The 72,089-nt window shown below is 42.4% G+C and overlaps 1 protein-coding gene across 1 annotated transcript; it reads right to left on the bottom strand.

Annotated features, from left to right (window-relative positions):
• Positions 1 to 35,066: 35,066 nt before the first annotated feature.
• On the bottom strand, positions 35,067 to 63,672 carry LOC139422191 (G protein-activated inward rectifier potassium channel 1-like). The gene is made up of 3 exons (XM_071173353.1): positions 63,004 to 63,672; positions 46,811 to 47,027; positions 35,067 to 35,713 (listed from the first exon to the last, which is right to left on the bottom strand). Exons 1-3 carry the CDS (start codon positions 63,670 to 63,672, stop codon positions 35,067 to 35,069), a joined length of 1,533 nt encoding a protein of 510 aa, XP_071029454.1.
• Positions 63,673 to 72,089: the final 8,417 nt, after the last annotated feature.

The following is a 72,089-nucleotide window of genomic DNA, read 5'->3' as shown; positions in this document are numbered from 1 at the left end:
CAAGATCTCGCAATACATGGCCCCATCCATCCTCCCCTCAATATGGTGCAGTCGTCCTGCCCGCTTTGCAGAAAAGCATCCCCAAAGAATGATGTTTCCACCTCCATGCTTCACGGTTGGGATGGTGTTCTTGAGGTTATACTCATCCTTCTTCTTCCTCCAAACACGGCGAGTGGAGTTTAGACCAACAAAAAAAAGCTATATTTTTGTCTCATCAGACCACATGACCTTCTCCCATTCCTACTCTGGATCATCCAGATGGTCATTGGCAAACTTCAGACGGGCCTGGACATGCGCTGGCTTGAGCAGGGGGACCTTGCATACGCTGCAGGATTTTAATCCATGATGGCATAGTGTGTTACTAATGGTTTTCTTTGAGACTGTGGACCCAGCTCTCTTCAGGTCATTGACCAGGTCCTGCTGTGTAGTTCTGGGCTGATCCCTCACCTTCCTTATGATCATTGATGCCCCACGAGGTGAGATCTTGCATGGAGCCCCAGACCGAGGGTGATTGACCGTCATCTTGAACTTCTTCCATTTTCTAATAATTGCGCCAACAGATGTTGCCTTCTCACCAAGCTGCTTGCCTATTGTCCTGTAGCCCACCCCAGCCTTGTGCAGGTCTACAATTGTATTCCATATGTGGCCATTGTGGAGAGGTTGGAGTCTGTTTGATTGAGTGTGTGGACAGGTGTCTTTTATACAGGTAACGAGTTCAAACAGGTGCAGTTATTACAGGTAATGAGTGGAGAACAGGAGGGATACTTAAAGAAAAACGAACAGGTCTGTGAGAGCCAGAATTCTTACTGGTTGGTAGGTGATCAAATACTTATGTCATGCAATAAATGCAAATTAATTACTTAAAAATCATACAATTTGATTTTCTGCATTTTTGTTTTAGATTCCGTCTCTCACAGTTGAAGTGTACCTATGATAAAAATGACAGACCTCTACATTCTTTGTAAGTAGGAAAACCTGCAACATCGGCAGTGTATCAAATATTTGTTCTCCCCACTGTATACGATATATATGTATATATATATATACACACATATTTCCCAGCATGCTCTGTTGCAGTTCGATTTTTAGAATTGCTTGTAATCCGGAGCTTTTTGTTTGTTGTGTTTTTAAATGTACTTTGATTGATTAATTATTATTAGAGTTATTATTAGATTCATTATTTCTCAAGGTGCTCCAGTGTCAAAAGGTAATTTCAGTCATCTCAACAACAGTTGCACATTTTGATTTATTTAGTGATTATTGCACGTTAACTTAATGAAACAGTCTTTAACTTTATTTAGATCTATAGAGGGTTACTAGAGTGTTGGTGAATGTACTGAACATGCTCATCAGTTGATACATGTTTGAATGTTAAGAAGATAGTCTGTCAACTGTCCATCAAGCTCAACTTGTGTTTCACTGTATTTGGATAGTCCCAAAGCATATCTACAGATAGTTACTAGAATGACAACCGATATGCAGTTGAGATGCTGCTGATTATCTCCTGCCTGTTTGTTGTCTATCTATAGATGGGCTTGGTATTTGTGCAAAAGAGGGGACATACTGTTGAAATACTCCTGACAGGCTACAGATATGATGTTGAAATGCTGCCGACAATCTACAGATAGTTTGCTGAACATCTGTAGATGGACTACAGACACGTTCTTGTAAAAGTCAACAGACATGCAGTTGACATATTACTGATAGTCTGTAGAGCATCTACAGATGGACTATCTAAATCAAGTGTAACCATCTTCCCTACACAAAGATAAAGAGCATACATGTTTTTGAAACTAATCCAATCTGTTAGTTGGACTTATTGCACCCACTACCAAAGTGGTTGTTCCAGTTTAGATGGTTAAGTTAATCTCGTTTATTCACCTTTCTTACTTTGGCAGTCCTTCTGAATGCAGACTGTGGCTGTATTCAAATGTCCAGTTGTTGGAAATCCCCACTCTAGTTGGATTCCAATAGGAATTACACATCACTTTGCAAGCCAACATAATGTGACTTGCGGGCCTGATGTGGCCATTGAATTAGGGAAAAACTACGCCCTCAAAGTAAGGCCTCATAATATACAGTTGAAGTCGGACACTTAGGTTTAGTCATTAAAACTAGTTTTTCAACCACTCCACAAATTTCTTGTTAACAAACTATAGTTTTGGCAAGTCGTTTAGGACATCTACTTTGTGCATGACACAAGTAATTTTTTCTATATATTGAAGCAACATCTTAAGACATCAGTCAGGAAGTTAAAGCTAGGTCACAAATGGGCCTTCCAAATGGACAATGACCCCAAGCATACTTACAAAGTTGTGGCAATGGCTTAAGGACAACAAAGTAAAGGTGTTGGAGTGGCCATCACAAAGCCCTGACCTCAATCCTATAGAACATTTGTGAGCAGAACTGAAAAAGCGTGTGCGAGCAAAGAGGCCTACAAACCTGACTCAGTTACACCAGCTGTCAGGAGGAATGGGCCAAAATTCACCCAACTTATTGTGGGAAGCTTGTGGAAGCTTGTGGAAACATTTGACCCAAGTTAAACAATCTCAAGGCAATGCTACCAAATACTAATTGAGTGTATGTAAAGTTCTGACCCACTGGGAATGTGATGAAAGAAATAACAGCTGAAATAAATCATTCTCTCTACTATTATTCTGACATTTCACATTCTTAAAATAAAGTGGTGATCCTAACTGACCTAAGACAGGGAATTTTTACAAGGGTTAAATGTCAGGAATTGTGAAAAACTGAGTTTAAATGTATTTGGCTAAGGTGTATGTAAACTTCCGACTTCAACTGTATATATTAAATAATTCAGCACTTTGATGATGGTCACCAGCATACCAGCATACCAGCATCACCAGCATACCATGTCATCCGTGTCCAGCAAAAACACAGCGAAGGCACCAATCTCACGCTAGGGCAGGCCTGCTCACCATGTGCTCCACTATCTCACTGCTCCTCAAGGAGAGAGAGGAAAGTGATTGCTTTTACAGTTTTTTACGATTGCTTACACACTAATATTGAACTTTTCCCACAATTAGCAAAACCTTACACTCAAGGAGCAAAACACAAGGCTAGATTTGCACAACTGTAAGCACATTGTCAGCTTCACACTATTTACAAAACATTACACACAGTGATTTGCAGAACACTAAACACACTTGTATACATCAGACACAGAACTATATCATGATGTCACTTCCTTGCAATTCCAAAGCACTGACTGTCAAATTACCACACCTATGAGCCAATCTGTTAAACACAGCCATCAGGTGCACAAAACATGATTGCTAAATTGTAGACACACCAATCAGGTTTAAGCACTATAAAAATGTAGCAGGTAGGTTCACCTGCCTTAAACCAAAATGGAAGGAGTCAGAAGAGTGAGGGTGAGAGGAGGAGTACACAGAGGAGGAGAAAGAGGTAGAGGAAGAGGAAGAGGAAGAGGCAGAGGCCGAGCCAGAGGTCAAAGAAGACCTGAAGCAGGAGGAGAACGTGCACAAAGAAGAAGAGGACCAAACTTATCAAATGACATTCGTGCAACACTAGTGGACCATGTTGTGAACCACGGATTGACGCTGAGGGAGGCTGGACTGAGATTTCAGCCAAATCTTAGCAGATATACAGTGGCATCTGTCATAAGGACTTTTAGACAGGAAAATGGGTAAAAGAAGATCTGTCTACAGTTACAGTAATCAGCTGCTTATTGTCAGCACCATATCAGCACTTGTGATACCCCTTCCTGTGACATTGTACAGTAAGTTACATGTATTATTCTCTACATAGGATTGAGGGTCGGGAACGACAAGGAGGAAGGGGCCCATATTCACGGAAGAACGAGAGAGAGATAATAAACATGGTTTTGGCCAATAATGCTATCAGGCTCAGAGAACTACAAGCCAACATTATCAGTGACCATGCCATTTTCAATAATGTCCATCAGGTCTCTCAGTCAACACTGGCACGCATCCTGAAAAGACATCAGGTTCAAATGAAACAACTTTATCGAGTGCCTTTTGAGCAGAATTCAGAGAGGGTCAAACGGCTGCGGCATGAGTATGTGGAGGTTTGTATTGTTCACTTTAGCACTGTGATGTTGCATACTGCACTCACAACTTTTTATTTTACATTGACTGTATACCAGACCAGGTGTGCTATCAAGGAGCTTAGTAGGTGGCCTGGAGAACTAACCCCACAATAAACTCACATGATGTACATGCACACTCATGTTCACATGTTATTGGACACCCACAGCCCTGCAGATCTCTACACACACAGGCACAGAGAGCCGTGTGGCTGTGGGGATCTGGAGTGCCTGGTGCTGCAGGCTATGACTCAGGACACATTCTGCTGCAAGTCTGACTCACTGTGCTCACCCGCCCTCCTCTCTCTCTCTCCATTATGATTTGATCTCTCTACCCACTGGAAGGGAGGTTGGAGAGGACAGAGGTGCCCTGCATGGCTGAGATTAGCACTGGGGTCAGTGTGTGCTCCAGGTCGTGTGTGTATTTGTGCCTGTGAGTCTGTGTGTGTCTGGCTGATTGGAGGATACGGACAGCAAATGAGCGGAGAGGAGAGGGAGAGCATCACTGTCAGTCTCCCTCAGAGGGACCTCGGAAAGATACAGCAACATTAACCAGGTCTATTAGCATCCAGTTACCGTTAGGAAATGACTGGTTATGATAGATGAACAACCTGCTTTATTTATATCCACACACTCATTGCTTAACGTAACGGACGACATCAGGGCTGGCTCCAGGCATAAGTCGCTTATGCGGTCGTTTTTTTTTTTTTTTTTTACTCAGTCGGGGTCTCAACTTACTGTTGAGAGTTAGAATCGTAGTATCAAGGCACAAGGCGAGATCCAAATGCAGACACAGGAGGCAGATGGTTGGAGTCTTACAATGTTTATTAATCCAAAGGGGTAGGCAAGAGAATGGTCGTGGACTGGCAAAAAGGTCAAAACCAGATCAGAGACCAGGAGGTACAGAGTGGCAGACAGGCTCGTGGTCAAGGCAGGCAGAATGGTCAGGCAGGCGGGTACAAAGTCCAGAAAGAGGCAAGGGTCAAAACAGGGAGGATGAGAAAAAGGAGAATGGAAAAAGCAGGCCAATGGGACAACCGCTGGTTGACTTGGAAACATACAAGACAAACTGGCACAGAGAGACAGGAAACACAGGGATAAATCACTGGGGATAACAAGCGACACATGGAGGGGGTGGTGACAATAACGAGGACGGGTGAAACTGATCAGGGTGTGACAAGTAGAATATGCTATTTATTTTTATTTTATTTAACCTTTAGCCATGTCAGCTAACAATTTTTAGATTGGTAAGTTAGTCTAGCCAGTTATCTCGTGCCCAGGGGTCCTTTTCCAGGGTGCTCCCTTTGATTTTTTTTGTCACTTTCACTCAGATGTCATTAACACGACATAAGTCATGGCATAAGTCATGGCATAAGTCATGGCATAAGTCATGGCATAAGTCATGGCATAAGTCATGGCAAATTGTGTAGAATTATCTCCACCCCATGGACAAATCAGTAGAATTGTAGGAAATTAGCTTTAAACTGCAAAAATGTCTCTGCCCTATGAAAAAAGGTGTACAATTGCATGAAATGTGTTAGAAAATTGCTAAATGTACTCTACGCCCCATGGAAAAATGGGTAGATTTGCAGGAAATGAACTGTAAAATGTCAATTTTCCTCTCTACCGTGAACAGGGGGGTCACTAACAAAATTTTCCCACATGGTGGGAGGACCCCCCCAACCAAATCACGCTTAGGGCCCCCAAAAAGCTAGAGCCAGCCCTTGACACCATTTTGAAAGTATCTTTAAAAGTGACGTTCAGATCAGTGGCAAACAGGGACTGACACAGGGAGAGACGGTTAGGTTGTGTGAATATCTATCTCTTGGGTGAAGTGTTATTTGAATATGCCGCCAACTTTGAGAACAGGCCAATTGGCAGATCCGTGAGACACACTGCTTTGTGTCCGATGCTTCCAGGCTGGTATTGCTCCATGTTTGGGGTTGTTAATGTCACAATTCTGGCCAGACATGAAAGGGCATCTGATTTAATCGTAAAGGGAGGGTGAGAGAGACACAGATCAGGCTTGACTTAGCACTGAGGCTTTTGGCCCTTAGCCCAAATAAGTCACATCCCGCTGGCCTGCCACACTGCGGGATGTCCATCTTGTTTAAGGGGGGGGGGGGGGGGGGGGGGTCCATAGCTGCATGTTACCTTGTTTGAGTCAGCCAGCGTGTGCCGTGCTTCACAAATGTATGATACAATGAGTCAACAAAGTAATGGTGAATACCCTGTTGACCAGTGGTGGTCGGTGTCGTTTAAGAAAAGGGAGGATGATTATTTATTTATGAGCACGGCCTTATTTCTATTACAGCATATTGGTTGACTGTCATTCATATTCCATTCACCCAGTTCAATGTAACATCGACAGGTTTAGGCTACTACATAATACTCACATTTTCTCTATACCCATCGTGAGGTTGCTACAACCTAGCCTATAAATGAAAGTTTACAACGTAGGTGAACAATTCAAGACAAAGATTTGAGGTGATAGACAGTGGCACATGGACAGAAAGAGACATATTCAATACCACCTTACACACTCTTGCCTGCATCTAGTTGATCTAGGGTGTAATCATTAGTCCAGCAGTTTCTAACGAGGACAAATTCAGGTATGTTTATTCTTGTTTCGATCCGTTTGCTTCTGTCTAAGAAACATTTTTCAACAGAATTGGCGGAATGAATACATCCCTGGTCACACGCAAGCATTTAACTTTAATAGCCACATACAAACAGCTTGTTGTATTCCTTCTCGCATCTACTCACTCTCCTTCTTTCCCTTCACTTGTGGACTTCAATGCACAACACATCAGCTGTGTGTGACCAGGCAAAAAAAACTTTCCAAGTCAAACCTTCATATTATAACCACTACCCACAGCCTACATTGTTGTCACCATATTAGCTAAAGTAACATCATAGTCAACATAGCTAATAGACCTAACGCGTTAGGAAATCATGCAGTACAGTGTAACATTACAGTCAGTAAGCAGTTTAGCAGTTACACCCCCGGCGGGCCCCGGTGACGATAAATGAGTGAAACCAAAAGTTTACCTTGACTTTGAAGATTTCCAGTGTTGGATAGTCATATCCAGCTAGCTAACATAGCCTCCCTCTGTTTGAGCAGGGTGTTTGAGTATGCTAAACTAGCTAGCCGCATTTGCTAGCTAACTAAGTGAAGTGAAAGTGAAAAAAAAATAAAAATAATATCTCTCTCTCTCTCTCACTCTCTTGCTCTTCCTTAATTTTTTTATAAGTTAATTTGTTCAAAACTCTACAATTATTGTCTTTCTCTCTCTTTGAGTCAACCACTCACCACATTTTATGAACTGCAGTGCTAGCTACACTACATGACTACAAGTATGTGGACACCTGCTAGTCGAACATCTCATTCCAAAATCATGGGTATTAATATGGAGTTGGTACCCCTTTTGCTGCTATAACAGCCTGCTCTCTTCTGGGAAGGCTTTCCACTAAATGTTGGAACATTGCTGCGGGAACTTGCTTCCATTCAGCCACAAGAGCATTAGTGAGATCGGGCACTGAAGTTTGGCGATTATGCCTGGCTAGCAGTCAGTTCCAATTCATCCCAAAGGTGTTTGATGGGGTTGAGGTCAGGGCACTGTGAAGGCCAGTCAAGTTCTTTCCACACCGATCTCAACAAACCATTTCTGTATAGACCTCGCTTTGTGCAATGGGGCATTCTCATGCTGAAACAGGAAAGAGCCTTCCCCAAACTGTTACCACAAAGTTGGAAGCACAGAATCCTCTAGAACGTCATTGTATGCTGTAGCGTTAAGATTTCTCTTCAATGGAACTAAGGAGCCTAGCCCGAACCCTGAAAAACAGCCCCAGACCATTATTCCTCCTCCACCAAACTTTACAGTTGGCACTATGCATTGGGGCAGGTAGCATTCTCCTGGCATCCGCTAAACCCAGATCCGTTGGACTGCCAGATGGTGAAGCGTGATTCATCACTCCAGAGAACACATTTCCAGTGCTTCAGTGGCTGCGAGGTTTACACCATCCAGCTGACGCTTGACAATGCGTTTGGTGATCTTAGGCTTATGTGCAGCTGGTCAGACGTGGAAACCCATTTCATGAAGCTCCTGACAAACAGTTTTTGTGCTGACTTTGCTTCCAGAGGCAGATTGGAAATCACTAGTGAGTGCTGCAACAGACGATTTTTATTCGCTATGCTCTTTAGCATTCTGCGGTCCCGTTTTGTGAGCTTGTGTGGCCTACTACTTCGTGGCTGACCAGTTGTTGCTCCTAGATGTTTCCACTTCACAATAACAGCACTTACAGTTGAGCTCTTCAGTAAGGACATTCTACTGTCATTGTTTGTCTATGGAGATTGCATGTCTGTGTGCTCTATTTTATACACCTGTCAGCAATGGGTTTGTCTTAAATAGCCAAATTCACTCATTTGAAAGGGTGTCCACATACATTGCAAAACAGTGTGCTTTAATAAATGATTTGGTGACATGTGAATATAGTTTGTATAGTTCTTTCTAAAAAGATTAACTTTTTTAATGTTTCACAATTTTTTAAATGAAATTCACTGTGGAAGATGGTCCTCCCATTCCTCCTCTGAGGAGCCTCCACTGCTGTTGACATGTAGAGTAAATGTGAGTTATTGATTATTTATGACATGCTCAGGTATGACCTTAAATTACCATACCTAGGGTTGTTTAATAACATATGACGATCCATACCGTAATGGTCCAACTTCTGCATAAACTTTTAATAACAAATCATGCTTGGGCCATCTCTAAGCTTCAATAAACTTAGAGACTAGTAATCATTTTGGAACTCGATATACAGTGTTTTACCCTTCACTGCACTCACTGCTGCAGTAGCAGGGAATATCCTGATTTCTGTCAGTCCTGATATAATGCTCCCTGGTTGGGAGACAAACTCACAGACACAAGTTGGTGTATGTCTGTAGAGTCACCACAGAGTAAAGTTAGATTGTGTTTGACACCCTTATGTGCTGGGGACATTTGCTGTGTCTCTGTCTGCACAGACCTGCCACCACCATTTTCTAAGAGCCCCTCTCTCTCTCTCTCTCTCTCTCTCTCTCTCTCTCTCTCTCTCTCTCTCTCTCTCTCTCTCTCTCTCTCTCTCTCCTTTGACAAGAGGTGCTGTCAGTGATACAGCAGCTGCATTTGACTAATATCCCCAGAAGGAGGGATTTGGGACCGCTAAATTGCATTCCTCTGTAAAAGAGATACATTTTAAAATGTTGTTTACTATAATCTGTTCCTTGCCAGTGTGGTGAATATCGAATGTGTTTATGCATAGAGAGGGAGACAGAGCCTGTTATTGGAGTCGGTGTTGCCCTCACCGTGTTAAATGGATCTGACTAAACCTGTCTCTCTCTGGCGTGTCCCAGATGGCACCCTATTCCCTACGGGCCCTTGTCAAAAGTAATGCACTACATAGAGAATAGGGTGCCATTTGGGAACCTTTTAGGCACATAATGTACCTAAATGAAATCCTGTTTAACTCCCTTTCTGAATATGATTTAGCATCCAACAAATATTATGCTGAATGAAAACAACAAATGCTTTATTTGCTAATGCATCTTCAATATTTAGAGCACTTATTTGACGTATAAGTGATAGGTCTATCCCTGGAAAAAATGGTTCAGCAGGCGGGTATAAAGGAAACAGTCTGTGGTTGAGTCGTGACAACCTGAGCTCTCAGTGTATTAGGACCCTGGCTGTGTCCTAAATGGCTCCCAATTCCCCATGGGCCCTGGCCAGAAGTAGTGCACTATATAGGTTATAAGGTGTCATTTGGGATGCAGCATCATGCCCTCTTCCCGAAAGCCCTATTTCCCCAGAAACCTCTGTTCTGTAATATTGAAGTCTGACTACCTGAAGGGACAATGCGCCCGCACTCTTTTTCAAGCCTCTTCAAAAAGGAGAGAGTCTAGAGGAAATGAGTGTGGCACGATGCTACCTCGCCATCCGAACCAAGCATCTTGTCAAGTTCTCTAGTTCAAAAAAAGACACCGGGGTTCTCCCATATTCTGTTACAATACCTTTCCCTCGGAAGTTAAAAGTCTTCTTGGTAACCTTCTGTTTCAGATACAGCTTCATCATTCAAGGAGAATTTCACCTGGCCCATTGCACGCTTGTTTGAAAGTCTGTTTATTTCAAAATCAATGTCCAATTCTATTCTTTAGTGTTGTGCCATGTGGTGGGTGAATAGATCAGTACATCTCAGCTCTTTTGCACATGTTCTAAAACATACTTGTTTCCCTTTTGGGGTTAGGCAGACAAAACACGAAGGAAGTGCTCGATTATACCTCCCTCTGATGGTACAGAGTACGAGAAATTCCCAAACTTTTGAAAATGGCTTCATTGTGAGGTAGAATAATCCTATTGCCGTATCACCTCCTTTCCGCCCAGAAGGAAAAAAGGCCATCACTGCAGTACGTGGAACGACTTGTACTAACTTCTATATCGCCTAAGAACTGTCATTTTTTTCCCTAGATAAGATAATGAGATTTCTCTAGAGGAAACCTCACAGTGAACAGCTTGAGAGATGTGATGTGCTTTGACAAGGCAATTTTTTTTCTCAGGCTGTGGGGCATTGTAGACGGGAATGGCGGTCTAAACTGAGCTTATCTCAGTGCATCCTCTCTGGGCTCATTGTAACCCAGGACAGGTGTGTTTCTCCGTTCCCCCCCACGGGTAAGAGAGCGCAGGCGGCCACATCAGACGGAGAGAAATGAATCATCAAGAGACTGTGCCTGTCTGACGTGTGGATGTTGTCTCAGCGTGTCGTACAGCAGAATTATCGACAAGCTGCTGTTCAGTCAACGTCGAGAGGGATGCAGTATACGTTTACAGTTTGACAGATGAAAGTTGATTCGGGTTCACTTTTGTATTCTCACATATTTTCTGTAGACAGAATTAATCAGGCAGTGATGTTAGCACAGAAGTACAGTATGGCTCCTGTAATATTTTGCTTGTCTGATCCTGAGACAATGAGGCATGAAAGTTTACATCTTTGCTCCGGAACACTGTAAAGCAGCACTTGTAAAATATTTATTAATTTCAGCTCCTGGACGGTGGTTTTGATGTGATAAGATGTACCTTTGTATGCCTCAAGGATATTCAAATACTTTTGGGTCAGGCATTTGCTATTAGTGTCAACTGAGATTAGAGAGTTTCTTTGTGAGGTGAAAATGGATGACTTAGAACTAACACTATTTTAAATAGAATATCTGAGTGGAGAATATATGAATAGGGATTGACCCTTGACCCTTGACCATTGACCTGTTGGCCATTGATTATGAGTGTCATATAATTAATATAATGTCAGATTATTGGTTTCCAGGGTCATTTTCCAATTCCCAGTCTCATTCACAGCATCTTTCACGGTTCTCTGGTAATATGAGAAAACATGTCAGAGTGATAGCATCTGTGGACGCCATGAAGCGCTCTCTGAGAATATTCAGCTTCTCATCCACAACCTACGTGATAAAAAGAGAGATAGAAATTGAGATAGAGAGGAGGCAGTTGTTTCAAAACTCTAAGCACATTAAAAAATAGATATATTTTACCAGGCAAGTTGACTAAGAACCCATTCTCATTTACAGAAACAACCTGGAGAATAGTTACAGGGATGAATGAGACAATTGTTAACTGGGGATGATTAGGTGGCCATGATGGTACGAAGGCCAGAATGGAATTTAGCCAGGACACCGGGGTTAACACCCCTACTCTTACAATAAGTGCCATGGGATCTTTAGTGACCACAGAGAGTCAGGACAACCATTGAATGTCCCATCTGAAAAACAGCAGCCTACACAGGGCAATGTCCCCAATCACTGCCCTGGGATATATATTTTTTTAGGCCAGAGGAAAGGGGGCCTTCTACTGGCCCTCCAACACCACTTCCAGCAGCATCTGGTCTCCCATCCGGGGACTGAACAGGACCAACCCTGCTGAGCTTCAGAAGCAGGCAGTGGGATGCAGGGTGGTATGCTGCTAATATTGACTAAGTACACACAAAATCATAGTCACTTTTTTACCAAATTTACTCAGTGTTTCCTCTAGAAATATGTATCACATTGTAATGCATGTTCATATAAAGTGTGTATCTTTCACAATGCAATGCTCACATTACTTTTAATATGATTATCTTCTCTTTTGTTAAAATAAATGTTACTATTACTTAATCTGACTGCTACTAAATGACCACTTAAACATTTGGTAAACCTTTGGATTTTCCATGGAAAATGGTTTGTTTACTACAGATTTTGAAAACTACGTAATGAAAATGTGTTTCTGTAAAGTAGAAAAATAAAATGTATGATCTATACTCGAATGTTCTGCTATGATGATGACTATTTTGATTTTACTTCACAGTAAGTTTATAACAAATCTGATGTTGACACGATCAGAGTTGTACTGCTTCTAACAAATCAAATTTGATTGGTCATGTACACAAATTATCAGATGTTAGAGCAGGTGCAGTGAAATTCTTGTGTTTCCAGCTCCTACAGTTCACACTGCTTTACTAACATTGCATTGGCAAACACAGTGCTGTAATATGCCATTTACATAGCAAAAACATATCCTCGTGACAACAGTTCACACATTTTGGTATGTGACCCCAGTGGGAATTGAACCCACAACTCTGGTGTTGCTAGTGCCTTATGAACTTGGTACATAGAGTACCACTACAAAACAGAAGTACGAAACAATACTGTAAAATGCAATACACGATTACAGTACATGTGGAAGGATTACAACACTCCTTCCGTGGCCTCCAACTGCTCTTAAACGCTAGTTAAACTAAATGCATGCCAATTTCAACCAATCGCTGCTTGCAACCTCCCGCCCGACTAGCATCACTACTCTGGACGGTTCTGACTTAGAATATGTGGACAACCACAAATACCTAGGGGTCTGGCTAGACTGTAACTCTCCTTCCAGACTCATATTAAACATCTCCAATCCAAAAATAAATCTAGAGCCGGCTTCCGATTTCGCAAACAAAGCCTCCTTCACCAACTCTGCCAAACATAACAAACTGATTATCCTACCGATCCTCGACTTCGGCGATGTCATTTACAAAATAGCCTCCAACACTCTACTCAGCAAACTGGATGCAGTTTATTAAAGTGCCATCCTTTTTGTCACCAAAGCCCCATATACCCACCACCACTGCAACCTGTATGCTCTCGTCAGCTAGCCCTCGCTACATATTCGTCGTCAGATCCACTGTCATCTATAAGTCTTTGCTAGGTAAAGCTCCGCCTTATCTCAGCTCACTGGTCACCATAACAACGCCCACACGTAGCACGCGCTCCAGAAGGTATATCTCACTGGTCATCCCCAAAGCCAACAACTCCTTTGGTCGCCTTTCCTTCCAGTTCTCTTCTGCCAATGACTGGAACGAATTGCAAAAATCGCTGAAGTTGGAGACTTATATCTCCCTCACTAACTTTAAGCATCAGCTATCTGAGCAGTTTACCGATCGCTGCAGCTGTGCACAGCCCATCTGTAAATAGCCCATTCAATCTACCTACCTCATCCCCATATTGTTTTTATTTACTTTTCTGCTCTTTTGCACACCAGTATTTCTACTTGTACATCATCATCTGTACATCTATCACTCCACTTAATTTGCTAAATTGGAATTACTTTGCTACTATGGCCTATTTATTGCGTTACTTCCTCACGCCATTTGCACACACTGTTTATAGACTTTTTCTATTGTGTTATTGACTGTACATTTGTTGATTCCATGTGTAACTCTGTGTTGTTGTTTGTGTCACACTGCTTTGCCATTTCTTGGCCAGGTCGCAGTTGTAAATGAGAACTTATTCTCAACTGGCCTACCTGGTTAAATAAAGGTTCAATAAAAAAATAAAAATAAATTTAAAAAATGTATTATTACCCATGAGCTCACCACCCTCCTCCAGGCCATGGATGAGGCATACAATGATTTCAATCCAGACCTATGTCAGGCTTGGATTCACCATGCCAAAATGATTTTCCCCAGGTGCATGAACAATTAATATATTTACTGTAATGTCGATGAGAATCTATAGCCAAATGCTCAAGACAGTTTCTTTAATATCTTTAATTTGATTACATTGTGAAAGATTTCACACCTGATCACACCTTTGATTACACATGGAATAGAAATTATGGAAATCGATTGTTCAGTCAATTCTATTAATGGTAGAGCAAGTGTATTGCCTAATGTGAAAACAGTATAATAGCATAGTACATTTAAAAGGCAATTATGAAACATGTAAATTACTTTTTTTTCTCCTATTGGATTAACTGGTTGCTAAAATGAGTAAATTGAGAAGATATGATTATGTTGTGTTTTGGTGATTAAACCAAAATGGGTGACTTAGAACCACCACTATTTTAAATAGACTATCTGAGTGGGGAATATACGAATAGGGATTGACCCTTGACCTTTGACCATTGGCCATTGATTATGAGTGTCATATAATTCATATGATGTCAGATTATTGGCTTCCAGGGTCATTTTCCAACTCATAACATTTCATTCCCAGTCTCATTCTCAGCTTCTTTCACACTTCGCTGGTAATGTGAGAAAAAAGTAATAGCATCTGTGGACGGCATGCTGAGCTCTCTGAGAATATGCCATTTCTCATCCACAACCTGAGAAAGAGAGAGAGAGAGAGATGGAGATGGAGAGAATGAGGATAAGAGACACCGATGGAGTATGGTAATTGAGGTAGTTTAGGGAGAGAGGGACACAGAAGAGATGCACTGACACAGAAGACACATGGATAAAACGTGTGAGATGAAAAAGAGAGAATGTAAGACAAAAGGGCACATACATAGAGGTTTGTTTATGACTGTTTAGTTGTATCACTGTGGAGTTCACAAAGATAAGGCTAGTTTTCATAACTGTGTTGGACAGAGTGATATCCGCTAATGACAGATCCAAAATGCAATGTAGAAGGCTGTTGGGTACATCTTAAACTATTTAGTTACAAACATTTGCTGCTCATTTAGTGGACTTACTGTAAAAAAATAAAAATAAAAAATCTCACCTTTGTTTATTATCTATTTCACTTGCCAATAAACCCTTTGAATGGATTTGAATATAATTGAGAGAGGGAGAGAGAGAGAGAAAATAGTGTAGAGATTGATATTACCACAGAGACCAATACATCTTTTGTTTGTTCTTGGTGGCCAGATTTGTGTAGAGTAAAAGATAAGACACATTTCTCTCTCTTTCTCTCTCGCTCTCGGTCTCTCGCTCTCTACTTGTGTGTTCTGGCTGAGTATCAAAGCCTGATCTACCATCCTGGCACCACCATCCCAGATCACATAGACCCACATCACACAATGGGTCAGACCTGGTCTGCTGTATGTTTCATATCTTATCTGTTTTGGAGTAAACACAGACCTAGCTGTGATGTTTGAGCAACAGCACTCTCCTGTATGACTCAGCTATTGTCCAGAAAGCCAATCAATACTGGTTGTTCAATGGCAAGCCAAGCTCTCCAACTGCTCCCTGCTGAGACATACTACCCAGCTAGCACATAACGTTCTGAGAACCATATGTTTCTTAGAGCTTGGTGGAAGTGTGTTGTCCTATGGTTATTTTGCATAAAACATTCCTCCAATGTTCTGGGAATGGTGCAGGATACACAGCTAGCACATACCGTTCTGAAAACCATATGTTTCTTAGGTGTGAATTTCAGTACTTCAGCATAACATTTCCTACAGGTTACCTTGTGGTTCTATTTAAAGTCATGTTCTCGGGCCATTAAGAGAACTTTCCATAAAAAAGCAACAAAACATTAGTAACGTTCAAAGAACTTGATAAGAATGTTATTTTAAAACATATGCATTCCCGTTCTCAGTATCAACAAAACTCTCTCTATCCTCTATCTCGTTAAGTGTGTTCAGGTGAGTTGTCCGCACCCACTAAATGACCACACCTGATATTAATGAAATGGGGTGTGTTTGAATAGACTGAAATGAACACGTTTGTATGAGTTTAAAAAAAACATGGCATGTTAGCTCCATCGTGGTGCCACAGTGGACTAATTCCATGATTAGAAAACAGAAGATAATAGGTTCGAATCTCACAATAAAACAGATGATGTGTTTGCATGATTAATGCCTAAGCAAATTAATTTGTGTGTCCTATCTGTGCTTGGAGTTCAAAACAATTAATCCAAACTATTGCTAGCAGTGTTATTAAAAGTCTTATTGAAACATGTTCTCAGAACCTATAATTTAATAATAATAATACCGTTTTTCTCAAACGCTAAAATACCACTTCTGAATCCTTGCTCCATTTCCTGAAAACATTCCACACAAAACCTCATCTTCAAGCACTATTTACATATCCTCTGACTCCTCTCGCAAAATGAAACATTCGCCTCAAAACAGTTTTACCTGTGTTCAAAATCAAACACTGCTCTCAAATCATAAACAAAGTGATCAAAATGATTTACACTCTCAAGCAGTCAGTAAACAATACACCGAAAAATAGAAAACACATTGTTCAAAACATACAATTCTCAGGGAGAAGTACATTTTTAATCTAAAAATATATTCATATTTTTCCGTCATTGTCTTTTGATGAACAAAAACATGTTCTATCATAGTAGCTCAAAATTGATCAGAAATTACTACTCTGCTTTGCTCTTTGCAATTTTGTTTTTTGTTCTTCCTCCTCCTTGTACCCCTATTTTTACAGTACTGTACCCTGCATCTCACAAACTTGTCCTTTGTCTCTGTGATACTGTAATTCTTGTTCTTTGTTGATATGAACCTGCACCCAGTCAAAATCTATTGATCAGTCAGTACTGTTAATAAATGGAAAGCACAATGTTCAGGGCCATATAATTCATCCATTGTACAGTATATAGCCTACAATGCACTGTCCTACAGTATCTATTCTCAGACTTTCTCCTTCCCACCTTCAACAACCTTTTCTCTCTGAACTGGTTTATATTGGTTGTGTCGCATCATTTGAAACAGGTTAAATCAATTTTGAGTGGTTGTGTTCAATCAATGACATATGTTCTCTATTTGTATTTGATTGTTGCCACTTGTGTTTACCAGTATGGATGACATGTGCATGAGAGTGCATAATGTGTTTTGAGAATGAGAATGTGTTTGGAGTTTTGCTGAAAAGTCTAAGTGAGATCTGCAAATTGTGTTTTTTCATGTGAAATGGTTTAAGGTATTGACAACAGACTGCATAACTGGCTAAATGAGTCCAGGCAACTGAGAACTTTGTTCAGCTAATGGGTTTTAATGTTTTAGCAATTGAGAAAAACTGTAATAACCTATAGTTTACGTTAATAAAACCTCTCAGGAAAACCTTCAGGGAACCATAGTAAAAGGTTCTCAGAACCACCCTGCAACTTAAAATTGCAGGGTGGACAGGCAAAATTTTCACTTCCGTTCTCAGAACGATTAAAAAACATTCAGTTTTACCAGTCAGGAAACTTCTGCCTTTGTTCCCAGAACCAATGGAAAACCAAAAACTTACGGCCTGACACAATTTCCAAGGAACCACATGTGCTAGCTGGGTAGTATGTTTACCCAGCATCCCCTTTAGCAAAGGGAGAAAACCTCTCTGTAAACCGCCAACTAAAGCACTCCTTTTCACCAGGGCTCCATCCCAAATGACACTCAAATCAAATCAAATTGTACTGATCACATACACGTGATTAGCAGATGTTATTGTGGGTGTAGCGAAATGCTTGTGATTCTAGCTCTGACTGCAGTAATCTCTAACAAGTAATATCTAACAAATTACACAACATATATAATAAACAAATCTAAGTAGGAATGAATTAAGACAATTACTGTTTTTTACAATCACTTTGACACTAATTTTGGAACCTTGATGTCATTTTTCAAAACTCTAGACACAAAACTCACAACCAATGATCAAAATGCACATTTTTCAAAACTCTAACACTTCTTCCAATTGCTTGGCTACAATACACATAAAGCTAAGATCAATTTGTTCATTGAACTACAGTTTTTTACAATCACTTAGGCACTAATTTCAGAACCTTATTATTATTTTTCAAAACTCTAGACACAAAGCTCAAAATGGTCATCGCTTGTAACACAGGCTGTCCAATGTTCAAAACACTGTACATTAGGTACACCTATCTAGTAGTGGGTAGGACCCCCTTTTGCCTCCACAACAGCCTGAATTATTCACGGTGTTATACGTTAAGAGATGCCATTCTGCACACCACTGTTTTAAACATCTGTTATTTGAGCATTTGTGGCCTTTCTGTTAGCTTGAATGAGTCTGGACATTCTCCTCTGACCTCTTTCATTAACAAGGTGTTTCTGCCCACAGAACTGCCGCTCACTGAATGTGTTTTGTTCATCGCACCATTCTCTGTAAACTCTAGAGACTGTAGTGTGTAAAAATCCCAGGAGGGCAGCTGTTTCTGAGATGCTGGAATCACCACGTGTGGCATCAACAATCATACCACGGTCAAAGTTGCTTGGATTACTCATCTTGCCTGTTCTAATGTTTGGTCGAACAACATCTAAAGCTCTCTACTCTATATACTCTATATATTGAGATGCAGGCAGCCACATGATTCGCTGTTCGAATGTAACCTTCCTTGATGGGCTAAATCAGGTCTGTAGAGCTGATGGCGTGATCTATGTCATTGTGTGGGATAATGTCAGGTTCCACCATGCTCAAATGGTGCAAGCATGGTTTCAGGCCCAACCACAATTTACCACCCTGTACTTACCCCCATACTCTCCTTTCCTAAAACCCGATTGAGGAATTTTTCTCCACATGGAGGTGGAAGGTATATGATAGGCGCCCTCACGAACAAGCCGCCCTTCTCCAGGCCATGGATGACACATGCAATGACATCACGGCAGACCAGTGTCAGGCCTGGATTCGCCATTCCTGAAGATTCTTCCCAAGATGTTTGGCTAAAGAAAACATCCATTGTGATCTGGATCAGAACCTATGGCCAAATCCACAAGACAGGGTTGAGGGAAATATAGAAGTACAGTAATCAATCCTTTGTTTTGCTTTTTACAGTAAGCCAGGTGAGGAAAACTACAGTTGACATTTTACTGTAGTTAAAAAAAAAAAAATGTAGCTAATTATTTTTGCTTTGATTCAAAGAAACCTATGTGGTGATTTTATTGTATTTCATCAATAAATTTCACATTTTGTTCAATGATTCCACTGTGTCTGTAGTATTCTCTCTACTATTCCTTTTACAGTGATGTATTTACGTGTAGTAGCATGATGAAACATGTATCACATTCTGTACTACAATATTTAATGATTGTACGAACAACTACACAGTGAAACTATCGGTATCTTCTGTGTGGGTGATCTAAATGAATGTTCCTATGGTATTTCATGATAAATGAGTTATTTGAACCAATGATTCTGCAAGTGCAAGGTTTCTTTAAAGATATGAATGCACAATGCAATGTTTTGAACATTGGACAGCCTGTGATGACCGTTTTGAGTTTTGTGTCTGAAATTAGTGCCAAAGTGATTGTAAAAAACTGTAAGACCCTTGTCTATTTGTTGTGCACTACTTTGACCGGGTTCAAAAGTAGTGCACTATATAGGAAATAGGGTGCCATTTGGAATGCACCCGAGGTGTCTGTGATTTAATCCACGTTTGGTAAATGTCTGAATGGGATGGGGCCGTTTGAAGACGTGAGCTGGCAGTCAGACAGGGCTGGCAGCTGTTTAAACAGTCGACCAGAGAGTGAGGCTCTCTCTCCTTTTGTGAGAGGGGCTGTAGTGTTTGGACGTTTTTTTTAAACAAAGGCTGTGTTGGGGATTAGGAGCTGTGTGTGTGTGTGTGTGTGTGTGTGTGTGTGTGTGTGTGTGTGTGTGTGTGTGTGTGTGTGTGTGTGTGTGTGTGTGTGTGTGTGTGTGTGTGTGTGGGTGGCTCTCTGCTCCTCGCTGCCATGAGGGAGAATGGAGGGAAGGAGGATGGGAAAAGTTTTCCCTTAAATAAGATTAATATTTGGGTAAAATGAAAGAGATGACAAATGGCTCAAGCAGGGAGGGGAGTGAGATGACTGGGGATGTTCGAGGAGGACAGATTTATTGAGTGTTAGGAACAGAGTGGTGGTGAGAGTGAGAAGAGTGCTGTTATCAGCACCATGGCCTGCTGGCTGGTGTTAGTTATCCCATCCTCTCATAAAGCCTTGCTATGCTGATTGATACAGGTTTATCTCTGTGTTACCAGTAGGGCTAAATAGGCAAGTCAGTTAAGAACAAATTCTTATTTACAATGACGGCCTATCCCGGCCAAACCCTAACCCAGACAACGCTGGGTCAATTGTGCACCTCTCTATGGGACTCCCGACCAATTGTGATTCAGCCTGGAATCGAACCAGGGTCTGTAGTGATGCCCCTAGCACTGACATGCAGTGCCTTAGACCTCTGCACCCCTCGGGAGCCCCATATATACTCATATCCTCTAGGAGAGAATACGATGCTGTTGATTGACCACACATGAAATGAGCTCTCACCACAGCACACAACATCACATTAGCAAGTGGTAGAATCCTACAGTACATACAGTAACTGAGCTGGCATGGCTATTAGTGTGTGACGGGAATGGTGATTCATTCCCATGATGCCCTTCATGCTAAAAAGAGGAAGCTGATTGGGCATTTGTATGGGCAGGCAGGGCAGGCAGTGAACGGGAGGTCATTTATGAGTTCCCCTGGAAACCCAATTAAGCTTTTGAAGAGAAGACAGGATGATAAAAGGTCATTTTGTTCTGTTTGACCTTATGGAACTCTATAATGGAGAGGGCCCTCCCTCCTTTTCCCTGTCTTTATCTCCTGAACACCCCTCATCCTCTGTTCTCCCTTTGACTCTCTCTCTCTCTCTCTCTCTCTCTCTCTCGATGTATCACCCTCTTTCTTTCTCTACAAATACGCATCAGCTCTCCCCTACAGACTAATAAATACATTTGAGATAAAGCTTCAAAAAGTTTGCTGCTGGACGCCAGTTGCAATGTGAAAGAGCAATGGAAATCTATACATTCTCACTATTAGTGTGTGTGTGTGTGTATGCATGTATTTATGTGTGTGTGTGTTGTTTGCCTGCCGCGTGTGTGTGTTTGGGTGTGTGAAAAGCATAATTTCACAGAAGAGGTAATGTCAGACAAACGATGTGGCCGGGGAGAAAAACGCTTATCAGGCACAGTATAGCACTGGAGCAGGAGGCCATAAAGCAAGGGAGGACTAGGAAACAGAAACAAATAAGGAGAGAGAAAGAGAGCAGGAGTAAATAGATAAATGGACCATGGAGAGCAGCCATTACTCATGTTTACAGGTTGGTGACACTAGGGTTTTATTTATCTCTTAACCACAGGGAAATGCTCAATGGTAATGGTGTGTTAGTGAATCGAATTAGACTTGGCTGGCACTGTGAGGCCTTTTGACACACACTTACACACGAGCACACATACACATGTGCAATATGCTTGCACACACACCTACACATCACACCTACACACACACACACACACACACACACACACACACACACACACACACACACACACACACACACACACACACAAAGGCTTTGTATATTCACACACATATGCACACACACACACATGAACACACAAACACACGTGCACACACATACATGCAAGCACACTAGCATGAATCATTGTCTCACTCAGTCTAGTGGGGCAGGGTTAAACAAGATCAATGTTAAATTGTATGTGTTTGCGTGTGCTTGCATGTGTGTCCTGAAAATGAATGTGCTTGCACGTGCATGTGCTAATTTGTGTAAATAGACGGGGGAGTTCTTAACTGCTCTGTTTTTGTTTTCATTGTGTTTAGCCTAATTGTGTTTCGTGGCAGGCTTATGAAGCTAGCGCCCGCAGCTTAATTTATTAGCTTGGTTTCTCTAATCCTCTGGATATTCAAATTTGACACCCATAAATATAGACCTATGAATACAGATTCCTCCCTCGTAGTGGCTCCAAAGTCCATGACGAGGACTTTCTTAGCCTGCACAGTATGTCTCACAGTGTCTTAACCACAATCCACTTGGGCAAATATATATATATCTGTAAATTGTTATCATTGTTTGATCAGAGGTGGATTGTGCTGTCAGACAGTATCTGCTAGTATCTGCTCAATTACTGTAACAGTCTGGCCCTAACTTAACTCAAACTTTTAAATTTTCCTTAGGAATGTAGTGAAGTAAAAGTAAAAGTAGTCAAAAATATAAATACTAAAGTAAAGTGCAGATACCCCAAAAAAATACTTTCAAGTATTTTTACTTAACTACTTTACACAACTGATCTTCTCTCAAAAACAACATGGTTTCTGTGTTTTTATATTACCCTTATGGAGATACTCCCATTCAAATCCTCTACCTTTCTCTACTCTTCCCTAGCTTTAATCCTTTCCTCTGATCCAGAGACCCGAATAGCAAAGCTCACATAAAATCAATGCAGTTGTCTCACTGTGCCTAATTACTGGTGCCTGGATAAGACAATGTACGTGCAGAGGGTGCTTGGTTGTCTGAAGGTGTTGCACAGCTTATACCCAGGCAATATCCCAAGGGTAGGGAGAGTTAGAGAATTTAAAATGGTATTTCCTTACAAAAAAACCATGTAACATTTGCAATTTCACAAGCAAAATTGCTTTTTTTTTACATGTGAAATAGATGTTTTCACATGTTGAACTTAAATTTCACATTTTAAACCATATTTTCACATCTATTACATTTAGAGTTATTTTAACACCACTTTTTCACATGTAAGGAGAATAACATGTTTTCACATCACATGTAAATTGTAGTTTTAAAATGTTAAAAATGTTCATATGTGAGAATCGTATCAAGTTCACCTGTTAGAGTTCTATTCAATGAGATCTGCTTTAGCCTACATCTACATAGCAGTTGTTTTGACAGTGTCGGAGGTGAAACTGCGTTATAGCTGTCAAATCCACGAATGGCCACTGGCATTATACCTATAGCGGACATTGCCATTACCAGAAATTCTATGCAGCTGTGCTTACAAGTTCGAACACTGGAATGTGAGACCTCGATAAGGATGATTATTTTGTTGAATTCTTTTTTAATTTGAGCTTAATTATTTCTACGAGTGTGGCGGGTGTGGCTTCATGACAATGACTGCAAGAGCAGATGCTCACAGAAATGAAGGCTCCAACACAGTTCCATGTCCGACAACGCCAAAACATCTGCCATGCTGGTTGCTGCTATCGCCAGTTAACGCTTGATCTGATTGAGTTTAGGTCTAAAACTTTCACATCTGATTGTGAGATTTTCACAGTTAAAAGTTTTTCACATGTGAAACAGCAAATTATATTTTTTACACGTGATCTTGCAAATCCACATGTTAAACTGAACATCGAATTTGCAGTTTCACATGAAAGAAAACTCCACATTTACTCCAATGTTTGTAAGCAAAGTAAATGTAAACAAGCACTGTAATGTCTAAACACATGGTTAAAACTATCATTTTGATATCATGGATGGTCGGTCTTTGGATCAATAGTGTATTCTATGGATTCCAGGAGCAAGTATGGGCACACTCAATCCGGAAACACAGCACCCTGCATCCCTCTGCTGGTTTGCATTTGAAGCTAAGTAGGGTCAGTCCCTGGATGGAAGACCAGATGTAGCTGGAAATTGTGAAAAATGTCAAGTGAAAAAAAAACGTAAGGTGGATATTTTTTTTACATGTGAAACTTCACACGTTTCCGAAAAACACTCGTCTGACTCATGTGAAAATGTCATATGTGGAATATACACTACCGTTCAAAGGTTTGGGCTCACTTAGAAATGTCCTTGTTTTTGAAAGAAAAGCTAATTTTGTGTCCGTTAAAATAACATCAAATTGATCAGAAATACAGTGTAGACATTGTTAATGTTGTAAATGACTATTGTAGCTGGAAACGGCAGAATTATGTTATGGAATACCTACATAGGCTTACAGAGGCCCATTATCTGCAACCATCACTCCTGTGTTCCAGTGGCACGTTGTGTTAGCTAATCCAAACACCAGTCTCAATGTCAACAGTGAAGAGGTGACTCTGGGATGCTGGCCTTCTTGGCAGAGTTGAGAAAAAGCAATATCTCAGACTGGCCAATAGAAAGAAAAGATTAAGATGGACAAAATAACACCGACACTGGACAGAGAAACTCTAGAAGGCCGGCATCCCGGAGTCGCCTCTTCACTGTTGACATTGAGACTGGTGTTTTGCGGGTACTATCTAATGAAGCTGCCAGTTGAGTGAGGACTTGTGAGGCGTCTGTTTCTCAAACTAGACACTCTAATGCACTGGGGCCTCCCACTCCTCTTTCTATTATGCTTAGAGCCAGTTTGTGCTGTTCTGTGAAGGGAGTAGTACACAGCGTTGTATGAGATCTTCAGTTTCTTGGCAGTTTCTTGGCAATTTCTCGCATGGAATAGCTTTCATTTCTCAGAACTTTCAGAAGAAAGGTCTTTGTTTCTGGCAATTTTGAGACTGTAATCGAACCCACAAATGCTGATGCTCCAGATACTCAAGTAGTCTAAAGAAGGCCAGTTTTATTGCTTCTTAAATCAGTACAACAGTTTTCAGCTGTGCTAACATTACAAAATAGTTTTCTAATGATAAATTAGCCTTTTCAAATTATGAACTTGGATTAGCTAACACAACGTGCCATTGGAACACAAGAGTGATGGTTGCTGATAAAGGGCATCTGTACGCCTATGTAGATATTCCATAAAAAATCTGCTGTTTCCAGCTACAATAGTCATTTACAACATGAACAGTGTCCAAATTGTATTTCTGATCAATTTGATGTTATTTTAATGGACCAAAAAATGTGTTTTCCTTTCAAAAACAAGGACATTTTAAGTGGCCCCAACGGTAGTGTATTTAATTGATAGATTTTCTTTTAAATCACATTGTTCACATGATTTTTCATGTTTTTTTTTGTTGTTGTAAGGTTTGGTATTCTGATGACAGTCCAGGTATCTTCCAGTAAGACAGATGTGCTGTTGGAAATCCTGCTGCTAATACCAGTATTCGGGATAACATCACATTTTGTTATTTCGTTTGCTGTGAGCATGTTGGTTTTTGTGGGGACCTGAAGTCCTCACAAGGATAGTAAAATAAGGACAATTTGCCGGTCCCCACAAGAGAAAATACTATTTTTGGCTTAGGGGTTATGTTTAGGACAGTGGGGGCTCTTCAGAGGAGGAAGGGGAGGACCATTCTCCTCAATGAATTTAAGAAAAGAAAATGTAAACATTAAAAAGCTAGTTTCTCTCCACCTCTGGGTACATTGACTTCAAAACCAAACCTAGGAGGCTCGTGGTTCTCATCCGGTTCCATAGACCTACGCAGTAATTATGACAACTTGAATGGGAATTGTTTGGTCCCCGCAAGGATAGTAAAACAAAAGTGTGTGTGTGTTTAGTTTTACTATCCTTGTTGGGACCAAACAATTCTCATTCAAGTTGTCAAGGAAAATGTTGCTGTTCCCCACAAGGAAAAACGTCATTTTAGGCTTAGGGGTTAGGTTTAGGAAGACAATTAAGGTTAGGGTTAGAAGAAGTTAGGTTTGGGGTAAGGGTTAGGTTTGGGGTTAGGTTAAGGGTTAGAGTTAGGCTTAGAGGTTAGGGAAAATAGGATTTTGTTTGGTCCCTACAAGGATAGTAAAACAAACGTGTGTGTGTGAGGCAGGAAGGATTGTGTGCATGAGTGTCTGTCAAGTCATCTCTGTTCTATCCCTGGCGTTGTTTCCTTTTTCTTAACACATCCCCTGTCAGCCAGCTGTCCAGGTGGACATTTTGAGTGGTGCTACCTGCAGGCTTGTTGAATTTCCAGTCATTTCATTGGAGTCGGTCCACTCCATTGGTCGAGGATGCTCTGCAGGATGTTATGTACTTCAGAAAAAGTCAAATATGTCCAGAGATCTCTCCAGTAGATAACAGGTATAAAGCTGCCGTGTTTTGAGACAGTGGTTTTATTGGTCTGTGTGAATTTGAGATTGATTTGTAGCGTATTGGGACTAGAGGTCAATTTGATGTAAAAAGTACTATATTTTTATGGCTACTGTTTGTTTCAGGTACCTTGAGGGCATTATTCAAATGTAACATTTATCCTGGGGGGAGTGTGTTGTGATGTGTTTATGTGTTGTGTTTATCTGTGCATTTGTGTATGTGTGTGTGTGTGTGTGTGTGTGTGTGTGTGTGTGTGTGTGTGTGTGTGTGTGTGTGTGTGTGTGTGTGTGTGTGTGTGTGTGTGTGTGTGTGTGTGTGTGTGTGTGTGATTAACAAAGACAGTGTGCCATGCAATCGATGTGAGGTGAACTGAGGCCATGGTCAACTCTACCTCACTCACATAAAAATTCTGCCAGAATCACATACATCCCTCCTCCTCCATAACCCTGAGGTGCCTGCAGACCCCTGCAGAGTGGAGAGGGATTACCCTTCTCCGGTGGTGTTTCGTACCAGTTTGAGGTGCATCAGTATGACAGGTATTGATTGGCCAGTTCGATCTGTGATCTGTTTATGCTGAGTGGATCTGTACATCCCCAGAGACCTGTGTGATACAAACAGATTGCATCCCAAATGGCACCCTATTCCCTATATAATGCATCTACTTTTGACCAAGTATGACAGCCTGGACTCAGGAGTAGACGTCATATAGTACAAATCCAGGACACTCAAATTAGTGGTATGTGTCATGTTTGGTATCGTATGTATTGAATAATTTGTGGATGTCCATCATCCATTTCGTATGATATATTACGAATTACATTCTGTTGTGGCTAACGTTGGCTAGGTGGCAAACACTAACGTTAGCTAAGTGGCTAACATTAGCTAGGCTAGGGGTTAAGGTTAGGGTTAGGGTTAAGGTTAGGGTTAGGAGTTAGGTTAAAGGGTTAAAGGGCTAAGGTTAGGGTTAGGGGAAGGGTTAGCTAACATGCTAAGTAGTTGCAAAGTAGCTAAAAGTGAATAAGTAGAGTGGTTGCAAATGTGATAATTAGCTAAAATGCTCAAGTTAAGACTCAAACACCCAACCTTTGGGTTTCTAGACATTAGCGTTATACAACTACTCATCCACCTCGATCAACCACACTAATTTCATTTTTGCCTTAAGTAACCTTCTGTCTTATGTACCAAACGTACCAGTCTCCTAGATTTTCATTGACTATGTTACGTTCTAATCAATGAGACCAGTAATGCACTACTACTTTCTCTGTAAGAGTAGATTTGCATTGATCTGGTTTATGTGTTTTTTTTGTAATCATTTCTTGGCTGTTTCCATTAGGTTTTGCTTAGCTTTAGGTTTTACATCTAGCCCTAATCAGAGCTGAAGTATGGGCGGTTCAGCCAAGTTCAAGCTACAATTTAGGAGCAAATAGAAAGAAATCTTTACAACCATTGTTTTGACCATGACAGTTTACAATCTAAGGTAATAGCAAGTAATTGAGTCACCTCAACTTGCTCAACAGCTGCACCATTCGTTACCAGATTCAGCTGAGGTCTAGAACTTAGGGAATTATTTGTACAATGCTCTTAGATTTAGAGATGTTCAGGACCAGTTAATTAGTGGCCACCCATTCGAAAACTGACTGCAAAATTAGGGATAAGCCTCCATCACTGCACGGCAGACAGGCTCCCAGATTGCCATGGTGACTGTCGTGTTGTTGGACGGAAGCTGTCGTTTCGTTTGTTTCCGCTTGAGGAATGTTGCAGCTAGAATTGTTGTGGTGAGGGTTGACATAATTGGCCCTCTGTGTGCCTGCGTGTGTGTGTGTGTGTGTGTGTGTGTGTGTGTGTGTGTGTGTGTGTGTGTGTGTGTGTGTGTGTGTGTGTGTGTGTGTGTGTGTGTGTGTGTGTGTGTGTGTGTGTGTGTGTGTGTGTGAGAGATCTTTTCCTTCCTCCTCCATATGGTGTGTGTGAAGCAGTGGCGGATGGTGCCCTTTATGAGGGAGGATGATACATCTTATTTCTATTACAGCATTGTGTATGACTGCCATTCATATTCCATTGCCCCGGCTCACTGTAACATTGATAGGTTTAGGCTACTACATGTACCCATCATGAGGTTGCTACAACCTAGCCTATGAATGAAAGTTCACAACGTATGTGAACAGGTCAAGAGAATTTTGAGCAATCAAGGTGACAGACTGTGACACATTCAATATCGCCTGCATAGTCTTGCCTGCATCTAGTTGATCTAGGGTGTAATCATTAGTCCAACAGTTGCAAGTGTGAGTTTCTATTGGACAAATTCAGATATGTTTATCCCCATTTCTTTCCATTTGCTTCAGTTTAAGAAACGTTTTTCAACAGAATCGGCAGAATTAATGCACCCCTGATGACACGCAAACACAGTTCCATTTCACAGCAGTGACATAAAAACAGCTGGATCACTTTGCTCATTTTATATATAATTGCTTCTTGCAACTTTCTACGTGCTCTCTTCCCTTCACATTTTCCCTACGCTTGTGGACTTTAGTGCACAACACATCAGCTGTCTGTAACCAGGTGAAAAACACTTTCCAAGCCAAACCTTCATATCATTACCGCTAACCGCTACACACGGCCTACATTATTGTCATGTTAACATATCTACTATAACTAACGTATTAGTAAACCCACTACAATAATACAGTACAGTGAACAGTCAGCAAGCAGTTTAGCAGTTACACCGGCAGGCTCAGGTGGCAATAAATTAATAAAACCTTGACTTGAATGAGTTCCAATGTTGGATAGCCATAGTCAGCTAGCTAACATTGCATCCCTCTATGTTTGAGCCGGGTGTTTGGGTAGGTTACACTAGCTAGCTTCATTCGCTAGCTAAGTGAAAATGAAAGTTTAAAAAAATACAACCAACTATAGCTAGCTCTCTCTCTCTCTGTCTCTCTCTCTCCTGCTTCTCCTTAATTTTGGAAGAAATTCATTTGTTAAAAATTTTTCAACTATTGTCTTTCTCTGTTTGAGTCAACTACTAACCACATTGTATACACTGCAGTGCTAGAGAGCTGTAGCTTATGCTTTCAGTACTAGATTCATTCTCTGATCGTTTGATTGGGTGGACAACATGTCAGTTCATGCTGCAAGAACTCTGATCGGTTGGAGTACGTTCTCCGGAAGTTGTCATAATTACTGTGTAAGTCTATGGAAGGGAGAGAACCATGAGCCTCCTAGATTTTGTATTGAAGTCAATGTACCCAGAGGAGGACTGAAGCAAGCTCTCCACCGTTACACCATGGTGCTACACTACAGAGTGCTGCTGAGGCTACTGTAGACCTTCATTGCAAAAATGTGTGTTTTAATCAATTATTTGGTAACATGAATATATTTAGTATAGTTTTATCTTAGTCAAGATTTACTTTAAAAACTTTTTTGATAAAAACCTTTTTTTCACTGACGAGCCTCCACTAGTATGAAGTGCATGTTTATGTGTGACATCTCTCCCTTCCTCCCCCTTCTTCACACTCATGATTCATTCAGACTCACACTGACAGATTGTACACTTCAGCAAGCAATTGTTTAAAAAGGAACTAAACCGGAAAACCAAAAACTTGGTTGAAAACAGCCTATGTGGCATTGGTAGTAATCTATTCTAGTCCCCAAATTGACTGAAAAGTGTAAATAGGGTTACTTTGGTCATAAAGTCAGTATTTTACAATACTAGAATGTCTGAGATTTAGAGGATTGGGGATGTCTCTGCCTTTCTTGGCATATTTGAGGGTTGGGTTTGATTGCAAGTAATTCCAAATAACACATGGGTGTTAGTTCATAAATTCTCTCTTGGGACGCACACTGACCATGGTAAAATGAGTTCGATGTTGGATATCTCTATGTGGCTGGTTAGTGACCATCAATACATTACACAATGTACATACAGTACTAGTCAAAAGTTTGGACACACCTACAAATAAAGAAAAACCCTTGAATGAGTAGGTGTGTCCAATTTTTTGACTGGTACTGTACATGGGACAATATTCTTACATTTAAAAGTTCCACATTTCAATGGCTTAAAAACCTCAAACCAATTGTAAAAATGTTTATGTAAAAAATATTGAAAGCATTTACAGTTATTTTATGAGTTCATTTACGTAGATGAGGCTGGGTTCAACCTGACGAGTACACGAATGAGGGGATGAAACATCATTGGCCACAGGGATATAGTCAATGTCCCAGGGCAACGTGCAGCCATTACACAGAATGGGGTCCTCCACCACCATGCCCATATGGGCCCTTACAACACAACACTCATACTTACATTCTTGGACCAATTGCACAACATAACAGCAGCAAATCAATATGATCATATGCAATACATTGTTGTCTGGGACAATGTGTCTTTCCACCGCTCTGCTCTGGTTCAGAACTGGTTTCAGCAACATCCACATTTCACCGTCCTATATCTTCCACCATACTCTCCATTCCTCAACCCTATAGAATATTTTTTTCTCGGCATGGCGGTGGCAGGTATATGATCTCCGTCTCCAGGCTACCCCTCATCCAAGCCATGGAGGAGGCCTGTGACCAGATGGAGGTAGCAGCAATGCAAGGATGGATTCGTCATTCAAGACGTTTCTTTCCAAGGTGTCTTGCTAATGACAACATTGCCTGCGATGTTGATGAAATTCTCTGGCCAGATCCAGCTAGGCGAAGAGACAATGTCTAGTTATTTTTGTATTTATTTTTTTGAACTTACAATACGTAAAGTGACGTTTGGTTACAGTATTATGAATCTCCATGTCAACATTTTGGGCGTGTTGAGAAATAAATGAGTTTCTTCAGTCTGCAACATTGGTCTTGTGTAGTGTTTGGTGAATTTACATTATATTTGTACTTTGTTGATAGTAGCCTACTCTAATCATAGGGAAGTAGAAGTGCTAAAAGTGTTTTAGGTTTATCACAGCAGAGTGTAACTCGTGCAAACAGAGTATAGTAATGTGAAACGTGTGTGTTTCATATGGTAACAAAGTGTTTTTAAAAAGAAGTGTATAGTTTTTACAAGAGTGTTTAATTTTGCAAAGGATCTGTAGTGTTTTGTTACTTGGGTGTGTGGTTGTGCTAATTGGGTGTAGTGTTTTGAAAACACGGGCCCTGTTTTGAAAATCGTGCTTAAGCAATCAAAAAAAACTGTAATGAGAACTAAAAGGTGTGCATCATGAAAATATTGTCCCGTGTACACTTGCTAGTTACTTCCAGCCACAAATGAGAGAACGTCTCACTCTGACCATTTTGCTCACCGTAGCAGAGCTGGTTAGACTGTTAACTAGTTATCTCAACCTGGTTTCAGAGAATTTACAATTATTCTGTACGTAATTCCGGGACACTCTATTTAGTATGGTATGTATTCATTTGTGAATATCCATCACCCATTTTGTATGATATGTTATGAATTAAAATTCATATTATGTGTTACAAATTTGCAGAACGTAGAGGTTTTGTGGATGTGGTTGCTCGGCACACATCCCTTTGTAGACAAACTAATGTGATGGCCGGTCAATCTCCCTCTCAACACGTCAATCTACGTGTGTTTTTATATATATATATATATATGTGTGTGTGTGTGTGTGTGTGTGTGCGTGTGTGCGTGTGTGTATTCAGTGTATCGATGTGTTCAGAAGTTGCCTAATTAACTATAATTCCAATGAGGCTACATTTTTTAAATATAATTATTGTGATTCAAGTACATACAGTGCCTAGTGTAAGTCTACACATCCCTTTGACAGTATTCTCATTTTGCTGCCTTAAAATGCTGTGCAAGGTTGGTAGGAATCTTATTCAAAATGATTCACAGCTGTAATGGCTGCCAAAGGTGCTTCCACCAAGTATTTGCTTCTGGGGTGTGAAGATATACATCCTAAATGTATATTTCTTAGTGAATTGGAACATTTTCTATATTTTTTTCTTTCACTGAAATTGTGGAGTAGGTTGTGTAGATCAGTAGGAAATAAAACAAATGCAATCTCTTTTTCGATGACATTTTAAGGCAGCAAAATGTGAAGACTGTACGAGGGGTGTGTAAGACTTTCACTAGGCACTGTATTCTCTCCATGATCAAAGCCAAGGACTGAAGCTGTGGGAGGAAAGCAGTGATATTGACAGTGAGCCAGACAAACAGACCCGGGGGCAGAACAGACAAGACAATCTAAAGGGAGACTGTTCTTTAATCTCACTGTGCTGTACGTCACCATGCCAAATATGCTTCCCAAATGGCACCCTATTCCCTATGGTCAAAAGTAGTGTACTGAATAGGGAATAAGGTGCGATTTTTGACGCAAACAAATGATTCATGCTCCTGGTATTTTTACCCAGTGGAGGTGTTATCTCTGGGACAGACCTTTACCTAAATAACCTCTGACACTCCTGAATAAGACATCACAATAAGGATCAGGAAATGATGGCGCACAGGAAAGGTCTTCAATATCCTTATTATTAGCATGTAGCGAGTTCTGACTGACCTTTGAATCGGACTTTTGAGGACAAATAAGAATGTGTGATGTGCATAGGTCCAGAGTATCTTCTAGCCTGATTTTAAAATCTCAAACACACTACAAGTTAAACATTTTCTTTAACGCAGGAAAGTTCTCCTGGAGCAGGGTGATTAAATGAAGAGCCTACATCTACATATGAGAGTAATGCGCTCTTGTGTGGTGCATCGATTCGTTCATACAGTATGTCATCTTTGTTAAGTGCATGTGGTCTGTGACCGTGATATTAGAATGTGTTGTAATCATCTTCTGAAGAGGTGTCGATTGAGCTCAGTCCCGGTCACTCGTCCCTTTCCTCTTATTGTAATGAGGCTATTCATTGTTGTAGTATGATTGGGTGACTTGTCCTCTGCTGAGCCAGTGGAAGATGTGTAGTGTTTAAGAGTGTGAGCAAATAGATACACACACATACACACACACACACACTCACTTGACTCTTTATGCTGCTAAATGAAAAGGTGGGCGAACACAGTAAGGAATTCATTACCAGAGGCTAGAGATCCCTCCACGCAGGTCGCTTCAGGCGTGCACCTCAAGTAGGGAAAATCGAATTCCCCTGGTCGAATCTCCTCCCTTTGTGGCGTTGGTGGAAAAATTAGTGCTTGGTGCCTCTAACTATCATACATCCGTTTGTCTGAACCCTCTACTCACAGGAGTGCTAAATCCCACCGAGGCCTGTGTTGGCTGCGTGCCAAATAGCACCCCATTCCCCTTCATAGTGCAATATTTTTAAACAGAGCCCTATGGGCCATTTGGGACATAGACATGGACTAATCCTCCCAAAGCCTACGCTGCACTTCTGTCCCTGAGCTCAGGTGACCCTCTCCACTCTTTATTTTCTCTCTGTTCTCCTCCCTTGCTCTCTCCCTCTTCACTTTTTCCTCTCCATTCGTTCAGATGAGTTAAAGGTTGTGTCCACTTCAAAGCTTCTGTCCTTAAAGTCTGCCGTTGGACTTTATAATGAAGACTGTCACGGATCCCTCCGGAACTTTCATCACGCACACCTGTCCCCTATTTCCACTGATTAGTATTTGTATTTGTGTGCCCTTTGGTTTGCATTGGGGGTTGATTATTGTCACAATGTCCATTGGTGCGTGTGAGTACCTGTGTTTTGGGCTTTCATGCCCTTATGGATTGCGCAGATGATTACGGGTCTCGTCCCGTGCGTTAACCATTGTGCGCGTGTGTATTTATTCGAGGTACTCCTCGCTCTTTTGTTTGGGTTTCAACCCTGTGTTTTTGTTCTATGTTAAAAAACGCTATTACGCATTCCTCCCGAATCATTTATGCCAGCGCGACAAAGACTTCATTGTGAGAGAAGTCTTGTGACTAATGTATATCCTACTCTATATAATAATCATAATTCCTTTCAGCGACAACGGGCTACAAGTCAATTGAAAGAGAGTGTGTGTGTCTGTATGTCTGTAAGTCTGTTTAGTCAATTTAGCCATGCTGCTTGTCTCTGCCCGTCTGAAGGGGGTGGACACTTCCTCCACTTTTTCACTCCCTATCCTCCGCTTCCTCCACTCCCAAACACCAGCCAATCACCACCAAGGACAAGCCTCTGTAGGGTGCCATTTGGACAAAGACTGTGTTTTCTCTCTGGTATCAGCAAAGTCCATTATCCACTGTGTCGGACTCACTCTGTTCAAAGGAGTTGTGGAACTGTTATAGAAAGTGTTTCGCGCCAGCAGCTATAAGATTAGGCCATCAACAACCTGTTGAATGTAAAAACAAAGGTGTTATGTAAACTAATGAGTAGCAGATTACTATAACATACTGCCCCAATTGTGAATAATAACAACAAGATGTAGATTGCATTTTGACTGTATTTCTTAGCTAAGTAGATGTTCCCTTTGATGGAAACTAGAATATAGACAAAGGAAGTTGCAGGTACACCACATATTATCATCTTAAATATATTTTATTTGTTTAAAACTAAGAGAGGGGGTATGTAGTGCATTCAGATGGATTGATTGTATACATGCACAATTCTTTAGTGTGGGGGTGATGATGGAAAGATTAGTGTGTGTGTGTGTGTGTGTGTGTGTGTGTGTGTGTGTGTGTGTGTGTGTGTGTGTGTGTGTGTGTGTGTGTGTGTGTGTGTGTTTGACCAGTACGAACACTGTTGCTATAAAACACCCAAAAATCACAGTAATTCCAGTAAAGATTGTGTTTGAAAAAACAGAAATAGTGACACACCGCCCATCAGTTATTTTTCCCTTCCATATCATTGTTTTTCAGTCACATTCCCTTTTCCCTCTCTCCATAGTTTGATGTGTGGTCAAAGAGAAGTTAGACTCTGGGGATGTGTCCCAAATAACACCCTATTCCCTACATAGTGCATTACTTTTGACCAGAGCCCCCTATGGGCCCTGTTCTAAAGTAGTGCACTAAATAGAGACTAGGGTTCCATTTGGGATGCATGCAAAGTCTGGTCATGATGACCTCAGCGGTCAGCATTCATCCTGCGTAATTTGGCCGGCAGGTTGTCCTCTGGTCGGCCCCCTCCTGAGGGCAGAGGGGTGTGGATGCGGGCGGGGACAGGGGCTGGGGTGGGGGGCAGCTGCAGGTCTCCAGTGGACTGGGTCATGGGTTCAAAGCCCAGTTTCAAGGCCTTGAGCTGCAGCCGAGCTGCAGCCTCTGGACCGGGGGAGGAACTGAGACGCTGCAACTTGAGAGGGAGGTCTCCAGTACTGCAGGCCTTCTCGGAGTGCTGGGAGCTCAGCATCAGAACCTTCCTCTGTAGGTCCTCCTTCCCAGACGAGCTCATCCTCTGAAGCTTACTGGGCAGCCTGGACTGCCCTGCCCGCTCCTCCCGGTCCGTAGTGTTGATGCAGTCCACAGAGAAGACCCGGGCACGTCGGGCGTGCCCGTGGCTCTCGCCCAGCGTGGGGGTGGAGAGGGGTGAAGGCAGGGAGGATTTCTCGTCGTGATCCTTGACGCTGTAGGGTGGGGTGTTGACCTCGAAAGTGCTGTGGAACTGGGAGTAGTCCACCCTGAAGAATCCCTCCTCCAGAGACATGACGGGCAGGAAGCGGTGGCCCCACAACACCTCATCCTCCGTGTACGATGTCCGTGCCTGACACGTCATACCTGAGAGAGAGGGAGAAAGAGAGAGAATTAAAAAGTGAAACTCAGTCTCCAGCATTGACTAGGCAGCACAAACACAGGTGTTAAATAGCCTTGTCATTTTTTATAAATATGATGAAAATATTGTAGAGTTCAGTTAACATCAAACAATAAGGCATGGAAGAAAGAGAAAAATGATGCAGCAACCAACCCCCTCCTGCTTATCTCATCCTCTCCCTCCACCCCCTTCTCTTTTTTTCTCTTCCACTCTCAGCATGTGTGGAAACAATTCAGTCTTTGAATTGTTGTCTGACAGCATGAGAAAAAGCAATTTCCCTGACACAGACCTGCTTTGGCACAGACCTCCCTCACTCTTGCCATAGAGGGGAGATTTAAATACTGGTGCACCCTTAAATCTAGCTGGAAGACGTTTGCCGTTCCTCTGATGGCTCATAAAAATGGCCACGGCACTGTTACTCATCGAAAAGTTTCCACTAATAGGTATGGCTGAGGCTGACCCTGAGACAAACAGATATTGCACTCACTGTTTACCTCCCTCTGCCTCTGCAGTGTGTGGGGCCATTGGCTCAAATGAGCTTGATGGAGACAGCTGACTAAAGGAGATATTGGCTGCAAGTCGTTCTAGGCTGGGAGTCATAGCTAGATACTTTTCTTTTCTATATCTAGCTCTGTCTCAATGAAACCACATCCTACCTGATTCTACAGCTGTTATTTTGTATCCATGGCAACCACTAGAGGCCTAAGGTGACACATCCCTTTGATCAGTGTTGTAATGCATTTAGTCATAATTACCAGTTGTTTATTTCTCCTATCAATAGTACTAATAGACTTACTCATATAAATAAGTTGAATCTAGTCTACCATAAACAAAACATGATACTCCTAAGTAAAGAGCAGTAACATTGTAGCAGAAATTGCAGCATCCATGCATCAATAAAAAGAAAACATGTAGCACCTGTAGCCAAGGAAAGGGTATTCTGGTATTGCTATCTGCGTGATGTTCTATAGTCCTATATGAAAAGGTGGTTGGTTACATTACATCCTAGTCCTATTTAAAAAGGTCTCTAAGAGTCAGCCAGATAATGACCGAAGCATCATCCTGAGCACAGCCTTCTCTGGGTGCCTCATTAATAAATGCATTGGCAACGTCGTCCCAACAGCGACAGTACATACATATCCCAACCAGAAGCCATGGATTAGAGGCAACATACACACTGAGCTAAAGGCTAGAGCTTCCACTTTCAAGGAGCGAGACATTAACCCGGACTCTTATAAGAAATGTCATTATGCCCTTCGACGAACCATCCAACAGGCAAATCGTCAATACAAGACTAAGATCGAAGCCCACTATATCAGCTCTGACCCTCGTCGGATGTGACAGGGCTTGCAAACTATCACAGATTACAGTGATTACAGTGACACGAGCTGACCAGACTAGTTAAATGCCTTCTATGCTCACTTCGAGGCAAGCAACACTGAACCATGCGTGAGAGAACCAGCTGTTCCGGAGGACTGTGTGATCAAACTCTCCTTAGCTGATGTGAGTAAGACCTTTAAAGAGGTTAACATTCACAAGGCCACAGGGCCAGATGGATTGCCTGGAGAATGCGCTGATTTCAACCTCTCCCTCTCCCAGTCTGTAATACCTACATGTTTCAAGCAAATAACCATCGTTCCTGTGCCCAAGAATGCTAAGGTAAACTTTATGAATGACTATCCCCTGTAGCACTCAAATCAAATCAAATCCAATTATATTGGTCACATACAGATGGTTATCAGATGTTATTGCGAGTGCAGCGAAATGCTTGTGCTTCTAGTTCCAGTGCAGCAATATCTAACAGGTAATATTTAAAAATTCCACAACAAATACCTAATACACATAAATCTAAGTAAAGAATGGAATAAGAATTTGTGCCTCTTTTCTTGAACTCATGGGAAAATCAAAAGAAATCAGCCAAGACCTCAGAAAAACATTGCAAGCCGAAGAACACCATTCCAACAGAGTCTCACTGGGGTGGCAGCATCATGTTGTTGGGGTGCTTTGCTGCATCATGAGGGAGGAAAATGTATATATTGAAGCAACATCTCAAGACATCAGTCAGGAAGTTAAAGCTCGGTCACAAATTGGTCTTCCAAATGGACAATGACCCCAATCATACTTCCGAAGTTGTGGCAAAACGGCTTAAGGACAACAAAGTCAAGGTATTGGAGTGGCCATCACAAAGCCCTGACCTCAATCCCATGAAAAAATTGTGGGCAGAACTGAAAAAGCATGTGTGAGCAAGGAGGCCTACAAACCTGACTCAGTTACACCAGCTCTGTCAGGAGGAATGGGACAAAATTCACCCAACTTATTGTGGGAAGCCTGTGGAAGGCTACCTGAAACGTTTGACCCAAGTTAAACAATTTAAAGGCAATGCTACCAAATACTAATTGAGTGTATGTAAACTTCTGACCCACTGGGAATGTGATGAAATAAATAAAAGCTGAAATAAATCATTCTCTCTACTATTATTCTGACATTTCACATTCTTAAAATAAAGTGGTGATCCGAATTGACCTAAAACAAATAATTTTTACGAGGATTCAATTTCAGGACTTGTGAAAAACTGAGTTTAAATGTATTTGACAGAGGTGTATGTAAACTTCCGAATTCAACTGTATGTTATGTACTGTATTAAATAATTCAGCACTTTGATGGTGGTCACCAGCATACCAGCATACCATGTCATCCGTGTCCAGCAAAAACACAGTGAATGTAAACTTCCAACTTCAACTGTAGAGATGAGTAATGTGAAATATGTCAACATTATTAAAGTGGCATTATTAAAGTGATTCGTGTTCCATTTATTAAAGTGGCCAATGATTTAAAGTCTGTATGTAGGCAGCAGCCTCTCTGTGCTAGTGGTAGCTGTTTAACAGTCTGATGGCCTTGCGATAGAAGCTGTTTTTCAGTCTCTTGGTCCCAGCTTTGATGACCTCGCCTTTTGGATGGTAGCGGGGTGAACAGGCAGTGGCTCGGGTGGTTGTTGTCCTTGATGATATTTTTGGCCTTCATGTGACATCGGTTAATGTAAGTTTCCTGGAGGGTAGGTAGTTTGCCCCCAGTGATGCGTTGTGCAGACCGCACCACCCTCTGGAGAGCCCTGCCGACAGTATCCTCTCAATTGTGCATCTGTAAAGGTTTGTGAGGGTTTTAGGTGACAAGCCACATTTCTTCAGCCTCCTGAGGTTGAAGAGGCACTGTTGCACCTTCTTCAACACACTGTCTGTGTGGGTGGACCATTTTCATTTGTACACCATGGAACTTAAAACTTTCCACCTTCTCCACTGCTGTCCTGTCGATGTGGATAAGGGGGAGCTCCCTCCGCTGTTTCCTGAAGTCCACGATCATCTCCTTTGTTTTGTGATGTTGAGCCTTCTCCCTGTAGACTCTCGTCGTTGTTGGTAATCAAGCCTACTAGTGTTGTCTGCAAACTTGATGATTGAGTTGAAGGTGAACAGGGAATACAGGAGGTCGATGAGCACGCACCCTTGTGGGGCCCCAGTGTTGAGGATCAACAAAGGGAAGATGTTGTTTCCTACCTTCACCACCTGGGGGTGGCCCTTCAGGAAGTCCAGGACCCAATTGTGCAGGGCAGGGTTGAGACCCAGGGCCTCAAGCTTAATGATGAGCTTGGATGGTACTATAGTGTTGAATGCTGAGCTATAGTCAATAAATAGCATTCTTACATACAGTGCCTTACAAAATGATTCATACCCCTTGGCGTTTTTCCTATTTTGTTGCATTACAACCTGTAATTTAAATGTATTTTTAATTTGTATTTCATTTTGGCCATCAAAGAAAATGCTATGTCTGGTGCAAACCCAACAACTCTCATCACCCCGAGAACCCTCTCCCCACAGTGAAGCATGGTGGTGGCAGCATCATGCTGTTGGGATGTTTTTCATCAGCAGGGACTGGGAAACTGGTCAGAATTGAAGGAATGGCACTAAATACAGGGAACATATTGAGGGAAACCTGTTTCAGTCTTCCAGAGATTTGAGACTGGGACAGAGGTTCACCTTCCAGCAGGACAATGACCCTAAGCATACTGCTAAAGCAACACTTGATTGCTTTAAGGGGAAACATTTAAATGTTTTGGAATGGTCTAGTCAAAGCCCAGACCTCAATCCAATTGAGAATCTGTGGTATGACTTAAAGATTGCTGTACACCAGCGGAATCCATCCAACTTGAAGGAGCTGGACCAGTTTTGCCTTGAAGAATGGGCCAAAATCCCAGTGGCTAGATATGCCAAGCTCATAGAGACATACCCCAAGAGACTTGCAGCTGTATTGCTGCAAAAGGTGGCTCTAACAAAGTATTGACTTTGGGGGTGTGAAAAGTTATGCACGCTCAAGTTTTCAGTTTTTTGTTTCACAATAAAAAATATTTTGCATCTTCAAAGTGGTATGCTTGTTGTGTAAATCAAATGATACAAACACCCCCCAAAAAAGCCTTGCGAGGGTTAACATGTTTAAATATCAGACTCATGTCGGCCACAGAGAAGGAGAGCCCACAGTCCTTGGTAGCGGGCCGCGTCGGTGGCACTGTATTATCCTCGAAGGTGAAGGCAGAGAAGGTGCTTAGTTTGTCTGGAAGCAAGACGTTGGTGTTTGCGACATGGCTGATTTTCCTTTTGTAGTCCGTGATTGTCTGTAGACCCTGCCACATATGTCTTGTGTCTGAGCCGTTGAATTGCAACTCGACTGTCTCTATACTGACATTTTGCTTTTTTTATTGCCTTGTGTGAGTGAATGACTACTCTGTTTTTATTCTGTCATATTCCCAGTCACCTTGCCATGGTTAAATGCGGTGGTACATGCTTTCAGTTTTGCGCAAATGCTGCCATGCACTGAGAATCCAGGTGGCGGTACCGACTCCGACAGTATATACCGAAAGAGTGATACAGAGTATGTTACAATCCCTGATGTCTCTCTGGAAAGCAACCCGTGCCCTGATTTTGTCAACTTTGTTATCTAGGGACTGGACATTAGCAAGTAATATACTCGGAAGCGGTGGGTGGTCTGCGCGTCTCCGAAGTCCGACTCCCTCTCCTCTGGCGGTGTTGTTTTGGATCGGCCTCTGGAATCAGTTCAAATGCCCTGGGTGGTGCGGACAAAGGATCCGCTTCAGGAAAGTTGTATTCCTGGTCGTAGTGCTGGTAAGTTGAAGCCGCTCCAATATCCAATAGTTCTTCCCGGCTATATGTAATAACAGCTAAGATTTTCTGGGCTAACAATGTAAGAAATAATACATTTTTAAAAATACTGCAAAGTTTCCTAAGGACTAGAAGTGAGGCAGCCCTCTCTGTCGGTGCCATTTTAACACTCATATCTGGTGCCATGAAATGCTTTGAAAGGCTGGTCATGGCTCACGTTAACATCCTTATTCCAGACACCCTGGACCCACTCCAATTCACATACCGTCCCAACAGATCCACAGACGACGCAATCTCTAATGCACTCCACACTGCCATTTCCCATTTGGCCAAAAGGAACACCTATGTGAGACTGCTGTTCATTGACTACAGCTCCGCATTCCACACCACAGTGCCCTCGAAGCACATCACTATGCTAAGGTACCTGGGACTGAACACCCCCCTCTGCAAATGGATCCTGGACTTCCTGATGGGACGCCCCTAGCTGGTGAGGGTAGCAACAACACATCTGCCACGCTGACCCACAACAAGGGGGCCCCACAAGGGAGCGTGCTTAGTCCCCTCCTGTACACCCTGTTCTCCCACGACTGCGTGGCCACACACGACTCCAACACCATCATTAAGTTTGCAGACGACACAACGGTGGTAGGCATGACCACCAATGATGAAGAGACAGCCTATAGGGAGGAAGCCAGAGACCTGGCAGTGCGGTTCCAGGACAACAACCTCTCCCTCAACATCAGTAAGACAAAGGAGCTGATTCTGGACTACAGGAAACGGAGATCTGAGCATGCCCCCATTCACATCGACGGGGTTGTAGTGGAGTAGGTTGAGCGCTTCAAATTCCTTTGTCCACATCACTAAAAGATCTATCATGGTCAAAACACATTCGTGAAGATGGCACGACAATACCTCTTCCCCCTCAAGAGGCTGAAAAGATGGACCCTCAGATCCTCAAAAAGTTATACAGCTGCAACATCAAGAGCATCTTGACTTGCTCCATCACCGCTTGGTATTTTCCACCATAATATGCAAATAAATTCATAAAAAATCCTACAATGTGATTTTCTGGATTTTTTTTCTAATTTTGTCTGTCATAGTTGAAGTGTACCTATGATGAAAATTACAGGCCTCTCTCATCTTTTTAAGTGGGAGAACTTGCACAATTGGTGGCTGACTAAATACGTTTTTGCCCCACTGCACATATGCACACTGACGCCATACACACACACGCTGCTGTTAATGCCTATTACAGTGCCTTCGTAAAGTATTCAGGCCCCTTGACTTTTTCCACATTTCGTTACATTACAGCCTGAGACTAAAATGGATTAAATAAATAAAAATATCGTTAGCAATACCTCATAATGACAAAGCAAAAAAACTGTTTTTTAGACATTTTTTCAAATGTATTAAAAATAATTATTTACATTAGTATTCAGACCCTTTGAATACAACCCGTGAGTTGTTTCTACAACTTGATTGGAGTCCACCTGTGGCAAATTCAATTGATTGGACATGATTTGGAAAGGCACACACCTGTCTCTATAAGGTCTCACAGTTGACAGTGCATGTCAGAGCAAAAACTCTTGGCCACTCTTGGCCATGATTACAGACACCTCTGTCTTTTGACACTACATAAACGAGTCATCCCGCAGTGTTTGTGATGACACCCTGACGAAGACAGCTTGGCTGTCGAAACATTGGTAATTACATTTTTGCATCTGAGCTCCTAGAGTGTGCTCTCTTTTATTTTCAGGAGCAAAAATCAAGCCATGGGGTTGAAGGAATTGTTCGTAGAGCTCCGAGAGAGGATTGTGTTGAGACACAGATCTGGGAAAGGTTACCAAAAAATGTCTGCAGCATTGAAGGTCCCCCCAGAACACAGTGGCCACCATCATTCTTAAATGGAAGTTTGGAACCACCAAGACTCTTCCTAGAGCTGTCCTCCCAACCAAACTGAGCAATCAGTGGAGAAGGGTCTTGGTCAGGGAGGTAACCAAGAACCGATGGTCAGTCTGACAGCGCTCTAGAGTTAATCTGTATAGATGGGAGAACCTTCCAGAAGGACAACCATCTCTGCAGCACTCCACCAATCAGGCCTGTATGGTAGAGTGACCAGACGGAAACCACTCTTCAGTAAAAGGCACACGACAGCCCGCTTGGAGTTTGCCAAAAGGCACCTAAAGACTCTCAGACAATGAGAAACAAGATTCTCTGGTCTGATGAAACCAAGATTCAACTCTTTGCCTGAATTCCAAGCTTCACGTCTTGAAGAAACCTGGCACCATCCCTACGGTGAAGCATGGTGGTGGCAGCATCATGCTGTGGAGATGTTTTTCAGAGGCAGGGACTGGGACACTTGTCAGGATCGAGGCAAAATGAACGGAGCAAAGTACAGAGAAATCCGTGATGAAAACCTGCTCCAGAGCGCTCAGGACCTCAGACTGGGGCGAAGGTTCACCTTCCAACAAGACAACAACACACAGCCAAAACAACGCAGGAGTGGCTTCGGGACTGAATGTCTCTGAATGTCCTTGAGTGTCCCAGCCAGAACCCGGACTTGAACTCGATCGAAAATCTCAGGAGAGACCTAAAAATAACTGTGCAGTGATGCTCCCAATCCAGCCTGACAGAGTTTGAGAATATTTGCAGAGAAGAATGGGATAATCTCCCCAAATGCAAGTGTACCAAGCTCGTAGCGTCATACAGGAGACTCGCTGCCAAATGTGCTTCAACAAAGTACTGAGTAAAGGGTATGAATACTTATGTAAATGTGATATTAATACATTTCTAGAAATGTGTTTTTGTTTTGGCATTATGGAGTATTGTGTGTAGATTGATGAGAAAAAAAATACAATTAATTTTTTTTTAGAATAAGGCTGTAACCTAACAAAATGTGAAAAAAGTCTAGGGGTCTGAATACTTTCCCAAGGCAAGTTATGCGTTCAGTACATAGCTACCGCAATTATCTCTCACCCCTGCATATCGACTCGGTACTGGTACTCCCTGTATTTAGCCATGTTATTTCTACTCGTTTTTTAAACATTGTGTATTATTTTGATCTTTAACTCTGCATTGTTGGAAAAGGACCCATAAGTAAGCATTTCACTGAAAGTCTACACTTGTTATCTACGAAGCATACAATTGTATTTGCTTTTTTTATTTGATTTGACAAGCCAGGTTTTTATTTGACCTCATCTCTTGCAAAATAGACACTTATGAGACCTGTAATTGCTCTGTTCATTTTTAAAGTGAACCTTTATTTAACTAGGCAAGTCAGTTAAGAACAAATTCGTATATATAAGGAAGGCCTACCAGGGAACAGTGGGTTAACTGCCTTGTTCAGGGGAAGAACAACATATTTTTTTTACCTTGTCAGCTCAGGGATTCAATCCAGCAACCTTTCGGTTACTGGCCCAACCTGTCGCCCCAAACAGAGTTGGCTGACTGCAGAAAGAGAAACTGATCCTTTCTCTGACATTTGACTGACACAGTAATATCACTACCAAGGGGTTATCACAACCTAAACCTAAGGTTATATCCATACCCTTGACAATCCTCAAACCAAAGCTGAAATGAATTAAAGTTATTTTATATTTCTGCATATAGAATAATTTGCTATAATTTATTATTAATGGTGGATACATGACTGGGAAGGTATACAGGTGCAGCAGGAAATGATGTGGCTTCAGGGCCCGGCGTTCCTGCCAGTTCGCCCAAATCATCATCCAGGTGTCCTGAGTTACACTGACAGTATGTTATGTTTTGTGGGTCTTGAATGAAAATCAAAGCAGCTGAGCAAGTGAGCAAACAGCTGGTGGACAGAGAGCGACGTGTCCATGCAGAGAGCTTTTTGTAAAGCCTCCATTGGCACTAATCAAATGGACCATTTCCACAATACAATGCCTCTTCTTCTCCGAGCGACTTTTCAATCCTACCACTGGCTCTGTTCATCTAACACACACACACACACACACACACACACACACACACACACACACACACACACACACACACACACACACACACACACACACACACACACACACACACACACACACACACACACACACACACACACACACACACCTGTCAGAAAGCTGTGACAACTAGGCCTACATAACACACATCTCTAGTTGAACAGGAGCTGATGCACAGTCATAGTGTGGTAGTAGAGAGACCCCATAACCATCCAATCAGACACCAGAAAGTTGCAAAGGCTATCCGTTGGTGACAGAAGGTTTCTCAAATGGCAGGACAATGCTCTGTCTGTCTCTCAGTGGATGATATGGATGTCTTTCTCTGGGGAGTAAGGGATGTCACATTGTGCAAGGGACCACCCAGGTGACTCCAAGGCCACCTCATTCATACAGAGCAGACACCCTCATCTGCCCCCTGCTTTGCTCCTCAGCTCAGAGAACCACAGTCCTGCTGAGAGAGAAAGAGAGAGAGAGGGGGGGCTAAAGGGGGGGGGGGGGGGGGGGGCTAAAGGGGGGTTAAACGTTCGGCTGCAGCCTGCCTTAATGACATTATCAACAGAGCACAGACCATGTTGCCTGCCTGCCTGCCTGCCTGCCTGCCTGCCTGGCTGCCTGCTCATCCCTCCCTCCTCCTCTAAGCCTATTCATTCTTCTGCCCAGGACAATGAGAAGAGGGGAGGGGAGAAGAACCGAGGAGAGATGAAAGGAAAAAGAGAAGGCAACAGAGAAACAAATAAATGATGCCAGAGAAGACAAAGACTTTGTTATTTAGGTATGAAAATTAGGATGAGGAATCGTATTGTTCGATGTAGAGGACAGAAAAGCACTTGTGTTGCCGTAGGTGACCCAGCACACCTGCAGCCTGCCTGTAGATCAGTACAGCTGTTGTGTTCAACGTCTCTTACTGTTACAGAATTATCCCAGAATTAACCCTGCATCCTGCCCAGTGAGAAATACAGTAAAACTTCAGCTGAAACCCCAGCTTATTTATCTTAGTGACATTCGCATCTATGACCCTGTCTATTATACGTGGGGTAGGGATGAAAACCATCCCGCAGTAATAAAACGTCCTTCATAATTCAATCAGGAAGCCATTCAATGGTGCTGTCCTCGATACCCAAAGTCCACCTCTCCACTGCTCGCTCTGTTTACCACTGAACGCATCCTAATATCTGCTACATTCTTACAGGGTTTGGGAGATTAAGAGAGATGTGTTAGTCTGACTCTATCTCCAGAATCTGGATGGAGATATTGCATGGGGATATGTGGCAGGTTGACATGAAGAGGTAAGACTGGTAAGCACATAAGAATACAGTTGAATTTGAGTTCAGAGGATAGAGGTGCGAGAGTGGGATAACATAATAGCAAGCTAAAGGGTGGAGATAGGGAACGAGCAACCCACTGAATGGAAAGAGGTGGAGAAGAAAAGGATCGGGAAAGGACTCAATAGTGGAAGGATAATCAAATAAAGGCCCAGTGCACTCAAAATTCATTTTCTCCCTGTGTTTTATATCATATTGTACAACAGCTGATGAAACTACCACTGTAAATATGTGATTTTTTTTTTTTACCAATGTTATGACCTTTCAATAAGCAGGTTTGAATGGGCGGGAGTTTTGGCTTTCCATCGCGAAACTTGCTTGAGAAATAGGTTTTTGGCCCAATTTTTTTGTTGTTGCTATTTTGAATGTAAATCTATTACAGTAAGATACTTCATTGTTACGCAGAAATGATTTGAAATTGACATAAAAATGGCTACATTGGGCCTTTGAAAAGGAGGAGCCTCTTTAGGAAGAAGAGAGTAAGGGGTTAAAAGGAGGATAAAGGGTAGTGAAAGAATAGTCCATTAAAAATGAGGAGAGGGTAGGAAGAAGAGAGTAACGGGTTAACAGGAGGAGAGAAGGTAGTGGTTCGTCACCTGTGGTCTCCACAATGCCCTCCAGGATGACAACAATCTCAAACTGCTCGTTCATGAGGGATCGCTGGGACAGGTCAAAGAAAGGGCTCTTAGGATTGATCTCATGGCAGATGGTGAGAGGTGACACTAGGAAGAGCTGGTCCGCACCCGTCCCAAAACCCACATCCAGCTCACACTGGTCCAGGGGTAGGAACTCTCCCTCCGGGGTCTGACGAGACTGGGAGAGAGGGTGGGAGAGAGAGGGAGGGGGAGGAGAGAAAGGAGAAATAGGGGGGTGGGGGGGAGAGAGCGAAAGAGAGAGAGTTTTTTTTATAGACTTTAAACTGTAGACTTGCATTTTTCCACTCTACCATGGCCTCTATTGGAGTCACTCTGCAGTGCTATTAAGATGATTGTAGATAACAGTGTGACTGGAGCAGAGTAGCCTGGAGCCTATCAATCTTCTCTACACCACCACATGCTGTTTGTCTTGTTGTTCATTTCCTATTTTCTTCCCTTCAGGAGGTGGGTGAGTGGACAGCACATAAACCAAAACAAAGTAGGCAGCCAAAAGTAATATAGGAACATTTCAGGACATGGGGGTGCATACATTGATATATGATAGAACATTTATGTTTTAGGTGCCATGGCCTCCAGCACAACGTACCTCCTTTCTCTTATCACCCAGCACACCATCCCATCCCCCTCCCCTTATCTCCAACCCAGGAAAGCACCACACATCTGTGCTAGGAAAAAGCCACTAAACTCTGCTAGTTTCCCCGCTCTCCAAGGAGAGACACGCACACATACACACACTCCTTCTCTCTCTTTTGCCCCGTACCACGTGGGAGCACCAGAGGGCATTCCTTCCTCTAAATATTCAAGGCTGAAAGTTGAGAGAGGCAAAGGTCGAGTCAAGCGTCCTCCGAAACATGACCCACCAAACTCTGCTCCTTAACACCCGCCCACTTAACCGATGTGTGGGAGGAAACACCGTTCACCTGACAACTGAAGTCAGCCTGCAGGCACCAGGCCCGTCACGAGAGGTCGCTAGAGCGTGATGAGCCAAGTCAAGCCCCCCGGCCAAACCCTCCCCTAACCCGGACGACGCTGGGCCAATTGTACACCGCCCTATGGAACTCCCAGTCACGGACGGTTGTGGGATAGAACCCGGGTCGGGTCAGTGGCAAGCCTGGCCCTTCACATTAATTTGCAGTGGATTAGATGAGGAGGTGGTGAGAAATCCCTGTTTGGACAGACCCAGCCTGCGGCGTGCTAACTGGTGCAGAAGCATTTCATTGCCCAGATGAAGACAGGGCACAGCGCTGGGCTCTCAGCTGCCTGAGCTAAGCTGAGCTGGGCTCCTCTCTTTAACTCTCTCTGTCTCTTTCATTCTCTCTCCCTCTTTCTGAAGCCTTCTCTAATAGTTCTCTCTCTCTGTATCTCCCTCCGCCTCCCCTCTATTTTTTCCTTATACCCCTCTCTGTATCTCTCTCTATCTGTAAGTCTGTGCACAATGCAGCTGCTGGGATTTTCCGTGAGGAAAATAAGAGGGTTAATGAACATGAATGGGCCAATCAGCAAAAGCCATAACAAAGCCAGCTCCCCACCACTGTTTCTGTAAAAAAAACTGAGGGATAGGGCTGGATTCACTCTCAAATTCATAGACAGAGCTATTGATGCAGGGACTGACCATCCATGATATTAAAATGATAGTTTTAACCATAACTATACAGTGTTTTTTTTTACATTTATTTAGTTTACAAACGTTGGAGTAAAACAATCTTATATTTTAGGTTCTGATGGGGTACGATAGTTAAACTAAGCTAATCAGTTATATTCTTCAAGACTCAAGGGGAATACATAATTAATTTATGTCCAAAAATGGATGTAGCAACTGCTGATTGGCCATTTAAGACGTACTGTTTGTCAGAAATGTAGGTTTTGTGTTTCAAATCGAAGGACAAATGAGTGTGGAGAGTTGCAGAATTGTTTCTATTCCCACTGTTTCGGAGTGTTATTATTCACATTGAAGGTCACAATCTTAATTTTCTTTTATGTTTTTCAGGTTTTTTCACATTCTTTCTCTCTCTGCACAGTAAGTCTCCAAAATTGAGATTGTTACTGCAGTTTTCTCATCTCTGTTTCTTATCTCAACCTTCCTGATAATTGGGACGATGTGTCAGCCTCACCACCTACACACACCTCACCTCTAACACTTCTCTACCGCACACACACGCACACGCACACGCACATGCACACGCACACACACACACACACACACACACACACACACACACACACACACACACACACACACACACACACACACACACACACCCTGCACACTGCACCCCCACACAGTCCCACTCCTCCACTCAACACACTGCTGTTGCTGTTTTAGGATCCTCTTATCCTGCCTCCTACCTGCTATATGAATCTCAAGAGCATTTCCAGTACTTCCAGACCAAACCATAGAACCTATAGTGAGTGGGCAGTAATATTTGACATGTGTATGTACAGTATATCATATATATCTCACTTCTAGTCCTTGGGCCCATGACATCAAGAGCATCTTACATGGGAGCATTGACAATGTGCTTTTGACGTGCCAATGTCCCTAAGTACAATTTGGCCTTCTTGGCAGAGTTGCAAAGAAAAAGCCATATCTCAGACTGGCCAATAGAAAGAAAATATTAAGATGGGCAAAAGAACACAGACACTGGACAGAGGAACAGCATCCCAGAGTCGCCTCTTCACTGTTGACGTTGAAACTGGTGTTTTGCGGGTACTATTTAATGAATCTGCCAGTTAAGGACTAAGGACTTGTGAGGTGTCTGTTTCTCAAACTAGACACTCTAATGTACTTGTCCTCTTGCTCAGTTGTGCACCGGGGCCTCCCACTCCTCTTTCTATTCTGGTTAGAGCCAGCTTGCGCTGTTCTGTGAAGGGAGTAGTATACAGCGTGTACGAGATCTTCAGTTTCTTGGCTATTTCTCGCATGGAATTGCCTTCATTTCTCAGAACAAGAATAGACATGAGTTTCAGAAGAAAGTTATTTGTTTCTGGCCATTTTGAGACTGTAATCGAACCCACAAATGCTGATGCTCCAGATACTCAACTAGTCTAAATAAGTCCAGATGTATTGCTTCTTAAATCAGTACAACAGTTTTCAGCTGTGCTAACATAATTGCAAAAGGGTTTTCTAATGATAAATTAGCCTTTTAAAATGATAAACTTGGATTAGCTAACACAACGTGCCATTGGAACACAGTAGTGATGGGTGCTGATAATGGGCCTCTGTACGTCCTATGTACGTAGGTATTCCATAGAAAATCAGCCGTTTCCAGCTACAATCGTCATTTACAACATGAACAATGTCTACATTGTATTTCTGATCAATTTTATGTCATTTTAATGGACAAAAAATTTGCTTTTCTTTAAAAAACAAGGACATTTCTAAGTGACCCCAAATGTTTTAATGGTAGTGTGTATATATATATATATATGTTATTTTTTAATTACAAAAATTATACTTTTTCTTCAGTAAATTTCTATTTTCCAATGGGGCTATACATTTGGGTGAGGTTTTAGTCACGCATGAGTAGCCTCGTTTCACTGTCAGAAATGCAATTAAACTATCTAGTGTTCATCGTAATTGTCACGACTTCCACCGAAGGTGGCTCCTCCCCCTGTTCGGGCAGTGCTCGGCGGTCGTCGTCGCCGGCCTACTAGCTGCCACCGATCCATTTTTTCTTTTCGTTTGTGTCTGCCTGTATTGTTTACACCTGGGTCCTATTAGTTGATTTCGGGGGGTTTATTTACCTCCGCTGCCTGCTAGTCTTTGTGCGGGATTGTTTGCTGTGGTATCTATGTTAGGGGTGTGTGTCTGAACCACGGGGTTTTCTTTTACATGGCAGTTTGTACCGTTTGGTATGTGTTTAGGAGTAGAGGTTTCTCCTCCGTGTGTAACGTTTATTCCCCTGTGGGTGGCGACCTCGTTTGGGCGTATTCTCCCCCATGTTGTTGCTGAGTTGGGACGTCTTAAATAAACGATTGTGCCACTGGGACTTCCTTGTTCTCCTGCTCCTGATTCCTGCACCTCCCTCCTTTAAAAGGAGGCTCATAACAGAAATAACAAAACAATGTCAAATTCAGGTAGCCTAGTCAAATAATTAACATCCAATCACATTTCTTGTTTGTTTCACAATAACAAATATTTTGCATCTTAAAAGTGATAGGCATGTTGTGTAAATTAAATTATACAACCCCCCCCCCAAAAAATAGGCAACAAAATAGGAAAAATGCCTAGGGGGTGAATACTTTTTCAAGCCACTGTACATTCCCGAAACGGACAACACAAACAACTGGATTTGTTATACCTTTCATGCCCTGCCTCCAGTCCACTTACCGATATCTGAACAAGAGAGCCTCATCGAAATTGCAACAAGCGGTTCTGTGAAAATGTAATTTAATCAGAAGCCACTGCTAGATTTCTGGATTGGGCTGCGCTCAGAGTTTCTTGCCCTGGCAAATCGCGCTGTTAAGACACTGATGCCCTTTGCAACCACATACCTATGTGAGAGTGGATTCTCGGCCCTCACTTGCATGAAAACTAAATACAGGAACAGACTGTGTGTGGAAAATTATTTAAGACTGAGACTCTCTCCAAATAAACCCAACATTGCAGAGTTATGTGCTTCCTTTCCAGCACACCCTTCTCATTAACCTGTGGTGAGTTAGTCACAATTTTTGATGAACAAATAAGCCATTATATGTAAGATGGCTAAATAAAGAGAAAATGATTGATTATCACTATATTATTATCTAACACAACTGATTACCACACAAGATTACTGATTACCACACAAGAATAAAATGGTTAAATATTCTAAACATATGTTTGAGACTACATTGTAGCAGTCTACCGGCTATGTTAGAATTACAGTTAGTCTGAACGTCTGAGCTCCAGGCTACTGCATTTTGAGTTTAATCCTCACATACAGTATATAATTTAGTCATTGTGCTGCCACACAATGAATTTTGAGCAAGGCCTCAAAAAAGCTTTTACATACCAGAGGCGGGAGAAAATGTCTATATATTATTGAAACAATGTTGCAATTGTATGTGAGAATGCTAACAGGTGTGGTTCCTGTGTAGGCTACAGACAAGTGCTATCCAGGTCTGAAACATTTGCTCTATGTCTAGTTTAAGACGCATAAAGTAAGGTGGAATCCCAAATTCAAGGTTCCAATACTTCGATGGGACCCCTCCCCAGATCCCAACAAGTTTTCTCTACAAGTCCTGTTTGTTTGGAGTGAGTACAAGTACAAGTACTCACTGTTTAGTGTGCTGGCCCATGTAATAATTCCTTGAAATGTGTTATCTACAGGACCCCCCCCCCCCCCCACAGCCTCTCTGCGTACTGTTCAAAATGTTCTCTTGTGCCCTGCCTACAAGCCAGGAACCTAGTCCAGTCCGCATGAGATGGACCCCGAAGAGCGAGCAAGTTTGCTTTTCACTTAGTTGAAAGCAAAAGTAATTGCCATACATCTCGCATTTCAAGAATATACGCATTGTACTGGGTCTTCACCCGTTCTCACCATGGTGGGAATGGTCCAATATCATTTAAGTGAGAGATGGTCTCACTGCATGTTAACCTGCGCAACATGAGACTGCTTCTGCATTGTTTGTAAATGTCCTAATGACTGAAATAGGAGCAGCTGCTGCCCTAAATGGACTCGCTAGTCTATGAAGAGTGCGACAGCAGCTAGGAGTTTGAATATGAGGGCAGCATAACATGCGTTTTGGAGTGTGGCTGGACTCTCCACAGTTATCTGTAAAGCCAACATCATTATCGGTATCTGAAACGTTACGAGTGCCTGAATGCTCCAGTGTCTTGACACTCTTTTTTTAACACTTTACATTGCGGCTTCAAAAGCGTCAGCTCTTACTCTAAATAATTTTGACCATTATGATCATTCTTATCTTTCTTGATCAGCTTTCGAGCCAGCTCATGAATACAAGATTTGCTTCCATACTGAACAAAAATATAATATTCAAGGGTTATTCTTACTCTTTACTATTACTAATTGTGAAGATATCGAAACTATGAAATAACACATATGGAATCATGTAGTAACCAAAAAAGTATAAACAAATCTAAATATATTTCAGATTCTTCAAGGTAGCCACCCTTTGCCTTGACAACAGCTTTGCACACTCTACGCATTCTCTCAACCAGATTCGTGTTGTGACAAGGTAGGGGTGGTATACAGAAGTTAGCCCTATTTGGTAAAAGACCAAGTCCAAGAACAGCTCAAATAATCCAAGAAAAATCACTCTTTTAAGACATGAAGGTCAGTCAATCCCCAAAATTTTAAGAACTTTTAAAGTTTCTCCAAGTGCAGTTGCAAAAACCATCAAGCGCTATGATGAAACTGGCTCTCATGAGGACCGCCACAGGACAGGAAGACTCTGAGTTACATCTGCTGCAGAGAATAAGTTCATAAGAGCTACCAACCTCAGAAACAACAGCACAAATAAATATTTCACAGAGTTCAAGTAACAGACACGTCTCAACATCTAATGTTCAGAGGAGACTGCTTGAATCAGGCCTTCATGGTCAAATTGCTGCAAAGAAACCACTACTAAAGCAATGCCAAGAAACACGAGCAATGGACATTAGGCTGGTGGAAATCTGTCCTTTGGTCTGATGAGTCCAAATATAAGATTTTTGGTTCCAAACGCCATGTCTTTGTGAGATGCAGAGTAGGTAACGGACGATCTCTGCATGCATGGTTCCCATCATGAAGCATGGAGGAGGAGGTGTGGTGGTGCTGTGCAGGTGACACTGTCTGTGATTTATTTAGAATTCAAGGCACACTTAACCAGCATGGCTACCACAGCATTCTGCAGCGATATGCCATGACCCAACACACCTCCAGGCGGTGTAAGGGCTATTTGACAAGAAGGAGAGTGATTGAGTGCTGCATCAGATGACCTGACATCCACAATTTGTTTTATACTTTTTTGGTTACTACATGATGTCATATGTGTTATTTCATAGTTTTGATGTCTTCACTAATATTCTACAATGATGAAAATAGTAATAATAAAGTAAAACCCTTGAATGAGTAGGTGTGTCCAAACTTTTGACTGGTACTGTAGATCATACAGTTAGCTCAGAAGACAAAGCATGAACAAAGAAATGTCCATTAGGCCAGAGGCCTAGAAACCTAGGAAATAAGAATTGATCATACAATCCTTCCTCCATGGAAGGGATACAGGATAAGAGTGAGAACAAATGCAATTCATTTTTAACATCTGATGTAACCTTCACAACTCAAAACCAACCCCCATTGGCCAATGAAACGATATCAAGTTAACCATGTAATCTGACCACCAAGGCCCAATCTCTACAGGGTGTCACAGCATCTAAGACCTTGTGTGGAGGATGAGACCAACGTAAACAAGACAGAATTCATGAGAAGACAAAAGAAATTGCATAAGAGTAATTCAGAGTTCACCCTGTACAGATTCAAGAATCCACATAGATCATCCATCCATATAGGTAGCATCAGAGATATCCTCAGTGAACACGTTTTAGATTGATACCAGACAATATTATTCTATCACATTCAATAGTCTGTCCTCTGGTTACTGTAACAGAGAGATACATTTTGGCCCCTCAGAGGGGGATGGGCTGACTAGTCCTTCGGCATTGTCCTTTTGTTCCTGGACCATTTTCCATGCAGTGCCGGGTGACAGAGAACACATAAATTAGGGTCGAGCCTACAAATCCACAAACAGATCTCCTTCTCAAAGGGCTAATATCTTGAGCCCAGAGTTTTTCCTAGTCAGTTCACAACGCCAGGAAAAACTCATTGCCCTCAAGGTTAAATGTGTCCTAATGATTTCCAGTCTTTGGCCCAATCAGGAGGCTTCTCAATCCTGTGTGTAAAGGTAGCCTAGCAATTAAGGGTGTTGGATCAGTAACCAAGAGGTTGCTGGTTTGAAACCCAGAGCAGATTAGATTTTTAAAAATCTGTTGATGTGCCCTTTAGCAAGGCACTTAACTCAAATTGCTCCTGTAAGTTGCTCTGTCAAGCCTGGTCTGATACTGACCTTCCCATGACATTGGCCTGTGGTCTAGTCCTCTGAGGTGTCAAACAGGGGATGATGCATCAGTAAACATCCTCTGGGATGCCAGGAAATATCACCACTGTCTTACTATACACTGAATCTCAATGAGCAGCACGGTGGGGTTTGTGTTATGATAAACTCATCTCTCTCTGCGTTTAGAGGGGATATTGTTCATGTCTACTGTCAGGTGTTTACAGCCCAGTGAATACTGTACATGTGTTCGCTATTGTTCTTGTGTGTGTGGTTTAGCACCAAATTGGTTCTGGGCACTACCTCTTTTTACTTGATGTCTGTGTCGGTTAAGATTAAAAAGACGGATGACTGTATCGCAAACGCTGACAAGCAAATCTTCCTGTGCCTGTGGCACTCTCCTCCACTCTCTTTGTGAAGCGGAAGAATCAGAGATAGCTGTTGGTGCACAGTCTTTCTCTCTACATCTCTGTCTCTGTTCAAACAAACACGCCAACCTTCCCACTGACATAACCAGACAGACAGGACATTTTAACTAATCAATTCTAGATGCTTTTGAGAAGAAAGCAGCACCAAACTGCTGGTCTGATACATAACGTTCTGAGAACCAGATGTTTCTTAGAGATTGGTGAGGTCCTGGTTGTCCTACAGTGTATTGTTATTTTGCACACAACTTTCCCACAACTTTCTGGGAATGGTGCACGATGGTTGTTCGGCTTGGAACATTCTCAGCACATTTAAAGAACTTGACCCAAAAACATAATTTTCTTGCTATTTCATTACTTAAATAGAACGTTTCCCAGAAGTTCAAACATGGTTACATTGCATTTCAATTTTGGAATGTCATGGCAACATTGTTCAACTGGTTTGACATTGGAAATGTTCTCAAATAGTTCAGATAATGTTAAGAAACAACGTTCTTCTGTGGGAATTTCGGAACTTCAGTGTAATGTCTCCTACAGGTTTCCTCGCGGTTCTATTTAAAGTCATGTTCTCAAATTGTTCCGAGAACGGTAAGAAAACTTCCCATAAAAACCACAAGAACACTTTAGTAACATTCAGAGAACATTCTAAGAATGTTACTTATTTGTGTCTGTTTTTGTTTTACTTGTTCGGACCATCCTTGAGGGGACCAGAAGTCCTCCCAAGGATAGTAAAACAAGGAATATTCAGAAAGGTGGGAACATTTCGCTGGTCCCCACGAGGAAAAAGGCAATTTTAGGCTTAGCGGTTAGGTTTAGGGTTGGAGGAGGCATATCAATCCTTTGTGTAAAGGTAGCCTAGTGATTAAGGGCGTTGGACCAGTAACCAAGCGGGTTCGAATCTCAGAGCTGATTAGATTTTTAAAAATCTGATCTGTTCTGTCCTGATACTGACCTTCCCATGACATTGGCCTGTGGTCTAGTCCTCTGAGGTGCCAAACAGGGGGATGATGCATCAGTACACATCCTCTGGGATGACAGGAAATATCACCACTGTCTTACTATACACTGAATCTCAATGAGCAGCACGGTGGGGTTTGTGTTATGATAAACTCATCTCTCTCTGCGTTTAGAGGGGATGTTGTTCATGTCTACTGTCAGGTGTTTACAGCCCAGTGAATACTGGACATGTGTTCGCTATTGTTCTTGTGTGTGTGGTTTAGCACCAAATTGGTTCTGGGCACTACCTCTTTTTACTTGATGTCTGGTTTGGGTTACAATTAAGATTACGATTAGGGTTAGAGGTTTGGTTTAGCATTAGGGTTAGGAGTTAGGGTTAGAGGTTAGGTTTAGCATTAGGGTTAGGAGTTAGGGTTAGAGGTTAGGTTTAGCATTAGGGTTAGGAGTTAGGGTTAGAGGTTAGGTTTAGCATTAGGGTTAGGAGTTAGGGTTAGAGGTTAGGTTTAGCATTAGGGTTAGGAGTTAGGGTTAGAGGTTAGGTTTAGCATTAGGGTTAGGAGTTAGGGTTAGAGGTTAGGTTTAGCATTAGGGTTAGGAGTTAGGGTTAGAGGTTAGGTTTAGCATTAGGGTTAGGAGTTAGGGTTAGAGGTTAGGTTTAGCATTAGGGTTAGGAGTTAGGGTTAGAGGTTAGGTTTAGCATTAGGATTAGGAGTTAGGGTTAGAGGTTAGGTTTAGCATTAGGGTTAGGAGTTAGGGTTAGAGGTTAGGTTTAGCATTAGGGTTAGGAGTTAGGGTTAGAGGTTAGGTTTAGCATTAGGGTTAGGAGTTAGGGTTAGAGGTTAGGTTTAGCATTAGGGTTAAGAGTTAGGGTTAGAGGTTAGGTTTAGCATTAGGGTTAGGAGTTAGGGTTAGAGGTTAGGTTTAGCATTAGGGTTAGGAGTTAGGGTTAGAGGTTAGGTTTAGCATTAGGGTTAGGAGTTAGGGTTAGAGGTTAGGTTTAGCATTAGGGTTAGGAGTTAGGGTTAGAGGTTAGGTTTAGCATTAGGATTAGGAGTTAGGGTTAGAGGTTAGGTTTAGCATTAGGGTTAGGAGTTAGGGTTAGAGGTTAGGTTTAGCATTAGGATTAGGAGTTAGAGTTGGGTTAAGAGTAAGCGTACAGGTTAGGGAAAATAGGATTTTGAATGGGAATCAATTGTTTGGTAAAACAAACGTGTGTGTGTGTGTGTGCGTGTTTCCAGTAACTACTCTAAACAACCACCCATTTATACACATTTCAAAACGCCTTTCAGTCCTTTTTTGTCCACCCGGTGAATTTTCTTCTTTGGAGCCAGATCTTCTGAGTCTTATCTCCGCAGTGAGTGACTCGTGGCTGACGACAGGCGCTAAATGAAATTGATTAGGCCTAAAGAGGCCTGGTCATCCGAGTCATCTCCACACTCCATGCCTGGGTCTCTCCAAAGCTCTCATTAATCGGGGGCAGGCCGAGCGGCAGGCAGGCGACGGTGCATGTGTTGATTAGGTACTGGAGTGGTCCCTGGTTCACTGGCTGCTGAGGAAATGAAAGAGATTGTTTGGAAGCGCTTCACACGAGGAGGAGACGCAGGGAAAACGGAAATCACTGTTTTCTTGGAAATAAAATAATCCACTCTGAAATTCAAATAGGCTGTTCTGTAATGCTAAACTGGAGGCTAGTTAGCTCTCTCTGTCTCTTGTCTTGAACCGTGTTTTAATGTGCAGTGTAATGCTCATAGACTGTGACAGGAACGGTTGAATAGGACTCCGGTCACAATTGCCATGGCCAAAATAGGGCTTAATGTAACAGTGCTGCCAGAGCTCACCCACTAGTTCACTGAAAACCTGAGAGGGATTCACATTGAAGAACCGGTAACAAGAGCCTAGCCTAATGTGGCTCTGTGAGTATACTGTACTGTAACCTCCAGCTGTTGAGTAACATCATGGTTTTACAGTCAAATGCTCTTGCTTTATTTTTGTCTCCAGGGTATCTCCACCGACACACCGTGTCCATCTGCGTTCCGCCTTCCACATTCCACTTCTGTATCACTCACGGGTCACATGGTCTCTGGCAGTGATATAAGGAATAAAACCCACTCTGCCACACACCTCAAACACACACATCACGCGTGGCTTCCTTTATTGCCTCGGATAACAATGTGGGATGAGAGGCCAGGTGGTAGTGTTAACCCTTCCACTGCCTTGGATGGGATGATGTAGTGGTGTGTGTGTGTGTGTGTGTGTGTGTGTGTGTGTGTGTGTGTGTGTGTGTGTGTGTGTGTGTGTGTGTGTGTGTGTGTGTGCACCCATATTTAGGCTCTGAGGATCAATGTCTGCAAGTCCAACCTTAAACCCTCTGTAGATTTCACAGCTTTTCACAGCCCACACTTAGAACTGCATCTCCCAGTGCTAGTAGCTGCCTGCCTGTCTAGTCTATACCACATCGCCCACATTGACACAGTTTGCTACATAATTCATGGACATTCTGGGGGTTGATCATTTCTTTGTAAGGAAAAATACATTCTGAAATTTCAAAGTGGAAATTACAAATCTCTCTCTCTCTCTCTGTCTCTTCCTCTCTCTCTCTCGCTCTCTCTCTCTCTCTGTCTCTTCCTCTCTCTCTCTCTGCCTCTCTCTCTCTGTCTCTCGCTCTCTCTCTCTCTGTCTCTTCTCTCTCTCTCTCTCTTCCTCTGTCTCTCTCTCTCTCTTCCTCTCTCTCTGTCTCTTTCTAGCTCTCTTTTTCTCTCTCTCTCTGTGTATTTTATATTACAGCCTTTTCTCTTCTCTTTCTCCATTCAGCTGTGCCTCTCTCATATTTTGGTGTGAGAGCGAGGAGCGTTCCAGCAGGATGCACTAGAAAGCTTACAGAGTCTGCCTGGCCCTGCCAGCACCAGCTCTGGGTTTGGATGGCTGTTGGCTGTGACAGCTCTGATTGGTCTGTTTCTGTGCCCTGTGAGATGGAGCATTGCCCTTCTGCTCTCTGCTCTCCTCTAGTAATCAGCCACGCCACTTCAGCAGCGCTGCATTACGCGAGGCTACACCACGCTAGTCAATACAACACTTTCCAAAAAAACAAACAAGTAGCCTAGCTACCAATGATCAAGCTGGCATTCGTCTAGGACTGGACTGTCGCTTGGCTCAGCCAGCTCACAGTGCCAGTCAAATCATCCAGCAAAAGTCTTATAAAATAAATCTTTGCGTAGGCCTGTATTCTCGGTTACTGCCTGCAGAATTGGCCCCGCTGCTTTTTGGATGTGGGTTCTGTGGCTGGCTGTGCGATTGGTGGGTTTGATTGAAGTGAGCGGTCCTGGCTGGAATGAGATGTGGACTGTGACTGACAGACGTGGGCACAAGGACCAGATGCCTTAACTACACCATGTTGTAAACCCAAACAGTAGTCCTGCCAATACTGCCTGCCCATCTTCTCCTCTGTCATTTATGAGCTTCTAAATGAGCAGCTGTCACTGCCACACACACACACACACACCTATGTACACACATTCTGCACAGTCCTACAGTATGTATGTATGTATGTATGTATGTATGTATGTATGTATGTATGTATGTATGTATGTATGTATGTTGGTATGTATGTATGTATGTATGTATATGAATGATGGGACTTAACTGAAGAATGAATACAGGAGTTCATCAGGACTTTGCTTTTCTCCAACCGATGTGTGCTCTATATAAATATACGGTGTATATTTATGAACATATGGCAAGTCAATACCTAAATGGAAGGTGGAAAGGACTATTTAAAAACCTGTACAGTTTGTGAGTTGGGAAACAGGTGGAAGAGGGGCACGTTTCAACAGCAGCACCATCATCCCTCTACTAGTACTGCACTGACAAAATATACACATTTATTTACTTACAAAATAGCATGATTCCTGTGAAGAAATGTTTTATTCTTCATGACTATAATTCATGTTAACTTTTACAACTGTTTTAATACGATTAATTTATGAGTCATTTGTTTTCAGATGTGTTTTCCCAAAACTAGGAGGCTTATTTGTACATTTTTGTTCCGGATAAAGGGTCTTTGAAGTGAAAGTAGCACAGGGCTGTGCTGTGAAGCCTGACAGCAGAGCAACAATACGAAAGAGCCCAGAGTACAGTGTGGGTTGTATGGATGGTAACTCAAAGAGAGAGCAGGAGAGGAGGAGGGGGATGATGTTGTATTCTTTCATTTCCCCCCCCCCCCTTTGTAGTCAGAGAGAAAAAGTGAGTGTGAGTTTCTTACTCGTGCTCAAAGCGCCTGCCTGCGCTTCACATATTTCATGGCGCAATCTCTGTGTTTGCCTCTCATAGCCGAACCGCTGGGCAAACACTGGGCACACGCTGGTTGAATCAAAGTTGTTTCCACGCCATTCCACTGGGCACAGACGTTGAATGGACGGACTGTGCCCCGTCCTCCTTTTTCCTCTCAAAATACACCCACCCTATAGGGGAACTTTATATTGTGAAGGCGCCTGGGTCTGTGCTTGAGCCCTATTCAATTATTATACAGTCTAAGCGAATCAACAAACTAGCCCTCCAGTAAATGACCAGCCATTTGGAGAACCGTGCACACCCTGTCACAGGTGTGGTGCACCCCTCCAGCTGCTGTATATGGTCTGCCTGGGAGGCTGAGGTTCATCCCAGAGAAACACCCTTCTTGGGGCTATCTATTGTGTCTGTTCTGACTGTGTGCCTAGGAGGCTGTTCTCTTTGGGGACTGCCAGGCTGTGGCTGTAGAGTGGTGGGGTTCTCCCTGAATCTCTCTCTCTCAGCCACACTGGATGCTTGTATTATAAAGTTGACCCGTGGTATGTTCAATGTGCTGATGTGTTCGCAGTGGGGGAACACATAGCTCAAAGTGTGTGTGTGTGTGTTCCCAGAACCAATGTTATTGCCTCTCTTTGGTTTCATATCAGAGTGTCTCTACAAAGTCCTATTCAAACCAGACTGTACAATTGTTTTATTTTTTTATCTAACTAGGCAAGTCAGTATTTTCAATGACAGCCTAGGAACAGTGGGTTAACTGCCTGTTCAGGGGCAGAACAACAGATTTGTACCTTGTCAGCTCGGGGGTTTGAACTTGCAACATTCCGGTTACTAGTCCACCGCTCTAACCACTAGGCTACCCTGCGTGAGAGTGAAAATGAAAGGTGTTTCCACATGCACTATAAATATGATTTATTCCTTTACTCCAGGGTCTTAAGTCCAGGGCCACTTCTGACCTGATATCATGCTTGATCGGGGTGAGCAGCATGTATGGCTGATGATGATTTGTTTCTGTGTGTTTCATGGCTGGAGTTTTAACTGTCAAACGCCAGCCTGAGAGCCCAGATCTCTGTCAGAGCAGCTCACTGATACACTACCATGTCCCGCAGTTAAACCACCTGCTCTTCTAAATGTCACTGGCTGAAGGGTGACTGATGTCGGACACGCTGTAGCTGCGCCACTGAAGACCTCTCTCTCTCTCTCTCTCTCTCTCTCTCTCTCTCTCTCTCTCTCTCTCTCTCTCTCTCTCAGTTGCCCTCTCTCTTCTCTCTCTCTCTCTCTCTCTCTCTCAGCTGCCCCCTCTCTTTCTTTCTCTCTCTCTCTCTCCCCCTCTCTCTCTCTCTCTCTCTCTCTCTCTCTCTTTCTCAGCTGCCCCCTCTCTTAATTTCTCTCCCTCTTTCTCTCTCTCCCCCCTCTCTCTCCCTCTCTCATTCTCAGCTGCCCCCTCTCTTTCTCTCTCTCTCTCAACCCCTCTCTCTTTCTCTGCCTCTCTCTCTCCCCCTCTCTCTCTTTCTTAGCTGCCCCCTCTCTTTATCTCTCTCTCTCTCAACCCCCCTCTCTCTCTCTCTCTCTCTCTCTCTCTTTCTCAGCTGTCCCCTCTCTTTCTCTCTCTCCCTCTCTCTCGCTCTCTCTTTCTCAGCTGTCCCCTCTCTTTCTCTCTCTCCCTCTCTCTCTCTTTCTCAGCTGCCCCCTCTCTTTCTCTCTCTCTCTCAACCCCTCTCTCTTTCTCTCCCTCTCTTTCTCTCTCTTTCTCAGCTGTCCCCTCTCTTTCTCTCTCTCTCTCTCTCTCTCTCTCTCTCTCTTTCTCAGCTGTCCCCTCTCTCTCTCTCTCAACCCCCCTCTCTCTCTCTCTTTCTCAGCTGTCCCCTCTCTTTCTCTCTCTCTCTCAACCCCTCTCTGTCTCTCACTCTCTTATCAGACCCTGTCTTGGACATGTCTATCGCTCACCCGAAATACAATCTTAAGCCATTTTGTTGTTTAACAAGGCACAAACTGTGGACTAAGACCTGCTTATAATTAAGCTTAGAAAAATAAGATGAATGAATATCTCTGATATGCAACTGCTATCATAGTGCAGAGAGACTCCTATAGGTTTGCTCTATTCAACGTGATTACATGTATTACATTTTCTTCTGCTATTATGTTTGCCACTTTCATGTTGAATTGATTGTTTGTCACAGCATTGTAGGACCCCAAAAACAGACGGGGTGATGGAGAAGCACATACTGTATAGGTTATGTGAAACAATGAATGCGAATATAATACATGCTAATTAGTTACGCACATTAAACATGACATTAGCACACAACATCTTGGCATTTTATGCCTGGGAGTTTAATTTCCCCCTACCGCCAAAGGCTTTTAGTAGAGAATTATCCCCGTGGGTCATTATATGATCAGTTGCCTAAATACCCCGGTGATGCTTGTTTACTTTACCTTTATGAGTTTGCACCTGATCTGCGCAGACACCATATGGCTGTTTCGCAGGTTGCCCACGCGGAACATGAGGCACAGTTTCCCGTCGCGCTGCGAGATCACTGAGTCCTGGCTAAACATAAGCGTCTCTGCGCGCTTCTTAGGCTGGGACATTTTAATGAACATGCAGCCGATCAGAAAGGCGTCCACGATAGACCCCAGCAGCGACTGGAACAAGAAGAGAATGATGCCCTCTGGACATTTCTCCGTTATGTAGCGGTAGCCGTAGCCGATGGTGGCCTCGGTCTCTATGAAGAATAGGAAAGCGGAGGGGAAGTTGTAAACGTTGGCAACGCAGGGGGTGTAGGACGAGTCGTGACCATGGTTTATGTCTCCTCTGATGTAGGCGATGATCCACCACATAGAAGCCATGACCAGCCATGCTACTGTATAGGTCAGAACAAAGATGAGTAAGTTCCATCGCCACTTGAGGTCCACCAAGGTGGTGAAGAGGTCGGAGATGTATCGGCTGGTCTCCCCGCCGAGGTTCCCGTGCTGCACGTTGCAACGACCGTTCTTCTCCACGAACCGCTGGCGTTTCTTTTTGACAGGTGCGGTAAAAGCGGTGGTGTCTCGGTTTGTATTCACTACCTGATAGTCCTCCCCAAATTTCCTCCGTAGCGCAGCCATAACTTTATCAGAGTATGAAAAAAATCACTTGCAGTTTTGATCCATTACTTTGTTGTCTTTGTTTCACAAAGACTTGTTATCTGTAGCGCGTAAAGGTCTCCATGGCCAATAACGCGCTGCGCACGGATCTGGGTATCCTCCTCTAAACAGTGCACTCTTTACAAAAGCTTTTAACCTACTCTCACAGGCTTTAGTTTAACATTTTCCACGAAAAGATATGGTGGGTTGGGTGTGCCATAAGGAGGTGATGGTTATTCACTCGCTGTCCCTCTGCCTTCGATTAAAGTGAGAGTGCCCTCGGAGTAGACTGTCTCCTGAACAGACATGACCACACTGAGAATTAGTGAGAGACAGTGTGTGTGTGTGTGTGTGTGTGTGTGCAAGAGAGAGAGAGGGGGGGGTTATTCAATATAATTTATCAGCAGATTTTTTTAAATATTCAAATTAAATATATATATATGTCATTCAAAAACAGTATTCCTTGGGGAGAGGTAGGCCTGCGGAGAGGATCATTACCAAAAACAACCACTTGATTAGGCTACGGTAGCCTAATGAAACTCGGGATGGTTGGACCCCATTCAGTTTCCCCGCTACCTGCTCTGAAGTCAGGCAATGCCACCTTGCGGACAGAAAACGCACGTACATTCGTATGAGCGTAGCGCAGGGGTCAGTGATTTATTTCGTGGGCCTCATTTACTCCAATTTGCTTTGCAGCAACTTTCATGTGCACTCTATTTCTACACAGCTCCAAATTCAACCCCCTTGCTAATGTAGTTGCTCTTCTTTAGTTTCCTGTGGAGAGCCTGTTATTGATTCAAACATACTACAGGCCCTTTTCAGACATGTCCCAGAGGATATCTTCAAAACAGTGGGCAGATTCGACCTTGGCACTTGCTGCTAATCAGCCCAGCACAAAGGAATGTATTGTAACTGTAGAAGATGGCTGAATCCTGTGCATAGTTATGCTATATTGTTCATTCCAGTTAGTCCGATTCTGCATTGATTGAACTTCATAACCATCTATATGTCTCATAGATCTATCTATCTATCTATCTATCTATCTATCTATCTATCTGTCTATCTATCTATCTATCTGTCTGTCTGTCTGTCTGTCTGTCTGTCTGTCTGTCTGTCTGTCTGTCTGTCTGTCTGTCTGTCTGTCTGTCTGTCTGTCTGTCTGTCTGTCTGTCTGTCTGTCTGTCTGTCTGTCTGTCTGTCTGTCTGTCTGTCTGTCTGTCTGTCTGTCTGTCTGTCTGTCTGTCTGTCTGTCTGTCTGTCTGTCTGTCTGTCTGTCTGTCTGTCTGTCTGTCTGTCTGTCTGTCTGTCTGTCTGTCTGTCTGTCTGTCTGTCTGTCTGTCTGTCTGTCTGTCTGTCTGTCTGTCTGTCTGTCTGTCTGTCTGTCTGTCTGTCTGTCTGTCTGTCTGTCTGTCTGTCTGTCTGTCTGTCTGTCTGTCTGTCTGTCTGTCTGTCTGTCTGTCTGTCTGTCTGTCCATTCCACATGGTCACTGATGTCCAGGTCATTTTATCTACACTGAGTATACAAATCATCCAGAACATAGACTGACCAGGTGAATCCAGGTGAAAGCTAAGACCACTTCAATCCACTTCAATTACTGTAGATGAAGGGGAGGAGACAGGTTCAAGGAGGATTTTTAAGCCTTGAGACAAGTATTGCGTATGTGTGCCATTCAGAGGGTGAATGGGAAAGACAAAAGATCAACAGTAAGTGCCTTTGAATTGGGTATGATAATAGGTGCCGGGCACACCAGTTTGTGTGAACTGCAACGCTACTGGGTTTTTCACACTCAACAATTTCCCCTGTGAATCAAAGATGGTCCACCACCCAAAGGACATCCAGCCAATTTAACACAACTGTGGGAAGCTTTGAAGTCAACATGAGACGGCATCCATGTGGAACGCTTTAGACACCCTGCAGAGTCCATGCCTCGACAAATTAAGGCTGTTCTGAGGGGCAAAGAGGGGTGTTCTTAACGTTTTGTACAATCAGTCTATATCAAAACAATTATATACTGTATCACAATGGGGCTGTGTAATCGTTTGGTTTAGGCTATTTATAGGCCCAACTTATTCTGGCTTTACCTTGTGTTTATAGAGAGAGAGAGCAGTGTGGCTGATGATATAGGTCCGTTCAGCAGAGCAGTTGGATCAAATACATTATCTGTTGCAGTAATACAATCATCTGTTACTGCCATTAACAGGCCCACAAGGAGATAACCAGCTGTTTCACTGTGATTAGTCACTTATGGATAGATTCCCAGTTATCAAACGGACAGATAGACAATGAATGGGTGCGCTGTTGTGTTCAAATGGAATGAGAATGGGTTCCCAGAGGTTAGACACTCAACAGATTTTTTCGGGATACTTTTTTTTAACCACCTATAGTACCTGTCAAAGTTTGGACACACCTACTCATTCAAGGGTTATTCTTTTTTTTTATACTATTTTCTACATTGTAGAATAATAGTGAAGACAGCAAAACTATGAAATAACACATATGGAATCATGTAGTAACCAAAAAAGTATTAAACAAATATATTTTTCATTCTTCAAAGTAGCCATCCTTTGCCTTGATGACAGCTTTGCACACTCTTGGCATTTTCTCAACCAGCTTCACCTGGAATGCTTTTCCAACAGTCTTGAAGGAGTTCCCGCATATGCTGAACACTTGTTAGCTGCTTTTCGTTCACTCTGCGGTCCAAATCATCCCAAATCATCTCAATTGGGTTGAGGTTGGGTGATTGTGGAGGCCAAGTCATCTGATGCTGCACTCCATCACCCTTCTTCAGTGCCTTGCGAAAGTATTCGGCCCCCTTGAACTTTGCGACCTTTTGCCACATTTCAGGCTTCAAACATAAAGATATAAAACTGTATTTTTTTGTGAAGAATCAACAACAAGTGGGACACAATCATGAAGTGGAACGACATTTATTGAATATTTCAAACTTTTTTAACAAATCAAAAACTGAAAAATTGGGCGTGCAAAATTATTCAGCCCCTTTACTTTCAGTGCAGCAAACTCTCTCCAGAAGTTCAGTGAGGATCTCTGAATGATCCAATGTTGACCTAAATGACTAATGATGATAAATACAATCCACCTGTGTGTAATCAAGTCTCCGTATAAAGGCACCTGCACTGTGATAGTCTCAGAGGTCCGTTAAAAGCGCAGAGAGCATCATGAAGAACAAGGAACACACCAGGCAGGTCCGAGATACTGCTGTGAAGAAGTTTAAAGCCGGATTTGGATACAAAATGATTTCCCAAGCTTTAAACATCCCAAGGAGCACTGTGCAAGCGATAATATTGAAATGGAAGGAGTATCAGACCACTGCAAATCTACCAAGACCTGGCCGTCCCTCTAAACTTTCAGCTCATACAAGGAGAAGACTGATCAGAGATGCAGCCAAGAGGCCCATGATCACTCTGGATGAACTGCAGAGATCTACAGCTGAGGTGGGAGACTCTGTCCATAGGACAACAATCAGTCGTATATTGCACAAATCTGGCCTTTATGGAAGAGTGGCAAGAAGAAAGCCATTTCTTAAAGATATCCATAAAAAGTGTTGTTTAAAGTTTGCCACAAGCCACCTGGGAGACACACCAAACATGTGGAAGAAGGTGCTCTGGTTAGATGAAACCAAAATTGAACTTTTTGGCAACAATGCAAAACGTTATGTTTGGCGTAAAAGCAACACAGCTCATCACCCTGAACACACCATCCCCACTGTCAAACATGGTGGTGGCAGCATCATGGTTTGGGCCTGCTTTTCTTCAGCAGGGACAGGGAAGATGGTTAAAATTGATGGGAAGATGGATGGAGCCAAATACAGGACCATTCTGGAAGAAAACCTGATGGAGTCTGCAAAAGACCTGAGACTGGGACGGAAATTTGTCTTCCAACAAGACAATGATCCAAAACATAAAGCAAAATCTACAATGGAATGGTTCAAAAATAAACATATCCAGGTGTTAGAATGGCCAAGTCAAAGTCCAGACCTGAATCCAATCGAGAATCTGTGGAAAGACCTGAAAACTGCTGTTCACAAATGCTCTCCATCCAACCTCACTGAGCTCGAGCTGTTTTGCAAGGAGGAATGGGAAAAAAATTCAGTCTCTCGATGTGCAAAACTAATAGAGACATACCCCAAGCGACTTACAGCTGTAATCGCAGCAAAAGGTGGCGCTACAAAGTATTAACTTAAGGGGGCTGAATAATTTTGCACGCCCAATTTTTCAGTTTTTGATTTGTTAAAAAAGTTTTAAATATTCAATAAATGTCGTTCCACTTCATGATTGTGTCCCACTTGTTGTTGATTCTTCACAAAAAAATACAGTTTTATATCTTTATGTTTGAAGCCTGAAATGTGGCAAAAGGTCGCAAAGTTCAAGGGGGCCGAATACTTTCGCAAGGCACTGTATTACTGTATGTGGGTTATTGATTGAAAGAGACTGGACAACTCAAGGGGCACAAAGGAAAAAAAAGTAAATTAGAAAGAAACACAGGAAACCACCCCTAAGGCACAACTTTGCCCGCAGCACTGTTGTGCTGTCTCTACACATCCAGACGTTCCTGTCTGTCGGCCAACATATTCTCATCCACATCACACCGGATATTTTCCCTTCCAATGCAACGTGGAAAGAATATTTTGGAATGCCTTATCCATCCTCTGCAGGCATCTACTGTGATGTCCTCACATGCTGCATCCATTGCAGCCAGCAGGGTCATCTGTGTGTGTGGCTGACGATCGTACACCTTCCACCTCCATGCTGAAAATAACTCCTCAATTGGGTTAAGGAATGGTGAATAAGGTGGGAGGAATTCTATGAGCATCCTCGGGTGGGTCACAAACCATTGCCTTATGATGTTTGATCGATGGAAACTCACATTATCACAAATGACCACATACTTTGGCAAATCCTCTCTAAACAGACCCCTCTCATCATCAGGGATGAGAGCCCTGTAGAGAGTCTCTAAAAAGTTGAGTAGATGCTGGGTGTTGTATGGCCCTATAAGGGGGATATGGGTTAGGACACCATGCTCCGAAATAGCAGCACACATGGTGATATTTCCTCCCCGTTGGCCTGGCAAATCCACAGTAGCTCTGTGACCGATGATATTCCGACCCCGCCTTCTGCATTTGGTCAGGTTGAAGCCAGCCTCATCCACGTATACAAAGTTGTGAGAGGGTTTACTTGATTCGAACTCCATTATACGCTATATCCCAGAACACACAGTTGAATTTGTTTTGGTAAGGAAGAGTGACATAAAATGTACATTCAGTATACTGCATGTTCCTTCCACAGCAATGGAAATGTGTGTAGTTTATGCTTACTGTACTATGTATCACTATAAAATGTTGCTGTAAAGTAATTACATAGATATATGTTTCACCTGTACATACTGGTACCGTAGCTCCTTAACTCTGTCCTTATTCCTTTGGAATGGTACACGGTACAGCTGTTTCATACTCATCTGGTTTCTATGCAGCACTCTGTCGATGGTTGAGATGCTAACCGTATGGATGTTTTCAAAGACATCGTTGTCTTCTATAATGGTCCTTTGTATTTCCCTGAGTCTCATGGCATTGTTTGCTCGGACCATGGTGCAAGTAGCCTCCTCCTGTTGAGGTGTGAAAAGGCGTCCTCTGCCACCGGTTTGAGGTAATCTTGCAGTCCTAAAAATGCAGTGATGCATCGCACACTTTCACATAGACAAAAACTATGCGAACACACATTTTACTGTAAAACATACAGGTGGGTGCATGTAAGGTGCAGTATGTATCTGTATAGAGTATATTTCTGTATGCTGTGAAATACAAGTGGACTACTGTAATATGAAGCATGTAGGAAGTATACAGTATACTGCTTATATACAGTAACAGTGCACTGTACATTGGTGGACATACCTGTTCTCTCTTCTAAACGTTTGAACTATTGAGGACACGGTTGATCTCCCAATATTCGGCTGGACCCTTCGACCCGCCTCAGCCATTGTAAGGCCATGATTGACAACATGGTCTACAACAGTGGCCCTTATGTCATCAGATATGCGCCTATGTCCTCTTCTGCCTCTTCCTCTGTTTTGCCTTCCACCACGCATCCTTGCTCCTCTTCTTCCTCCTTTTGGCTGTTGACCCTGTTCGTTTCCTGGTCCATCCATTATTGGAAAAATGCAACTCTGTGTTGTGGTCTGTCTATATATGCTTGCCAATTGATTCTTCATGAGATGTACCTTTGAGCAATTTAGACAACTGGTCGATTGTTGGTTGAACTAACACTTTACATTCCTTCATGAGTGAGGGTCAATTTCACCTGCACGATTCATCAATTCACGTTTTTGTACAAAAGGTCCAATAGAAAGGTGTAAAACTATGCTTGACAGTTTATGACAAATAGTTCAACAATTTTGCATGTAATGGCTTATGCAAGGAACTAATGCCTAGATGTTTTGAGGGGTAAGACTATTCAACAGAGAACCATCTACTATATTTTGATCAACATTACATGAGCAATTGATAATGTGGAAAAAAAGCTGACACTTGTACATTATCAATTGCAATTTGTTCAAAGGAATAAGACATTGCTTTAATGATGTGCACAAGTGACTAGATGATTTGGAATTTGTACAAGTAGTATCAAGAATTTCACTTTTGATCTAAGAAATGCACCAAAGCGACTGGGAAAAACTGTAACAAGGCACACCTGTTTATTGAAATGCATTCCAGGTGACTACCTCGTGAAGCTGGTTGAGAGAATGCCAAGAGTGTGCAAATCTGTCATCAAGGCAAAGGGTGGCAACTTTGAAGATTTTCAAATATAAAACACTTGCTTGGTTACTACATGATTCCATGTGTGCTATTTCATAGTTTCGATGTCTTCACTAAGAAAATAGTACAAATAAAGAAAAACCCTTGAATGAGTCGGTGTGTCCAAACGTTTGGCTGGTACTGTATGTTGAAATAAGAGTATTGAGTCATTGCCAAATATACTGTATCAGCAACTGGCTGTTTCAGCAACTGCCAGTTTAAAATTAACAAGTGGGACCTTATTATATTCAATGTTTATTGCTTTCCTCTGGAAAAGAATATCGCAGGACTGACTGGTTTAATTTTCCCTCTGGCTCTAAATTATAGTGAGGGAGATATCAAATAAAGAAATTATATGGATTCTTTGCAGGTTTTCATTGATAGGCCTGTTGAAAACTGTATTAAAAGCATCCATCAGAAATTATACGGCAGATTAATATAATGCGAAGTATTGCTTCCAGCGGCTCCCACAGTGTGTGTGTGTGTGTGTGTGTGTGTGTGTCATGAATATTGAATTGAACTGAACCAGTCTTTATAGCCCCCTATGTCATTTTGAATATTGTATAGCTACCCGTGTGTTTATGCTGGAGACCTTGTAGTGGATACAGCGCAATCCCCTCTTTCCACTGTCAGCCGAGATATAAAGTTTGCGCTTCAGGGGAGTCATCTGAATTTAACCCTGTACTGGGCTGTAGAAATGACAAAAAGTGCATAGGGGGTCAAATGTGCCAAAAATAATGTGACAAAACATTTAATATTTTCTTATCTTTCAGATATAGGACAGACACTTCAAAACCTTGTGGCTTATTATTTATTTTTTTGACTTTCTATTTTTCCTTCTATGAATGTGTTATTCAATGTGTTTATATGGGGTACAGCAATAAAGGCAAAATTCAATGTTTCATCAAATCATTTTTTAAAATATATATTTGTTTATACCTACAGGGGTCCTAAAATTCCAAATCAAATGCCTGAATTATCAATTTTATGACCATCTTAAAACAATTCCATATGTTAGCTTAGTAGATAATGCGATCTAAGGGCTTAGAGTAGACCTACAGGGGCACTTTGCCAACTGAGTTTTTTTTACTATAGCTAATCTTAACCACTGCTCCTTTTCACTGATAACTACTAGGACATAAAACCCAAACACAAGCCCACCATGAGCCAAAGATGCCAGGGTCAATGTGCAGACATAGCGAGACAGGGTATCCTCTGTGTACAATGTAAAACACCAAATAAGGCATAAATTAGGCCGATACCCTCTAATTATCGAAATCCAGTAAAGAGACGTTAAATTCTACAAATTCTACAACCACCTGAAAAGAAGCAATTCCCAAACCTTCCATATCAAAGCCAACACCTACAGAGAGATGCACCTGGGGAAGAGTCCCCTAAGTGTGTCCTGTGGCTCTGTTCACAAACACAAACAGACCCACACAGAGCCCCAGGACAGCAACACAATTAGATCCAATCAAATCATGAGAAAACAAAAAGATAATTACTTGACACATTGGAAAGAATTTACAAAAAAACAGATCAGACTAGAATGCTATTTAGCCCTAAACATAGAGTACACAGTGGCAGAATACC

Source organism: Oncorhynchus clarkii, chromosome 12, assembly GCF_045791955.1.
Source record: "Oncorhynchus clarkii lewisi isolate Uvic-CL-2024 chromosome 12, UVic_Ocla_1.0, whole genome shotgun sequence".
Taxonomy (NCBI): domain Eukaryota; kingdom Metazoa; phylum Chordata; class Actinopteri; order Salmoniformes; family Salmonidae; genus Oncorhynchus; species Oncorhynchus clarkii.
This window is presented reverse-complemented; position numbering and strand designations above follow the sequence as displayed.

Coding starts and splice junctions, on each gene's coding strand:
- LOC139422191 (XM_071173353.1), bottom strand. CDS start 63,672: ATGGCTGCGCTACGGAGGAAATTTGGGGAGGACTATCAGGTAGTGAAT. Junction 47,028..63,003: donor TCAGGTGCAAACTCATAAAG/GTAAAGTAAACA, acceptor CCTCTCTCCCAG/TCTCGTCAGACCCCGGAGGG. Junction 35,714..46,810: donor GGGCATTGTGGAGACCACAG/GTGACGAACCAC, acceptor CCTCTCTCTCAG/GTATGACGTGTCAGGCACGG.